Genomic DNA, 63,804 nt, shown 5'->3' with positions numbered 1-63,804 from the left:
CCCCCCCCCTACCTTGCAACGCAGCCCCCTTCCCCTCCCATTTTCTTTCTTCTTCACAACCTCCTCACCCAAGTTGGAAAACCCAATTTTAAAGGCGAAGGCATAAGGTCACATAATTAACCAAAGTCATATAACTAATAGATAAAGTCAACTTTCATATGATATACTATTATATGTCTTAAAAAACACAAGCTTCTATATATGGAAAAAAAATACATAATTAATAAACCATCACCTTCATAACTCGATTAATATATTAATGTACCCATCTATCATATATTGTATTTTAAAAGAGAGCCACAAAAGTAAAAAAACGTAAAAATCCATCACTATGCGACTTGAAAAGAACTAAAAGAAAATAAAGGAACTAGGAAAAGAAAGTACACTCAATATCTTCTTGAGTAACGTCGTCGTCGACACCCATCGGCAAATACGTTTGAAAGTGTGACTTTTAAGTTTTCTCTTACTTTTGAATTGAGTATTTAACTATTTATCGATCATATTTTAGTATTAAGTTTAAATTAGAGATTTAATAAGAAAATAACCTTTTACATTTTAACTTTCTAACGCCTCAAATTTTGAATCGTTCACCTTTCGATACGTTCGCCTTCCCACAGCTCCTTAAAGCGGTTCTGGCTATGTCTCAGGCCGAAGCGAGCCGCGACTGCCTTTTAGAACACTGGAAAAAAACTATTCTAATAGAAGATTAGTAGAAATTGAAATGCATTAATGAAGATTAGTATTTGATTTAAATCAAAATCTGTTAACATCATACTTTTATAGGTTATTGGGCAGTGTGGAACTGTCAATTATTCGAAGTGATGTTATAATATTTGTGTCGTATGATGTATACAAGGAAGACTTTGCTACCTCTAACCCATAACCAACCAATCATTCTACAACTACTCTTTGCTTCCAAATTTAATGTTTCTCGTATCTTTTACACTATAAATTAGTATTTGTTTCCGTACAATATTAATATTGTTTTTTGTGGCTCTAATGTCCACGTGAAAACACTTCAAATTTATAGAATATGATATAAGTACTATTTTCTAATCCACGTTGTAGACACGTAAAATTTATTGGGTCAAATTCATATAAAATTTGGATTTGATCCATGTTTTATTGGGTCTAAAATCATTTTGGGCTATAAGAATAATAAGCCCATTTTATTTCTCATCAAGGGCTTCAAGGTCCATTACACTTGGAAGCCCAAACTCATCAAGTGACGTGGCATTCCAGTCAAATCCAAGACCAATGAGACGTCGCCACATGTACGAATGATGTGGAAATCTCACTTAAATTCAAGAACCAATCAAAAGTCGCTAAGTGTCAAAGTGACATATTTCGGCCAATCACGAGCAACTAGGCCTACCACCTACAACTATAAATAGGGGGTAACATGACATGCTAAAGGGAGATTCGGCAAGTATTGGAGGAAGCTTCTGCATTGACTACACAGCTCTTCAACGAATCGACTAACGGAGTTCTGCCCGAAGGTCCACTCGACAAGACGAAGTCCTGTCAGACAATTCCTGGAGATCCAAACGCATTTTTAGGAGGCTCAAATCATCCCACATTCGAGAATCACGCTGCGAAGTTCCTTGAATCACGGAAAAACTTAAGATCATCCCACATTCGAGAATCACGCTGCGAAGGTCCTCGAATCACGGAAAAACTTAAGAGAAAAGAATCGAGAGAATAACGAAACTGTACTCACAAGTTTCATCTTAATAAAATTATTATTTTCTTTTATTTATATTTTTGCTTGCAGTTAATTTTCAGCGTTAACGAAAATTTGTTGCGAACACATGTTAATAAATATGATACATAATGTATTCTCTACATTTTATTTTATTTTTTTGATCTTAACTTGACACATAATATAGAAAGTTTTAGAAGATTTTTGAATCTTGAAGATATAGACATGAAGATGTACTAGTTAACTTTTGCTAGCTCCAAAAATCCCAAAATGAGGACAAGTTAACTGAAAGACAACAGAAATACCCAGCTACACAGTTGTAATTTTATTTTTTCTTTGTCTTTCTTGTCATTAACATTTTGAAGGGACATGACAGTCTGATTGTATATTTGTGGCATTATCTTCAAAAATGTGTTATTTGGTTGGGAGATCAAATGTCATGGGTTCGTACCAGTTTATAAATGGTCAATGTGGGGCACATGGAGATACTAAAATAAAATTTTAACAATATATATATATATATATATATATATATAAAGAGAAATTTATTATTACTCTGCTATTTTATTTATTTTTGGATGTGGATGGATAATAGAGGACTAAAAAATATTAATACCATTCAAACAAAATGGAACTTGACAACTTGTTAATTACTAATGTTGACTTCGTTCAATACATAACGATTACCTTTTTGAACTAAGTTTTAGAGATTCACTATATGTCATTATCTCATTCGGATATTTATGGTCATCAAAGGTTACGACAAGCTTCTTTTTTGTGTGTATACATTTTCAATTTTCAAGTTACTAATCAATATGTGAACAAGAAAAACAGTAGAGCGCGCCTCATGTTCTCACTCCACCATTTAACTTGTTTCGCTAAATAATTTTTGTCTTTAATACTAGTTGTTGACAGAGGCAGAGTCGAAATTTCAACTAAGGGGGTTCAATATTCAAAGAAAATTAAGTCGAAGGGGGTTCAACACCTACTATAACCACATAAAAAATAATTTTAATCATGTATAAATAGTATATTTTTTCGTCGAAGGGGGAACCCCCTAAAGAAGGCTGACTCCGCCTCTAATTGTTAAGCTAAAATAGTTCAAAAATACTCTATGATATGGTAGGAAGCAAATTTGGTCTACAATACCAAGTTTATCTGAACCAACCAATATTTTTGACGCGCTTCATAAATTTACGGTCTTTTATGTAAAAATTCTAAATTCCCCTATATAAAAGAATAATAAGTAAAAGAAAAAATAATCATTAAAAGTAAACTCTACAATTACACCAAAAGTTGGGTCATAATTCTTGTTAGGCCATCAGTCTTTATGATGCAGACTATTGTTATGATTGATATTCCTAACTAAATTTTTAATTTCCCATTAAAACGAGCTAAAAATGTCAATTTGCTTAGGTCATAAGCAGTAAATTGTAAATTTTTTATTCAGTATTAGGGATGGCAAATGAGCGGGTCGATTCAGATATGAGTGGACCAAAAGTGGATCATGTGAAAATGGATAAAATATTCAACCCAACTCATATTTGATTATGGATAAAATGGATAAACCCAATGAATAATATGGATATCCATGTTATCCGTTACTTCTTATTATGTAAAGACAAAAGTACTCTTATATTAAAAGAAAAAATTACATGATTTAGCAAACATAAGTTTTTAATTATTTAATTTAGCCTAAATTTCGATTAATTACAATTCATAACCTCTCTTTCTAATTAAATACACTCCATAACCTCTCTCTTTTATTTCCTCCTGAACTTTCTTTTTTTTTTTTGTCTTTTCCAACTATTTTTTCTTCTTCTTTTTTTCTTTTTACCTTTTCCTTTTATTCCTTTTTTTCTTTTCGTTTCTCATTTTTTTCTTTTCCATTTTTTTTTATTTTTTCTTTATTTTTTTTTCATTTGTTATATTTCTTTGTCATTTTCCCCTTTTTTTGTATTTTCTTTTTTATTTTGCTTTGTTCATTTATTCTTTTTTTATTTTTATTTTTTTGTATTTTTTCTTTCATTTTTGGTTGTTGTATTTTATATTTTATATTTATTTGTATCATATGATATACTTCAAATAAATTTGTTATTTGTATTTGAATAGTTTAAATGTAAATATTTATAATTTAGTATTTGTATTTGTACACAAACAAGTGTATGAATTTATTGTACTTGTTTGAGTCTAAAATATACAAATATGCATGCATCATTTATAATGTATCGTTAGTATTTGTATGTCAAATTTACCATTTGTAGCTGTATATAAACAAGTACCATTTGTATTTGTATAGTTCAAGTTGTATAAACATGTATCATATTTGATACAATTATATCAATAAAAATATAAATATAAATATAAATATAAATGATAGCATGAACTATAAAATAAAAATACAAATACAATTATATCAATAAATATAAAAATATAAATAATAGTGTGAACTATAAAATAAAAATACTCATACAAGTGCAAACTACAAAATACAAACATAATTGTATCAATGAATATAAAAATATAAATGATGGTGCACATAAAATACAATATGCGATTGTGGTCTTTTTTACGCTTGACGTAGTAATATTTTTTAAAAGTACAAAAAAAATTAGAAAAAAAAAAAGAAGAAAGAAAAAGTTAAAAAAAAAAAAAAAAAAAAGAATAGAAAAATATAAAAATAAAAATGAGGAAGAAAAATTTTAAAAGGAAAAAAAAGAAGAAAAAAGAGAAATAGAAATTAAAGAAAGAAAAGAGAAAAAAATGAAATGAAAGAAACGAAAAAAGAAAAATGAAAACAAAAATAGGAAAAAAATAAAAAGTAGAAAAAAAGGAAAAAAGAAAAAAAGAAAAAAAAGAGAGAGAGAAAAAAGGTGGTTCAAATAATTTAAATGAAAAAAAGTTAATTTTTTTTTAAAAGAAGCTAAAAAAAATTAAAAAGTTATGAAAATAAAAAATTTTAAAATGGAAAATATTTTCTATTTAAAAAAAATTGAAAAAAAAAATTCTTCATTCCAAACACACCCTTGAGAAATATACTTTAGACATTGCTACATCTTCACACATGTCATACTTTAGGAGAGTATAATTAGTAGATACTCATGGGTTATTCATATTTTAGAGGGAAAAGGACACTCTATGACTTTTTTAAAAAATAATAGCCCAATTATCGCCCAAGTTTGGCATTTAGACAAATAATGTCCAGTCGGCTAAACAAATGTCATGTTATGGTCATTTCCTAATCTTTCACAATTTGGGTCATTTTTATCCACGTAGTCCATATACAGTCCATTTACGATACTGATACAGTCTATATACAATACTGATACAATATTCAACTTGGGCAATCCGGCCCTTTTAAAAATATTTCAATTTTTTCTTTGCTATAAATTTTTAAATTAATCAAATATTCTGTTTTTTTTATTATTTAGAAATAATAATTAAATTATATAAAAATGATATTATTATTAAATAGAATATGAATCTATATAAGATATATGTATAGAAATTATATAGTTCTATCAAATATGTATATGTACAATATATATATATATATATATAAAATATATAGAAAGTGTATAAAAATTATATAATTGTTGTATAAAACGTGTAAAAAAACGTACAGTTATTATATTAATTATGTATCAAAACTGTATAATTTCCGTATAGAATATTTATGTATAAGATTTGTATAAAACCTGTATAAAAGTTGTGTAAAAACGATATAGAATCCAGTCAGTAAATTAAAATGGCTAGAAAGTGGAATTTAAATTTCATGGCCATTTTCAAGGAAATAGTTTAATTTGAAGTGCAAATGTACGGTTATTATATAAATTATGTATCAAAACTGAATAATTTCCGTATAGAATATTTATGTATAAGATTTGTATAAAATCTGTATAAAAGTTGTGTAACAACGGTATAGAACCAATCAGTAAATTAAAATGGTTAGAAAGTGGAATTTAATTCCATGGTCATTTTCAAGGAAATAGTTTAATTTAAAGTGTCGTTTCTGTTCTTTTTCCTATTTTAGAATGGTTAATATGAATTGGCCCATATTTGACCCACTATTAAATGGATTGGATACCCAACTCATATAATATGAATAAAACGGACGAATAACTATATAATTTATTTATTTTGCCACCCCAGTACTATGTAATCTTTCTTAGAAAGTCAAAGTAAAGCCGAATAATATTTATTTTTACGACAATAACATTCTTTATGCGAAATATTGTTTTGGTTGCAACTTTTAAGTTTTAATAACTATTGAATTGATCTTTATTGTTAAGTACGCTCGTGCCGTTATTCACCTGTAACCACTTTGCATCTCTCTTTTGATAATTAATCCAAACAAGTAAAGAGGAGGATGAAAGAGACCTAAACAAAATGTGAGTTTTAGTTATTTTACATATAAGTCCTTGATATAGAATATATAATAGTACCTAAAACTAAAACATACAAAATGGAGATTATAAGATGGCAGTAAAAATTCGTCTCTGCATTGTTGTCTTATCATATGGCTATTTATAGCCTACAATGAAAAATTCTCCTCTTATTACTGACAAAGAGGTGGAAGATTAGTAGTCTTCTTGCCTTCTTAATATGTAGCCATATGTCATACATGTGACATCCATGGCATTCATTTCACAACACTTCCCCTTGAATGTTCATGTAAAGAGAAATTTACTGAATACGCATTTGAGTGCTACCTCATTAAAAACCTTACCAGAAAAAATCCAGTGGAATAAAAACCTTGGTTAAGGGAAAAAGAGTGCAGCGCATATTCTTACCCCCCTGATGAAGACCCCGATTTAACTTATTCAGTCTTCGCATTCCAATCTTATATACCATCTTCTCGAAGGTTGAAGTTGGTAAAGATTTGGTGAACAAATCTGCTGGATTGTCAATGGAGCGAATCTGCTGCACATCAATATCACCATTCTTCTGAAGATCGTACGTGAAGAATAATTTTGACGAAATGTGCTTCGTTCGATCTCCTTTTATGAAGCCTCCTTTTAATTGAGCTATGCATGTTGTATTATCGTCAAATATGATTGTGGAAACTTTGATATCGAGCTTCAGGCCGCATCTTTCTTTGATAGAATGTACCATTGATCTTAGCCATATGCATTCTCTACTTGCTTTATTTATAGCTATTATCTCAGCATGATTTGAAGAAGTAGCAACAATAGACTATTTTGTTGATCGCCATGATATAGCAGTACCTCCGTATGTAAACACATAGCCTGTTTGAGATCAGGTTTTATGTGGGTCAGATAAATAACCTGCATCTGCATGACCAACAAGATCTGAACTACTTTTGTTAGTGTAAAACAGACTCATATCAATAGTCCCTTTTAGTACCTCAATATATGCTTAACTCCGTTCCAGTGTCTTCGCGTAGAGGATGAGCTATACCTTATTAGCAAATTAACAGGAAATGCTATATCCGTCCTTGTAGAATTAGCGAGGTGCATAAGTTCACCAATAGCACTGAGATATGGTACTTCGGGATCAAGAATCTCTTCATCTTCTTCCAGTAGTCAAAATGGATCTTTATTTATATCAAGTGATTGAACAACCATTAGATATGCTTTGTCCATGTAAAGTCGTTTCAAAACCTTCTGGGTATAGGTAGTTTAATGAATAAACCCCGTCTGCTAAATGTTCAATTTGCAAACCAAGACAAAGTTTTGTATTTCCAAGATCTTTCATTTCAAACTCTTTTTTTAGATATTCAATTGCCTTTTCGACCTCTTCTGGAGTTCCAATGAGATTTATATCATCTACATAAATAGCGAGTATAACAAACCCTGACGCCCTTTTCTTAATGAAAATACAAGGACAAATAACATCATTTATGTGTCCTTCGTTTTTCAAGTACTCACTTAGGCGATTATACCACATAAACCCTCATTGTTTTAGACCGTACAACTATCTTTGTAATCTAATTGAATATAATTTTCGAGACTTTAAACTATATGATTCAGACAATTTTAATCCTTCTGAAATTTTCATGTAAATATCGTTATCAAGTGAACTATAAAGATAAGCTGTAACCACATCCATTAGATGAATTTTAATATTTTCATGTACAGCTAGACCGATGAGGTATCGAAATGTTATTGCATCCATAACAGGTGAATATGTTTTTTCATAGTCGACACCGGATCTTTGAGAAAATTCTTGTGCAACAAGGCTTGCTTTGTATCTTACAATTTTATTTTTCTCATTTCTTTTACGTACGAAGACCCATTTATAGCCAACTGGTTTGACACCATTGGGGTTTGGACTACAGGTCCAAAACCCTCCCGTTTAGCAAGTAAGTTCAATTCAGATTGAATCGCCTCTTGCCATTTTGGCCAATCTTTTCTTCGTCGACATTCTTCGACAGATAGAGGTTCAAGGTCCTTATTGTCTTGCATGATATTTAGTGCAACATTATAAGCAAAAACATTATCCACCGTAATTTTTGATCGATCTAAATTTACCTCATCATTAGTAGAACTTATTGAAAGTTCTTCATTCACTTGAGTCTCGGGTTTACTGATTTCTTCAGGAATATCCGGATTAATCAGATTTTGAGTCTCTTTAGAAAAATCCTTTATAATATCATCATTTTTCATTTTTTTTTTAATAAAAATTTTATCCTTTGAACCCAAAGGCCTACCACACTTCAAGCGTGTTTGGAATTCAGAAGTTATAATATTAGAAGATGGTTCTTTTGGAACTTCAATTCGGATGGGCACATTCGCTGCAGGGATATGCGACTTGGTTATCCTTTTCAAATCAGTAAATGCATCTGGCATTTGATTTGCTAAATTTTGTAAGTGAATGATCTTTCGGATCTCATTTTCACATATTGTCACGCCTCAAATCCTATTGGGGCGGACTGACACCCGTAACCGAGGAGGTCCGGGAGAACCATCTCATAACCTTATACTTCCCATGCATACCTCTATGACAATCCGAAATTCGGACAGCATCATGTCGCATATAAAAGAAAATAATCACCTGTATAAGCTCGAGCACACATATATATGTATATACAATACTTGGCCATTGGAGCCATCACGTCTATTAACAAAACATCACCTTGACTGTACATTAGGTCTACAAAGCCTCTAGACAATACACAGAGTTTAACTAAGGTCGGGACACCCCCCCCCCCCATATAACTAACTTCTATACAATACCAAAAGTGACTGGATATGACACGGAAAGCCCCGAAGCAAACTGGAGCTCACCAAAAACAGCTAGATATCCTGGCTCCTACTTGTGCGGTATATGAGCTGAGGTACCTGTGCCTGCAGCATGAAATGCAGGTCCCTCGTGGGGGACGTCAGTACGAAATATGTACTGAGTATGTAAAGCTGTAGATAATCACATATGATATAGGAGCTCAATAGAAATCAGAAACAAGTGAATAAATCGTAATAGGAGTGGACCACACTTACTAGAACTTGTGACAACCTGTACATTGTATTTATTCAATCACTTTACCTTCGTTCTTATCATCTTTGTAATCATTACTGTACTGTACTGTGACCATAAGACTGCCTCCAAGACATATCAACTGGGATCGACCCATGCTAGGCTTATGCCCCTAGGATACCACCCATAAACACATAACTAGGGATCGACCCATGATAGGCTTATGCCCCTGGGATACCACCCAATAAGAGAGAACTTCCATCACTTAGTTCAATTAATCTTTGAGATTGTTATTTCGGTCGCCACCACATTTTTGATACTTTGAAACAATGATACATCAATAAGAGACATATAAATAGACCATCAATGCAATAATAATGAAGTAAGAACTCATTGGCACATCAATAAAGTGTTTTGGAGTCATCAATGCCATAACAATGAAGTAGGAGCTTATTGGTATATCAATGAAACGTTTTGGAGTCATTAATAGCACATGGATCTTGTTTGAGTAACCGGATACCTTCTGACATCCATTAGTGCAATAAACATGTAAGATTTGGAAAACAAGTAAGTATTGGAATGTCTTAACATCTTGTAGGGTGGGAACAAGTTCATTGGTAACGTAGGACATCATACAAAACCATTATGGATCACATGTTATTGAATAACTTTAGAAACTTTCTTAATAGAACAATTGTTCACTTTCATACCAAAGATATGGTATAGAGTATGCTTTACATTCCTGACTGTCAACCTTCAATACTAGTCCCAAATGGACTTCTCGTCTTTTCGGATTACTTATCTACAATGAACATATATAGCAATCTAGTATTAGCGACCAAACGTCACAATTCAATTATTTGAATTCACCAAACTAGTGGTTAAGTAGTAAGCCTTAATTACACCATAAAGGGTGTCACTTTAACCTTCTTATACTCCAATTACATTTACATGTCATGCATATTCATACAACATCCTCCAATATCAAGTTTGGATTCATTTATCCTTCCAACCAATCCATTAAACCAAATTGAGCCATAGACATAAATAATCATCAATTCAATAGTATATCACCATATCCACCTTCCATAACTCAATTACCATATCCATCTTCCATAACCCAATTAACATATCCTCCTTCCACAATTCAATACAACCAAACCATGCAAAATAGTCCATAACCCCATTTCCATCACCTTTCAATAACAACCAATACATATAATCCTCTATCACACATATACATATGGAAGAGAACAAAGGCAAACAATATTCATACCTTAGAATTCACCTCTTGATTATGCAATCCTGTTTGCACAAATAATAGGTGCCGTTCGAAGCTCTCGAGATGACAAACGCAGTTATCGGATTACTTTGGAATTTCTACGGTTGAATCAAAAGTAATTTAAAGGTCAAATTTGGCTAGGGTTTGTTATTTCTCAATGATTGATGATGAAAATGAGTTTTTGAACTCATATACATGTATATGTACACATATTACCGTCCATAATATCATAGGGAATGACCAAAGTGCCTTTAAAATTTAAATAATGTCAAATCTGTCCTTTGGTGGACTGTTTTGATAAGCTAAAGTAGATCGACTATAACTCTTTGATCCGATATCGGATTTGGGTGAAATTGATATCGTTGGAAAGATAATTCAAAGGGCTTTCATTTCATATAAAGTAGGCCACCCAGTTCGTACTGTACAAGGAGTTATGATCGTTTGAAGTTGACCCTAAAAATCTGTTTTGAGAGGCTGAAGTAAAACGAGTATAACTCCTTACTCAGATGTTGGATTTGGATGAAACCAATTGAATTGGAAACAAGACTCAAAGATATTTCTTTTCATAGGTTGCAGATCTCCCAGTTCATTATATTAAGGGAGTGATGATCGTTCAAAGTTGACCCAAAAAATTGGTTGGCCTTAGTAGTTTGTGTGCAGGAAATTTTCCTGCACATTTACTATTCCCAATATCCCGGCCACCGTTTTATAGTTTCAAACGTACTCGATTATATCCGAAACCTTTCTATTTTTGGAAATCTTTATATCGTTGGAAAGATTATTCAATAACCTTCGTATGGAACCATCGACGGGCAAATTCCGATATAAATAAAATAAAATAAAATTAATTCCATATAAATAAGACTAATACACGTACTTGAATACGCCTATACACGTACTTGAATACGGGGTGTTACACATATGGGGGTACATGGATCAAAATAAGATAATGATGAAACTTTCCACACAATTTCTCTTTTCAGTTCACGTTTTTCTCCCCCTAATTGCGGAAAATTTGTTTAATCAAATTGATAATCTGCAAATCGAGCAGTAAATAAATCTCTCGTCAATGGTTCAAGGTAGCGAATTATAGAGGGTGACTCAGACCCAACATATATTCTTAACCTTCTTTAGGGGCCCATCTTAATACGTTGAGGTGGTGCTACTGGCACATATACATCGCATTCAAAAATTCGTAGATGGACAATATTTGGCTCATGGCCCAAAACCAATTGTAACGGGGAGTATTTATTATAATGAGTTGGCCTGAGACGAACAAGTAATGTTGCATGTAAGATAACATGACCCAAAACGTTAGTAAGCAATTTTATTTTCATAATCAGTGGTCTTGCTATCAATTGTAGGCACTTAATAAATGACTCAGTAATGCCATTTTGAGTATGAACATAAGCTACTGGATGTTCAACTCGTATCCCAACTGACATACAATAATTATCAAAAGCTTGGGATGTAAATTCTCCAGCATTATCGAGGCGAATAGCCTTAATAGGATAATCTGCGAATTGCACACTTAATCGTATTATTTGTGCCAATAATTTAGCAAATGCCAGGTTGCGAGATGGCAAGAGGCACACATGTGACCATTTTGAAGATGTGTCTATTAGGACCATAAAATATCTAAATGTGTCACTAGGTGATTGAATAGACCCACATATATCCCCATGTATACGTTCTAGAAATTGAGAGGATTCGACGCTAACTTTTAGTAGCGATGGCTTAGTTATAACTTTGCCTTGATAACAAGCAACACATGAAAATTCATCCGGTGTAAGAATCTTCAGGTTCTTTAACGGATGCCCTTTTGAATTTTTCAATGATTCGTCTCATCATTACTGAGCCGGGATGGCCTATTCGATCATGTCAGAGAACAAATGTATTTATATCAGTAAACTTCTGGTTTACGATAGAGTGTGCTTCAATTGTACTAATTTCGACATAATATAAGCCGGAAGATAAAGTTGGTAATTTCTCCAACACTTGTTTTTGACCTAAGACAGTCTTGGTAATGCCAAGATATTCGACATTCATTTCATTTATTGTCCCAACATGATATCCATTTCAGCGGATATTTTTAAAACTCAATAAATTTCTTGGGGATTTAGAAGAGAACAATGCATCTTCTATAATTAATTTTGTCCCTTTAAGCAGAAATAAAGTAGCTCTTCCGGAGCCTTCAATCAATTTTGAATTACCAGAAATTGTTGTAACATTTGCTCTTCTTCTATGTAAGTAGTAAAAGTATTTTTCATCTTTAAAATGTGTGTGTTGTCCCGCTATCAATTACACAAATATCATCACGATCAATTAGTGATCCAAATAAAATTTGAGGAGTATTCATATTCTTCAAAATGAAAATATAACCGAAATAAATATTATAATATTACTAGCACATAACATATTTATACAATCTATATTTAAATACAAAATTAGAAAACGACAGAAAATTAAACCAATAATTTTAATAGAAAATTAACATAATCGGATTATAGCATTATTATCACCTACAAGGTGATTTACAAATTCTTCAAGAACTGCAAAGAAACCAGACACTTCTAAATCCATGGGCTCAACGTTATTTTCAAGGAGGAAGTTTGTTTCAACATCATTTTCTGGCTTTTTGAGGGACGCCTGATATAGTTTTACCAGATGCTTAGGCATACGACAAGTACGCGCCCAGTGTCCCTTTCCTCCACATCGATAACATATATTTTCAGGGTTCATTCTTGGGGCTGCTTCAGGAGTTTTACCCTTCTTCTTGCACTGTTGGTGCTGAGGGCTATTATTTATTGCAAGACGATTACCCTGATTGAAGTATCTGCCATGACCACGACCACGACCTTGACCTCGACCACGACTGGGGTCAGAATTTCTTTCACGCCAAGTTGGGTGAAAATTTACAGCATTCACTCCTGGGAATAAAGCAGTACTAGGAGGTCGAGTTTCATTATTTTTTATTAAAAGATCATTATGTTGTTCAGCAACAAGAAGATGACCAATTAATTCAGAGTATTTTTTAAAACCCATTTCTCAGTACTGTTGTTGCAGGACCATACTCGAGGAATGAAAAGTAGAAAGGGTTTTCTCTATCATGTCGTGATCTGTGATCTATTCCCCACATAAGTCAAACTGTGATTTAATTCTAAACATCGCAGAATTGTATTCAGTTATATTTTTAAAATCCTGGAACCTCAAATAGGTCCATTCATTACGAGCTTATGGGAGTATGACCATCTTCAGGTGGTCATATTTGTAAACACCTAATTTTTTACCAAACCTAACGTTTTTAGATCATTTTAGTGTTCAATTTTTTTAAAAAATTTTTAGGTCTAAATTAGATATTTTAAGTTTATCTTATTTTAAAAGGTTTGTTAAAAGTTTTTAAAACTACCAAAAAAATAGAGTCAAATTTTAATAAGTTTTTGCTTTTATAATTTTTTATTATTATTAAAAAATAATAATAAAAGTTATATTTTTTTTCTTCTTTTAACTTTTAATAAAGAATCTAGTGATATTAATATTTATTAATCATATTTCTAAAACTAGCTATTTAACTTATTTGTATTTTGTTTGTTTCAAATAAATTTTATTATTTTTATTTTACAAAAAAAAAAAAAAAGAAGAAGAGAGAAACCTAATTTCTACACTACACAAGCACACATGCACTAAACCTAATTTCTACACTACACAAACACACATGCACTAAACCTAATTTCTACACTACACACATACACATTCCCTATATAAACACACACAAAACACTAGGCTAAGGAGGGGGTAAGTGAGAAAGAAAAACATAGAAAGAGAGAAAAAGAAAAGAAAAAAAAGGCAAGAAACAAAAGAGAAAAACAAAAAAGCAAAAACAAATAAGAAAACTACATACAAACTTGAAAAAAGGGACTTAAGAAAAATAGTAGGAAAGAAAAATCAAAGGAGAAGAGGAAAAGGAATTCGGGTTTGTAGTTTGGGATCTCCGTTTGAGTTTTAGGTTCGACGTAAAAGCTTCTCTTTTGATTTAGTTCGTCATACAGGTTTTATTCAAATCCTTTACTATTATTTTTATAAGTTATATTGAGAATGAAAGAATGAATCAAAGTGTTTAAATAATTTCGTGTATCTCTTCGTTTAAATATTGATCCTACTATCATTAGTCTAGTTTTAAGAAATATATTTTGTTGAAAATTTGTTGTTTCATCATGCATGGATATTCAATTATTATTTTCTTTTTTTGGATGAAATGATGCTTCTAAATAAATATGCTCATTAATAAAATAAACTGTAAATATATAATGGAAAATTCTCTTAAGTTTAAGGAAAATTTCAAATCCTATGTATATTCTAGGAGAAAGTAATTCTTATGTTTATTAGTAATCAAATTTGCTCCTTATATATGATAACCAAAAAAAAAAAAAAAAATATAATGTTTCTTTATCACAAGATTAAGTTGAAGTAATATATATTTTGGATAGTTCAAAATATTATTAACATTTTAATTAACAAATAATCCTCCCTTTTGTTTTATGTTATTCACGTCAACTACCAAAAATAACCAGTCATATGTTTAATAGTTAAGGTTTCTTTGGATAAATTAAAAAAAAAAAAGTTTAATAATTTGTTAAAGAAGAAAACCCATCCTTAAGAAAAAAAAAAACTTCTATTCAATACTTATAAAACAACAAGTAGTTCATTATTAATTATGTGTTATAAATATTACTTGAAAAGATTATACAAATGCGTACCTTGCATTGTTCCATTCTAACATCATTCATTTCATTGCTATATTTTCTCATGAAATTTGAAAGTTGCGTTTTAGTCTTTTTTTTTTTTTTTTACATGTTTAGTTGTTATCCGTTTAATGTTTAGTTAACGATAAAGTTAGAAAACCCTGCTAGCGACCATTTATAATAATAAAAATTAACATATCATTTTAAAGTCGATCTAATCGGGACGGATAAATTTTAAACATGTTAGAATCTTGCTTAGAATTGGAAAAATAGGAACGATCCATAAATGCCACAAAGGCGCGAGAAATATATCAAAACTCGTGGTAAGACCGAAAAGTACTACTATCGGTAAGCCACACATCAATACAATTTTAAATATATTAAAAAAAAGCAGGATATAAGTAACTTTTAGGCTAACAAGTTCTCTATATCCAAAAGATTAATTTCAGCCAGACATAAGTCATTAAAGCGACCGTGCTACAACCACGGGACTCGAGGGGTGCCTAACACCTTTCCCTCGGTCAACAGAATTCCTTATTCGGATTTCTAGTTCGCAGACCAAAGATTAAGAGTCATTTCCTTTTGAATGGGGATTCAATAAGGTGACTTGGAACACCATAACTCAATTCCAAGTGGTGACACTGTAAAATAAATAATCCCTTTTAAAAACGTCACTTTAATTGAAAAAACTTATTTTCTCTAAAAACAACTCCCTAGCGGGGTTGGGGCGAGTAAAAAATGGAAGTGTGACAGATGACGACTCTGCTGGGGATTATCAGAATTCGAGCTTTTATATTGACTTGTTTGGCTTTATTTAATTGTGATATTGTATATTGTTGGTCTAAATATGTTATTTGCCTGCATGTTTAACTGCTTTGATATTATTTGAATTACAATATAAACTGTCTTCTCTCGCGCACCCATCTGAGTCTTCTGAGATACTTTATATTCGGAGATGTGGTATACGCTTCCGAGCTTGAGATACCAGAGATGCGGCAATGCTCCTGGGAAGGATTATGTAGTCACCCATGATTTAGGACGGGAAGGGACCAACAGTGAGGCGGAAAGCCCTGCTACCAGTAAAGTTGTCCCTTGTCGACTCGAGTTGTCCGCTCGTTTTACAACCAGTCTAGATACCTAACTCCACCCGGTTAAACCTAGTAAAACTGAAATTTAGACATGATTATTCCTATTAGGATCCGCTTTATTTGCATAACGTGTATTTTTTACTTAGTGGAGGATCGACAAAGGTTTGAATGTCTAAAAGTATCTTCTTTAAGACCATCCATTTGTTGTGGTACTAGTTGCAATAACTGTCTGGCTATTTCGAATGTTGGCCAGCTTCGAAATCCATTAACGTAAGAGAGGCTGAAAATTTCTCTCGAAAATCTATTCTTTTTTCTAAACCCAAATGAGGGATGAGATTTGCTTTCACAATAAAAAAATAAATTCTAAATTATCGAGTTTGCCCCAATCTGAACGAACTACGCACACCTGATTCTCATCTCAGTGAGATACGTAGGCAGCCCTTCACGGGTTTGGTGATCCTTAAAATCGAAGGTTGTATTTTCTTAAAAAAAAAAAAAAAGTTTTGATCCTTATAAAAAAAATCAATCAATTCGTTTTCAAAAAAAAAAAATCATTATTAATAAATTAAAAAAATATTTTCTTTTCATTATTCAAATAAAATGAGAGTTTCTTCATATCTCCAGCTGCACGAACTACGCACACCTGATTCTCATCTCAGTGAGATATGAAGGCAACCCTTCTTGGGTTCGATGATCGTCATTCAATTTGAAAAAAAAAATTACTGATATTTTTTTTCTAAAAAAATAAAAATAAAAGGTTAGTCTTCTTAAAAAAATAATTTAGATAAAAAAAAAGTTTTTCCTCTCTATTCAAAATTCAAAAAAAAAGTTCTTGCTTCATATTTTAAGTTTTCTGAACTACGTTTGACCTGATTCTTGTTTCAACATGATACGTAGGTAACTCTTCTTTTGGGTTCGGTCTCATCTAAAAATAAATATTGACTTAGTAATTGGTACCAACATATTTAAAAATATGAATAAAAAAATATTAAATTATAAGACATGATAGAGTGGACTAACTTGATTGTGAATTATAGATTCTTTTGGTACCTCAAATTATACTAAAGTTGCACTTGTAAAATTTTCTTGCTCTAAGTCAAGTTTAAAATAAATCTTACCTCACTGTTTCATGTGTATTGTGTGGCGAGCTTTACATTGAAAATTCAATGGCATTGCTCTGTTGATCTAGAACTTGGCTTGAATGTTTGTTGAGACGAAATTCTGAGATACACTTAGTTTGGAAAGGATTGTAGGCCTTCTTTGATCCGATTATGCATTCCACAGCCTACCAAATGACATTAATCCCTACCATTTCCCCCTTTGAGCCTGAAACCTTTTCTTTGGATAACCACATCCGAGCCTATACCTTTCGAGTGCTTATATGCACTATCCTTTTTTTGGCCCATCTTCTTGAGCGCACTAAATACGTAGAAGTTGCGAATGAAGATACAAGATCAAAGGCGCCAAAGGCAAATAACATATATCCCAAAGAGAACAAAAAGAAAAGACGACTTCAAAGAAGAAAAAGCAAAAACTCCATAAAAAAAAAAACTCCCCCAAAAGATGAAAAATCTTCATAAAAAAATACATTTATCGAAAAGAAAAGGAAAAAGCTCCAGCACAAAATTCAAAAAAAGGTCGAAGCAAATACAAAATACGAGGCAAAGAAGCACAACAAAGAAGATCGTGCGTCAAACCGTAACAAATGGTAAAAGCATGAAAACAGTGCAGTGCTCATTGAGGAATTAGTCACTTCACTCCAAAATATCATCCTACCTGTTCCTAAACCTACAATATCAACCAATGAAAAGTCCTACATGATTCCATTTTGACTCTTCTCACATTAATGGATACTTACATGATTGTCAAACTTATGGTATCTCATTGCATGCGTTGAATATCTTTCTGAGTATGAGTGATTCTTGAATGTCTTAAAATCTGAACTCTTTCATTGTGAGTGAATTAGGACTTTATTTATAATAAGGGCATTTGAAACACGAGGATAAGAAGAATATTAAGCCCTTGATTGAGACAAGATAAACAGACTTTGTCGAAATCTAAGTATATTTTAGGTACCATTTGAAACTATAGGAATCACTTATAAGTTGATCTTAATTTTACTTGAAAGAAATTAGAGATAATTCGGCCATAATGGTAATTGTTGGTACCAACTGAAGTCAAGAAATAAATTGATTTTATTTTTTTAATTCTCTGAATATTTACAAATTACATACTTTCAAAAAAAAGGTACTATTTTTGTGAACTACGTTAGATCTGATTCTTGCTACACAAGATACGTAGGCAATCCTACAATAGGGTTCGGTTACGCTGAATAAAAGTTTTTCACATCCCTGAAAGGTATAATACTGAGCATTTATCTAAAGAAAAATAATCAAAATCCCTCACATTCAAAATCGAGGCACTTTTTTTTTACTCTTTCTTTTATAAAAAAAAAAAGAAAAAAAAAACATAATTATACAAGTCTTCGTAGGGTACAACATCCCTTAGTCGACATTGTGTATGCCACTCGTACTGTTATGAAAGCACAAGCATTGATCGATCATTTGGCAGAAAACCCAGTTAACGATGATTATGAGCCTTTACAAACTTACTTTCCTAACGAAGAGATTAATTCAATTGAGGAAGAAGTTCAAGATGATATTTATGTGTGAAAATTATATTTTGATGGAGCGGTCAATGTCAAAGGAGTAGGGATTGGGGCAGTTCTGATCTCGTCAATCGGGCATCATCATCCCACCATGACATGACTTCGTTTCTTTTGTACTAACAACACAACAGAATACGAAGCTTGCATCATGGGGTTTAAACATGGCAATAAATCTGAATGTACGTAAGTTAGTGGTGTTGGGAGACTCCGACTTGCTCATTCGACAAATTCAAGGTGAATGGGAAACTAGAGATATCAAGTTCATTCCTTACAAACAGTGTTTAGAGGACCTTAGCAAAAGGTTCAAGTCAATCGAGTTTAGATATATTCCCAGATTTCACAATGAGCTGGCTGATGCTCTGGCTACCTTCGCTTTCATATTTCCATACCCAGGAAATACGTATATCGACCCATTGGAGATACAAATAAAAGATCAACATGGTTATTGCAACATAATTGATGCAAAGCCAGATGATGAGCCATGGTATTATGACATCAAACACTTCTTAAAGGCAAGAGTATCCAACACATGCCAATGCGGATCAAAAAAGGATGATTAGGCGACTCGCTAATGGTTTCTTCTTAAGTGGGGAGATTCTGTACAGACGAACTCCAGATTTGAACTTATTAAGATGTGTTAATATTCAGGAAGCTGAAAGAATCATGAATAAGGTACATTCGGTGGTATGTGGTTCACATATGAATGGCTATATTTTAGCAAAGAAGATTATGTGAGCCAGATACTATTGGTTGACTATGGAGAGAGATTGTTTTTTATTTGTTTGTTTTTTATTTGTTCGCACGTGTCATCAGTGTCAAATTCATAGTGATTTGATTCATTCACCACCTTCAGAGTTGCATCCTATGTCCGCTCCTTGGCCCTTTGTTGCTTGGGTCATGGATATAATCGGTCCAATAGAACCAAAAGCTTTTAATGGGCATCGATTCATACTGGTTGCTATTGACTACTTCACTAAATGGGTAGAAACTGCTACTTTCAAATCAGTAACGAAGAAAACAGTAGTGGATTTTGTTCATTTCAATATCATATGTTATTTTGGTATACCAAAGTCCATTATCACCGACAATGCTGTCAATCTTAATAGTCATATGATGAAAGAGGTTTTCGAGAAATTCAAGATCGTTCATCGTCATTCTACCCTTTACCGTCCCAAAGAAAATGGGGCCATTGAAGCAGCAAACAAGAACATTAAAAAGATTCTTAGAAAAATAGTCCAAGGATCTAGACAGTGACATGAAAAAATACCGTTTGCTCTTTTAGGATATCGTACGACTATCCGTACATCAACCGGCGCAACTTCTACTTACTAGTCTATGGTACCGAAGTTGTGATACCTGCAGAAGTCGAAATTCCCTCGCTTCGAACCATTATTGAAGCCGAGATTGATGATACTGAATGGGTCAAGTCTAGACTAGAACAACTATAATTGATAGATGAAAAAAGGTTGACGACAGTTTGCTTTGGCCAATTATACCAGTTGTTGACACCCAATTTTGGCTCTCCAAACGTGAAATTAATACTTTTTTTTTAACTTTTAATTGTTAAATGACACAATATGCAATTTTTCACATTTTTTAAATTGTTAATAAATTGTTGATAATCACCATTATTTTAGGATTTTAATCAATTTGATATCACATTTTTTACTTTTTATAATTTATTAATTTTTTTTTCTTATTTCAGATTTTTATCAATTTATTATCTGTTAATATTTTTTTAAAAATCATTCGCACACATGCACTAGGTGAAATCATATTTTTTTTACAGTATTGAAACGGTTGATTGAATACTACTGATGAATAGTAACTATGATGAATAGTGACGTACGATGAATAATGTCGTACGGTAAATAGTGATGTACTATTGATTAATTTATACATTGTAGGCATGTAATTTTATCTCTCCCCGAATAGTAATATTTTTCATCTACCCATTTTTTTTACACACTCACCTAATACTCCCTCAACTCACTCAAATACCACAATTTAACATTTTATATTATTATTATTTATTTAGTATTAAATACCACACCTAACACTCCACCTATCATTTCACCTATCAGTCCATCTACTACTCCACCTAACATTTCACCTACCAATTCACTCACCTACCACAAAATAACTATAAATACTCCACACTACAACACAAATACACTACACACATATCTTCTTTTCCTCTCTCTTTCTCTCTAACCTCACTACTTCTCTCTAAAATACAAACACACACATAATCTCTCACTCTCCCTAATCTCTCTTCTCTCTCTATCTAATAGCTCCGTTGCCGCCTCCCTTTTTCTATTTTTCCGTCGCCGACGCACCACCTCCACCACCACAAACAAACCCAACAACAACCAAGCCTCCCGTTACAAAAGATGGATTTTATTTTATCAAAATTATTATTTTATATTAAAGACCGATACTTGGCCAATGAAATTATCTCCCCGTCTGGATATTTGAGACCACCACGTTAAAAAGACGAATTTTATTTTGTCAAAATTATTATTTATATTAAAGACCAATTATATTAAAGGCCAACTTTAATGTTTAGTTAACTATAAAGTTGAAAAGCCCTGCTATCGATCATTCATAATAATAAAAATTAACATATCATTTTAAAGTCGATCTAATTGGGACGGATAAATTTTAAACATGTTAGAATCTTGCTTAGACTTGGAAAAATGAGAACGATTCATAAATGTCACAAAGGCGCGAAAAACATATCAAAACTTGTGGTAAGGCCGAAAAGTACTACTATCGGTAAGTCACACATTAATATAATTTTAAATATATTTTTTAAAAAAAAGCGGGATATAAGTAACTTTTAGGCTAACAATTTCTCTATATCCAAAAGATTAATTTAAGCCAGACATAAGTCATTAAAGCGATCGTGCTACAACCACGGAACTCGAGGGGTGCCTAACACCTTTTCCTCGGTCAACAGAATTTTTTATCCGAATTTCTGGTTTGCAGACTAAAGATTAAGAGTCATTTCCTTTTGAATGGAGATTCAATAAAGTAACTTTGAACACTATAACTCAATTTCAAGTGATGACACTGTAAAATAAATAATTTCTTTTAAAAACGTCACTTTAATTGGAAAAATTTATTTTCTCTAAAAATAACTCCCTAGCGGGGTTGGGACAGGTAAAAAATAGGGGTGTGACAATATCTATCCTTTAAATTATTGCACAATGTAAGGGAATCTTTGATCTTGAGGTACTCCATTTTTAACCCGTCAAGATGATGATGAAGAAATATCATGGTATTAGCCTTATCTTGTTCAGATGCCTTATTATTATTTTTAATGGTGTCTTTCAGACTCATTGCAATTAGATGTATGTCTGCGTTTAGTGTTCAGGACATATAAGTTTTGTCAGATATATCTAGGGCATTAAAATCATGTCTGGAAATATTAACCATTATTTAAGATTAGTAAAATACTAATCTTTAAATACCTTTGAAATGATTTTGCAGAGGCTCGTGCTGATAACATGATATAAAATATATAACAGTACCTAGAACTAAAACATACAAAATGGAAATTATAACATTGCAGTAAAAATTCGTCTCTCCATTGTTGTCTTATCATATGGCTATGTATAGCCTACAACGGAAAATTCTCCACTTATTATTGACAAAGATGTGGAAGATTAGTAGGCTTCTTGCCTTCTTAATATGTAGCCTTATGTCATACATGTGGCATCCATGGCATTCATTTCACAACAGTCCTTATATTAATGTGATTTCTTTTTCGATCTTTTGCGCATTCTCTCTAGTATAGGTTCAAGTTTGCTAAGGCTAATAAAATTTTATCCTTTATTATCACTGTTACATAAAAATATTCATGTTGTTACCCAAATGATTTAAATATACGTATGTATTTTCTTAATTTGGGTGTTTAAGATGAACAATATCCGATTTAATATGGTACTGACATTTTAATAAGATATACGATAATGTTATTTCACAACTAGCATGAATTTTCTCTTATTTTTCTGAACTTTATCAACATAAGTAACACCGAGGCCATGAACAAACGTTTAGCTTTACATTAACTCACCACAAAGGTTAGCTCAAATACTAGATATAAATTATGTATGTAGGACGGATAATTCCAGTTTAATTTATCATAATTTTAAGTACTATTGTCAACCAAACACACCAAAATTTATATCAAGCTTTGTACAGCATATCTAGTTAATCCCTCTCAGCCTCTTACATGAAAATGATCTCTTTTAATCACTTATAAATTAAATAGAGGATAATAACTTTTTCAGATTCTTATAATAAAAAAAGTATGAAAATCCCTTATTAAAAATCATAAAACTAAACACTAATTTGTAAAAAGTTTAAAAAAAAAAAAAATCATCTCTCACCAAGTGAGTCTTAAAAAAATCAAACAGAGTCTTCCAAAATTTAGAAGTCCCGCCCAAAGTGGTTGAGTACATCCATCATCTACTAGTAGGTAAGGATAAACTCGAAAATTATTGATCCTTGTAAGCAAAAATAAATTAAATTTAATGCAATGCATAAAATTTGCTACACTTTCGGATAAACTTATCTGCTATTTCAGGTTATTCAAATGAATATTTCCTATATTTACCTTAAACTCAAAAAAGAAAAAAAGAAACAGAAAGGGTAAAAGAGTCCAATCAAGTTTCAAATAATTTGCGCTTGCAAACTTTTGTCTCAGGTACGCGCAAATTCAGTAGTTTTATTTCAACTTTTTGGTTATATATAGTTACAAACAAATAAAGAGAAAGAGAACAAAGCCCCATACCGCCAATTCAAAGCAATCATCATATAAGACATAATAAACACAACTGCATTAATATTGAAGTTGAAAATCTTCTTCACTTGTTCACAATTTAGGGACGCACAAACAATAAATTCTTGTGTGTATATGGATGAGTGTGTGTAAGTGTTGAAGAATTTTGTTATTTAAGTTGGCAAAATTGAAGTTTTGGTGTTATTCTTGGAGTAATTGAAGTAGTGGGTATTGGATAAATTTTGAAAATGGGGGAGGATTCTTGTAGAATGGAAGGGTGGCTATATCTCATTCGGTCTAATTGGTTTGGGCTTCAGTATTCAAGGAAACGTTACTTTGTTCTTCATGATCTTCTTCTCAAGAACTATAAATCTAACCCTGTTTCCAACAATCTGGTTTAGATTTTATTTACCTTCCATCTTTATGTGTTTGTTGATGAACAATTTGGGTTTAAATAGTTATTTGTGAAGGGATACTGTTATGGGTTCTTGTTTTTTGATTTTAATAAAGAGTTGTTGCTAACTTGTAATTTGATTTGCCAGTGTGCTATGTTACTTTTTGTGTTGATACTAATACAAGAGGGAAGTAATGCTGCATTCAATTCTTTGTGATGATGTGTTTGGAATTAGTGTTAACAAACAGGCATATATTGTAGATGCATGTAGCCCAGGATAAATTGATTGATAGTCGGAAACAGTGCCGGTATAAAATGGTACTCTCCGTTCCAAAATATTTGTCATGTTTTGTTTGTGAGAGTTGGTTTGAACATAATTTTCAGAGCTAAATTGAATTAGATTAGTTCAATGTTTCGACATTTAAATATAGATATCCAAAAAATAAATGAAGAGTATTATAAGTTGGAATTATTGTAAATGTTGTCAAAGTTTACGTAGTTTGACTCTCAAAAAGTGAAATGTGACAAGTATTATGGACAGAGGGAGTTAAAAAAAGCGCAACCCGGTACACTAAAGCTCCCACAATGTGTAGGGTCCGGGGAAGTGCCCCACCACAAGGTGTATTGTACGCAGTCTTACCTTGCATTTTTGCCGGAGTGTGTTTCCAACGTTTGAACTCGTGACCTCCAGGTCACATGGCGACAACTTTAGCAGTTACACCAAAGGGAATAATATTTTGCGTTGCATTGCCATCATTACATATTTTGATAGTTTTGTTCAGATTTTGCATAGAGATCATTGTTTCTGGAATATCTTATGATTTTATCTAAATAATGTTAAACATTGCAAATAGTAGCTATGTTTTACTTTGTAATAAAAGACAGAGGATCTAAGGAGAAATTTCTTTGTTGGTCCTTATTAATATTCTTGTAAGTAGGTTCCTCTCTTCCCATACTTCATCCTTTAGTGTTTATCACCGAGTTGAATATAAGTATGGACTCATATTGTATAGATTTTAAGTTGATTACAGTTCTTCAATGTTCTCTAGAATAGTCAAGTATCAACATTTCTTCTTCAAGTGGATGACAATTTTATAATCAGAACTCACTGCAATACGTATGTTGTTTTTCGTAGGATCATGTTAGAAGTGCTGTTATCGATTCCTGCATTAGGGTGACGGACAATAGCAGAGAGAGCATTCAAAGAAAGGTATGATCTTTATCTCAGTCCTAACACATGGCAGAGACAGTTTGCTGTGACAAGGTTTTTATCATTAAATTCATTAACCTCTGACTAATACTTTCTGGTTTTGTTATTTCTGCATTCTCACAGGTCGTCTTCATATTTACCCTATACAACTCCTCAAATCATAATGATCAGTTGAAGGTGCAGAATTGCCTTTTATCCTGTTTCAGCTTTTATTTTTGAGACGAATGAGTATCTAAACAAAATTGTATGAACTACAGTTAGGAGCAAATAGTCCTGAGGAAGCAGCAAGATGGATTCACGCCCTGCAAGAAGCAGCTTTAAAGGTATAAAGTAATCAATATGAACCGTTAAAAGTCTCCCTTCGCTGGCAACTAATGATAATGAATAATTGTAGGCAGACATGAACAAAAGAAGTGCAGCTGATTGTCCAATGCGTGACTCACAGTCTTTGAGGTATTTTTATTTGGTATATCAATATGCTACTTTGCTAAGGATCTTTGGAGATATTTATTCTTCATACAAGCATCTGTTGCTTGTCTCTTGCTAATTTCTCCTTTATTTTTTTCCTTCTTGCACACAGGTTAAATTGTTCCAACAAATCTAATCATCCGAATTCCATTGATTGGACTTTCTGTTCATCCTCAGTGGCAGATGCTACAACATCTGATGTTGTTGCACCTGCATCCCGGACAATATTTGGTTGTCAGAATGGTAGGTTCGAAGGATTTATATGTTTGAGAAGCTGAAATTCCATGTAGGATTTTTTTGTCCTTGAGGGTCCATTAAGAATTTCTGAAGTTCCTTATTTATTTCTCTTGCGGGGAAAGAGATATGGTTGGCTTTATCTTGGGAACATTTCTAAGATTATTTCTGTCTTTGGTTGCTTAATGGTCGCCTCCTCTCCTTTTATTGTCTCTTTTTTCGAATTGTCCTTAATTCACTTGGGCATGCAGGTCTTCGGCTATTTAAGGAAGCTAAGGATAGGGAATCTCATAGGAAGGTAACCTAATTTTGTCAGCACCTAAGGCAGTAAACCTACAAGCTCATGTTACTGAACTTGTCCATGCTGTGCAGTGGGATGATCACCCTGCAATAATGGCTGTTGGTGTAGTTGATGGAACTTCAGAGGCCATTTTTCAAACACTCATGTCACTTGGTCCTTCAAGATCAGAGTGAGTTGTAAAGTCTTCATACAAGCTTCAACTGCAGATACTTCAATGCTAATAAATTAGTACCTCTTTGCGTTTAAAGTATAACTAAGACTTGGATAATTTAAATACCAGAAAACATATGCCTTTCTAGGAAATAACCCATTTTCAGCACTATGAAAGTCTTCTTTTCTGCAGTTGTTTAATCAAGATTCTACTGGAGAATTAATTGTGAGTTTTGTGACTATTTCATCAACTGTTGACTTATCTTGCTTGGAAAAAAAAAAAGGAAAGATGAACATCACTAAAATGTATATAGGCGAATACTTTAAAAAAATGATTACAGGTCAGCGATCAAAATGTGTGATGGGCATGGATGCTTCATATGATCCTTTAAAATACACTAAAGATAGAGAAAACATATGTATTCATACCTAATCTTTATACACCTGTAATTGAGTCCAAGTTGGTATATAGCTGCCTAGATGTCATAGTGTAAAATTAATCTAAATGCAGATTTCATTGCCTTTTTCTGTGGGAGACTGGAAATAAGAAACAATTTATCCTTAAAGTATTGTATATATTTTACTCTGCGGATGGGATCTCTGTTATATACCTTCCTCATTGTATCCTTATAGTGTTATGCTTTTTCCTCTGCAGATGGGATTTTTGTCACTATAAGGGTAGTGTCATCGAACACCTAGATGGTCACACAGATATTGTTCATAAGCTTCTACGTTGGGATTGGCTACCTTGGTCAGGCACATGCATGATATTCACACTCCAAACTTTTTATACTTCGTTAGGGTCTATAATTGACATGAGTTGTTGCAGGAGTATGAAAAAAAGAGACCTTCTTTTGCGACGTTATTGGAGAAGGGAGGATGACGGAACATATGGTACCGATGTTTGTTAATTGGTTTTGGCTGCTTTTTAAAACTGGTCGGTCTGAGCATGACCTATCTGTTTACTCTTGCAGTTATTCTATACCATTCTATGTTTCATCAGAAGTGTCCATGTCAGAAGGGCTATGTCCGCGCCTGCCTTAAAAGTAATGTATGCCTACAAAGTAGAGAGAGTATAAAGTTCGTTATGTCACACTAGCTGTTGTGGATGTGTAATTTTACATGGAAGCGCTAACATTGCTAAATTCTCATAGTGCATGGATGCCTATTTTCTGCAAATGATGCGTTGGTTGATAATGCTATTGTTACATATCATCAGTCATATGCTTCTACATTTTTTGCACAAGACCACCCTTTGTACAGCTGCACATTATGGTTACACTTTGCTAATCATTGAAGGTGGAGGATATGTAATATCACCTGTGAATCAAAGGAAGCAGTCAATAGTCAAGCATATGCTTGCTATTGATTGGAGATCCTGGAAGTCTTACTTACGAACATCTTCATCCAGATATATAACAATCCACATGTTAGGGAGACTAGCTGGTGTGTTTTACTGCGAGATCAGTTTATTCATGTTTACATATTATGACTGCTCATGGGGGCTCAACCTGTGCTTTACTGCTGCATTTGTAGCTTTAAGGGAGCTTTTTATAGAAAAATTAGGAGATTGCTCTTCCTCGTATTTTTTGGAGGAGAAGGTGAGAGACAAAAGACTGCATCATATTGAAGAAGTTAAGGTTGAAATACAAACCAGACCGGAAAATGGGAAGAATATGGCAGATATGGGAGATGAAGAAGTCCCTAAAGAACCTTCTGAACATTCAAGCTTGATAGGGTTAAATGATGCATCAGATGAGTTTTTTGATGTCTCTAAACCACTTGATTATGATGAATCCGAAAATGGCTGGCCTGATGATTTTGGCCCAGAGATGCACTCTCAGGTATTACCTGTTTAAACCATAATATTTGGGAGCCATTCTACAACAGGTAGCTTTTCAGACATGCACGAGGCTGCACAAAGCATGAGTTTCATGATATGAGTGTGTCTGTGTCTATCTATTGCTACTAGTAATGAAAGATGTGAAAATTTCTTTCAATTAACTTCTACTTGACTTACTTCTATGTCTTAGGATGCCAACAATGTAATACATTAAAGTTCGTGTTCTTACTCCGACCCCCAAAAGAATCATTTCTCGGGAGTAGTTCCTGATTCCCTTCATTAAACCCAATGTAGCAGTCTATTTTGGACCTTATCCCTCGTGTAGACCCAGCATCTTCTTGCACAATGCAGATCAGTACTTTTCCAAGATGTTTCTTCCCTCTCGGATTTGCTTACAACTTTCTCTGTCTTCATGCTTTTTTAGGATACACGGCATGCCAGATTACCATCTGCTGCTGGTTTTGTGAAAAAGTGGCATGATCTTGCTGGTGAGTTTGATCTATGTTGCTGTTTCAAAAAACTCAATTAATGGACATTTAGAAGTTCTGTGATTTGATTCTTTTCCCACTTCAGTTCACAAGCGAGGTTATGTAGATCTGCATGAAATGGCAAAGGAAGATACATTGTTGTGCCACTATGGATCCACTTTTCCAAAGGATCCAACTTTTAATTTGCCTTGCAGTTGGGCCCAAACAGATCCGTCAACTTTTCTTATTCGGGGAGAGACTTATCTAGAAGATAGTAAGAAGGTGGGATTTCATAGTTGATTGAGTTGTAGCTGTCTTTATTTTCCTATAAGCATGTTCCGATTCAGTTTTTGTGTAGTCCATCTCTCACTCATTTGATCTTGGAAACTGTAAATACTTCCCTTTGTTAAATTGATATCTGTGGTTTGATGTTCCTGCTGTCTGATTATTTTGAACCTTTCCAACTAATCATTGCTTGACAAAAGCCACATCTTGCTGTACCACAATCAAGTGTCAGTTAAATTGCACAAAACTCCATTGTTTGTGACTCCTGTCAATAAAATGTCTAAAATGGAATACCGGCATGGAAACTCAACCTCAAAAAATCTGCAGGCTCCTTGGCTAGTTGTCTGCTCTGCTAGGGTGCATGAGATATTGTGGGTTCTTGCCCTACTCATGAAAAAATTTGTTTAGTTCGAATTGTATTGCAAAGTTATGTGTGTTATCCTAATTTGATGCAGATGGTTGCTGCAGATTAGCTCAAGTCTGAGAAGCGAGAAGATGATCTTGGCGGTCGCCCTGGGGGCATTGTTCAGGTTGCTTCTCTTATTCTGTGTGAAGACGATGAAATAACATACAGATGTAGTCTATAAACCTGCTTCTTTCCAAATTTTATCTGCAGAAATACGCAGCTAAGGGTGATCCAGAATTTTTCTTCATTGTGAACATACAGGTATATTCTCTTGATTCCTTCAGGTACCAGGGTCAACAACATTCAATATTGTTCTCTACTATATGATGGACAGTCCTTTAGAAAATGCAGCCTTGCTGGAGAGTTTTGTCAAAGGGGATGATGCTTACAGAAATTCGAGGTTCAATCTCATACCATACATATCCAAGGTTTGTATTCGGATAATTGAGATGGAACACAATTACGGAACCCTTCTTTTTAGTAAATACAACTTGTAAATCTTTAAGCAAACCCCTCCACCCCCATTTACTTTTTTTCTTTCCCAAACAATGATCCTTTTTACTTCTCTCTGTTCAAATTTTGCAACGACCAAAGAAATTATATTGCTCTCACTTGTTGATAAATCAAGGAGATGGATACTACATGCATACATTATTTTCCCAAAACTCATGTCATCCGAGAGTTGTCTTTTGTTGTAATTCTTCTGTGCTTTCTTGCCTGATTTTTTGGATGGACAATGTGCTTTAATCAGCATTACAAATAGTACTTAACAATATATTTTATCCTTTTAAAGATCAGGGATTATCTTGAGCCGGGGGTCTATCAGAAACAACCTCTCTACTTCTTCGGAGGTAGCGGTACGGTCTGCGTACATTTTACCCTCCCCAGACCCCACTTTGTGGGAATACACTGGGTCTGTTGTTGTTGTTGTAAAGATCAGGGATTGTGGTATTTACTCCTATTTTGTTGTCAGGGACCATGGATAGTCAAGCCGAGTGTTGGAAAGAAAGCATGTCTTGTAGGTCAGGCGCTTGAAATTAATTATTTTCGAGGAAAGAACTACTTGGAGGTAAATTTCAAGAGTATTTTCTTACTGAAAATGATGCTTTATTTGTTTGCATGTTAGCTACTAATAGTTGGTGCAGTTTAAATATGCCCGTCTTAAAGATCTGGGAATAAACTACTCCCCTACTGCAGAAGTTCTGTATTGACTTTTTGCCACCAAGCCCTTTCCTTAGAACTCATAAAAATTTGCATAGAAGTTGTTTCTCTCAATAGGCTAAGAGAGCCAATGACTAAAAAGGAAAGGCTCGAAAAGAACCATTTTGCATATCTTGTGTACTTATTACTTTTCTTTTCGAAAAGCACTATTGTCTGTTGAGCTTTAAGTGCATAGCGGAATTAAGTGTGGGTTTTAACTAAAGTATAAAACTATTTGGACAAAAGAATTGAGTAACTATAATTAAACGAAATATATGAAGTAAAAATTATGTCAATTAAGTTTTAAAGCCATTTAAAATTTTTGATTTAGATGAAATGATTTTATGTTTTATTAAGCTGGTTTTCTCACATAAGTTGTAATTTCTTATCCTATTCACTAAGGTTCACCTATAACATTTATTAACATATTATGTATCAATTTACCACCTATATTTGTTGATTTATGTGGCAATTTGAGGATTGCCTTTACAGGTTGACGCATTGCATTGACATTCAAACTCTCCCCCCCCCCCCCCCCCCCCCCAATTGTGAAAATTTGGCTCATAGTGGACCTAAAACGTTTTGTGATGTTTCAGCTTGATATCGATGTTGGTTCTTCTACTGTGGCAAGGGGCGCTGTAAGCCTTGTTGTTGGATATCTAAACAATCTTGTCATTGAAATGGCGTTTCTTGTCCAGGTAAACATTCACGTCCTCCCCTTCTCCATTTAAGCATTATATGGCTTCAACGGTGGAAAGTCCCAGTATCATCAATTACATTAAATTTCAATAAGTATGACAAGCAGAGTGACTTCTTTGAACATCTTTCTTCACAGGCCAACACCCCGGAGGAGCTTCCTGAATACCTGTTTGGGACCTGTCGTCTTAACCATCTGGACGTCTCTAAAGCTGTTCAAGTGAAACCATTATCCTTGTATATCTCAATTGTTTCTCATTTTCCCCTCCCCTTTTTAGATAGCTTGCTACAGGAAAAATGGATGATGCCCATATAGAAAGTGCAAAAGCTTTACAAAGTGACTCTAATAGCTGAAGCCTGAAAGCAAACAAAATCAGAAATTACGGTTTTGTGTATCTCAAACATTTATTGCCGACCAACGACAAAGATCTAAACTTTGGAAACAAACAAAGCAAAGGTTGCACAGCCTATGCTGATAAATATATCATTTTTGAACAAAATAATGAAGACATATGGAGGAAGCAGTACTATCAAACAAATCTCTCTATATATATGTGAGTAACTAAAGAGATGTGCAAGCCTTAGAGTAACTGGTAAAGTCATTGTCAGGGGTCACAGGTTCAAGCTTTGGAAACAACACATGACAGAAATGCAAGAGAGGACTGCGTACTAGTCACCCTTAAAAACAAGCAGCAAAAGAAAAGTAAAAACAGAAGAAACGTCATTGACAATGGATCACTTGATAACATTACTAACTATCATAGAACAGATTAAAAATTTGGCATAAAAAATCAAGACAGCAGACATACATCTCCTTCTCAAAGCCATGGTATAGATCCCAAAAAATCGTGGCAAGATGGCTCTTCTCCAGTTTGTACTACTTGAACATTCAAAACAAATTCATTCTCAGAGTTCCCAATAGCGTATCAATGTCTCTTTTCGATTGGGTTGAATCCATTTTTTTGTGCTGCCTAGCTCTCTTATACCTACTCCCAGTACTTACAACAAAATTGAAAAGAAGAATTAACTATTTTCCAGATTAAACGAATCCTCTGTTTCAATGCTTTTTATCATGGATTCATTTACTAGGAATAAGCTCAATTCAATAGATCATCGTCCAAGTTCACTTCATCAACTGCACTTTCTGCTACAACATGAGTTACAACCTAAAATTAAAAACTTTGTAATTACAAATACACGTTACCCTTGAGATTTTTGTGAACCCTGAAAAGGTTGCAACTTTAGAAGTGAACGGGAGTAAGTAATTACTTTTAAACAAAGTTAGCTGATCATGGTACATTCGCTTTTAAATTTATCATTAAGGTAAAACATTTGAAAGCAGAAGTTATTAAAATAGATACAAACATTATTAAAATAGGAGAAATGAACATCCGCGATTCAAATAAAACATTCAAGTACAACTATACCATAAACAAAATAGTGTAAAGCTTAAGATTATACACAACAAAATCAGATTCAACAGAGAATTTCAATAGAATTTCAGTGGATAAAAGACTCTAACTTTCATTCAGTTGCTGTAATACTACAAAGGCCAATTACAAATCAAACTAGTGAACTTAGTAACAGCCTTAGTCCCTTCAGAAACATGATGATTGCCAATTTAAAGTAGTTCCACAGCTAAAAAAAACAAACTAAATTTAACTAGAATTTAACTTGAGACCGACAAGTCTAGCTATTGCAGAATCATTACTTCACATCCTCTGAAGATGGTTCTTCATCCTCCTCAGATAAGTATTCGGCCAATTCACAATTCTTAGCACGGACCCCCGTTGCCGCCCATTGCTTCAGTTTTACCCCACTTATTTTATTTAAACTTAAAATGCATAATTCGCTAGCAGGAGTCTGATGGGTAGCCATGGCAGTCTTTGACCTGAAACCACATCCACAATGTTCACATATCTCATAATCTTTATGCATCTCTTTAGAATGTTGTTTACGCTCTCCTACACTCGTCAGGTGCAAACCACACACGTTACAATCATAAAGATATACTACTTCTTTATCAGCAAGCGGCCTCTGCTTTCCTTTAAGCACCGCAGTTTTGTCACGGTCATACCGTGGACGGTTTCTTGTAGAGAAGAATGCAAGAGTATTGTTTTGAAAATCTTTAATCTCTATCTGTTTCTTCACCCTATCATCAGAAGTTCTTTGAAATGACAGAGAAACAATCGACCTGAACCTGTAAACGAAAATGATTACTTACAATATATGCAAATAAAAAACGTAGAAACTCCAATATGCAGCTTATCTTATGAGTTGAACGAATATATAAATTGCTGTTAAAAGTTTCACCATATCTGGGGCGCAGCTTTAGGTGCAAGAAGCTGGATCATTAGATTCATAAAGTAATTGAATTAGGCATTTCTAGAACAGAAATAGATCCCACTTGAACTGTGACTTAACACATAACTTGAAGTGTTCTTTGGATTACGAACTTACGGATGGAGGAGCACAAGAAAATACTAAAAATCAGTAGATACAGAAAGCAAAAGAGGAAAATAAGATCCACTGCAGGAATTACGATATATGAAAGCAAAAACTCAAAGTATGTAGCCTATTTATATGTATTAAAACGAATTGAGGAAAGAAAAATCAAAATATTAGTTAAAAATTTTCACCATAAACATTCATAAACAATTTGAATTGAAGCATTTTTAGACCAGAAATGGATACAATTTAAACTGTCTACTGAATACTGAAGCTTCAGAGATGAAGGACCTTCGGATTACAAAATAAAAGTGAAGGCTCAGAGAATACTGAAGCTCATTAGATAGAGAGCAGAAACCGAAAAGAAGATCCACTACAGAAAGTGCGATATGTGAAAGTAAAAAACGCAGAAATTCGAAACCTGTAGCTTATCTATATGTATCAAAAATAATTATGAAACGAAGAGAAGTCAAAATAGAAGTTGTAGTTAATAAATCTCACCATAGTTGGCCAAACGGAGCTTTGCTAGCTAGAAGCTGGATCCGTGAATCCATAAACAATCAGATTCTAAGCACTGAAATAGATCCAATTTGAAATATTAAACTTACATACAACTAACCGGAACTTCAAATTGCAAAAAATTGGATGAAGGAGCTTTAGAGAGCACTGAATATCATTAGATAAAAAAAAGTGAACGAAGACCTAGCGCAGGAATTGCAATATATGGAAGTAAAAACGCTGAAACTGTAGTGAAATAGAAGCTGTAGTTAAAAAATTTCACCATATTTGAAGCGGAGCTTTACGAGCAACAAGCTGGATAATACATTCATAGACAAATTGATTCTAAACGTTTTTCAAACACAAATAGATCCAATTTGAACTATGATAACTCAACATAAAATCAACTGGAACTTCAAATTAAAAAAAAAAAATCGTATAAAGGAGCTTCAAAGAACAGTGAATATCATTAGACAGCGAGCAAAGACGGAAACGAAGATCTAGAGCAGGAACTTAGAATATATGAAGTAAAAATGCACAAACTCAAAAATTTGTAGCTTAACAATAAGAATTTAACGATTACAAAAATGAAAAAATGGAATAACAAGTAGAAATTCATAATTTTCACCATATTTGGCGGAGTGGAGCTTTACGAGCAAAAAGCTGAGAGAACATTTTGCCTTTGTGAAAGTAGGAGATTTCAGTAATGAAATTGCAGAGAATTTTGAAGGGGCAAGGTATTGTATATATAGGTGGAGAGAGAGAATGATCACATGCAAAATGAGGAAGGTAATAGCGCGTGTGTTTAGTGCCTGTGCGTCTGCAATGCGTAACTGTATTGTGTATACACCCGCCATTTATAACAGATTTTGCAGAGACTAGTGTGGGTCCCACCCCTATAAAAGAATATGAATGTTTCGAGGACTTGAATCACAGCTTAAGTGATGGAATTTTTGTGCTACTAGTCGCGAATGGCTAATTTAATTGTTAGTTAAGTGATTACACCAAATCATAGAGGAACCACTTAACATGACCATGAAAAAAATGTTACTAGTAAATCGAAGCATGAGATTTACTCCTTTATTATTTGAAATATTTGGAATTTATCATTGGAACAGGTGAAGGTGGGATGGTGGAGTCGGGACTAGTTGGAAAGAAGACTCAAAGATCTTTCTTTTCATAGGTCGCAGCTCTCCCATTTTGTTATATTAACGGAGTTATGATCGTTCGAAGTTGACCCAAAAATTCGGCTAACCTCAGTAGTTTGTGTGCAGGAAATTTTCCTACACATTTACTATTCCCAAATATCCCGGCCACCGTTTTATAGTTTCGAACGTGCTCGATTATATCCGAAACCTATCCGATTTTGGAAATCTTTATATCATTGGAAAGCTTATTCAATAACCTTCGCATGGAACCATCTACGAGCAAATTCCGGTATAAATAAAATAAAAAATTAATTCCATAGAAATAAGACCAATACACGTACTTGAATATGGGGTGTTACATTTTCAACTTCAGTTTTGTATTGCCTAAAATGCTTCTATTGCTTCATCCTTAGTATTTAACAAATAGACATAACAATATCTCGTGCAATCGTCGATAAATGTTATGAAATACTTTTTCCCACCACAAGATAGTGTTGACTTCATATCACAAATGTTCGTGTGTATTAAGTCTAAGGAATTAGAATTCCTTTCGGTGGACTTATAAGGATGCTTTGCATACTTTGATTCCACACACATTTGACACTTTGATTTATTGCACTCAGAGTTTGGTAAAATTTCTAAGTTAATAAGTTTTCGTAATGTTTTGTAATTAACATGGCCTAAACGTTCATGCCACAAATCAGAAGACTCAAGCAAGAAAGAAGAAATTGAAATTTTATTTATTTCAACATTCATTTTGCATAGACCCTCATTGAGGTAGCCTTTTCCTACATACACTTCTCCTTTATTCTTTCTTTTTCTTTGCGTTAGCCACTGCCCTTGTTCCTGCACCTGTGCAGAATTTTTTCTTTGTTTTGGATTATTGTTTGTTGGTTCATGGGTTGTTGTTGCTTTTGTGTTGGTGTAGTATCATCACTGTTTGCTGTAGATTGCAAATTTTCAGCATCTACCTTCTTTTCCTGCTCCTTTCTTCTCTTGGTTTCATCATCTTTTGCTTTAATCTTACATGTCAAGGTCTCATGTCCTTGATGCTTGCAATAAGAGCAAAAGAAAGGAACCCCTTCATATTCCACCTGCTGCCACTTTCCAGCCCCATTTTCATCCTCATCAAAGCCTAACCACACATGACTAGGTCTTGGTTTAGTAAGGTCAAGTTGTATTTTGACCTTAGCCATACTTCCCCTAGTCTTTTTGTATGTAGCCAAGTCTAGAAATAGAGCTTTACCAATGGGTGATAGCAAAGGTCCAATTATCTCCATGCAGTAGCAGTGCCACGGTAGTTCCGGAAGCAATACACAAACCGGAACCAATGGTGTTTCTTGATCAGGTCTGAAAATTGGTGTCCAGAGTTGAATTCTCATAAGCTGACCTTGTATGTACAGTACGGTGACATGATCAAATTCATTGTCAAGATCAATGTACACATGTTTTGAATTAAAGTGAGACATTTTCACTTCTCCTCTAAGCTCCGTTTGCGCCAAGAATTCTTTCCGAATCACCTCCGTTTCATGATTATCAACAACTTCTTTGGGATTCAAAGTTGTGGACAGATTTGGAAGGGTTGAAGGTAGGTGTTTTGATTCAAAGTTGGAAGAAACTTGCAATGGCTTTGAATTAGGAATGTATGGTTTATTTTTGGATAGGTTTTTGGTCAGTGACTGATTTTGGTGGAGTGTTTTTGGAGCTTGCATTATTTTTGTTGGACTGATTTGGGTTAGTAGCAGAATCTACAACATCATTCACAACATCTACAACGTCATTCACATCTCCAACACCAACCAAACCCCCAATATCACCATGATTTCCTTCCTTAGAGGATTTTTCAGCAGCACCAGCAGATTTAGAAGTAGAAAATGTACCATTATGATGCTCAGCTGTGTAGACTGCATTAACATCAACATTCACCACGTTAATTTCATCGGAATGAGAATTAATTGACCTTCGCACAGAATCAGCCATGGCAAGCATAGGAGAATTACTCGTTGAATTTTTCTGGCCATGATCAGCCGAGCAATTTGGGTTTTGAACAGTGGCAGCGCCGTTGCCGGAATTCGGGTTGGTGGAACCCTAATTCCCAAATTGGAAGGGTTGTGAATTGAATTCGAGGGGGCTTTTGATGAATTGGTGTTACTGACCTCATTTGGAGTGGAATGGCGTTGGAAATTTCGAAATCGGAGCTCAGTTACGGCGGCTATGTGGTGGCCGGAAATCGGCAGTGGCGGCGTGGTTTTCGAACTCAAATTGGCTTCAATAGAAGCCATAATTTTTGGGGGTTCTTGAGGGGTTTTCGTCGGGATGGGAAGGCGGTTCTTTTGGTGGTGGTGCTAGGTCGGTTGGATCTCCGGCGCGGCGGCGCTAAGGTGGCCGGAATTCTCCGCCGCAGGAGGGTTTTTCGAACTGAAATTGGAGGGGTTTGGGTGGGTGTTTTTCAAATTGGTTTATAATGAGTTAGTGTTTTTCATTATAAACACTTACAAGTTCTCTTCTTCCACTAATGCGGGAGAATTAATGAACTTTCTTTTAAAAAAAAAAAGTAGACTTTTTAATTTAAGAGTAAAATTTCTATATTGGTGTTTTTCTTCTCTCCACTGTTTTCCCTCCATTTTTCATTTACATATACACCTTGAACCCAACAAAATCTTTATTAAAAAAATAGGATGAATTGATATATAATTGTTATATTAAAATTGACTGCACATTCAACTTTCACGAACCATAAAGCTAGAGATATTCTTTAAATTCATTCGAAAATGACTTTCTATCAATGTTATTTCAATTTGACATTAAACGTAATTTGGATATGCTTATTTTTCAATTTATACTTGCATTTTCCACTTAAAATTCTTAATTCATTGCACCTATGCGATGATATCATTCTTATCTTTTTAAAACATTTTATCGATTAGCACGAAAACAAGTATAACAGTAAGCAAGTGATTATAAAAAGTAAGATCATAAATTAAGAATACAAAAAATAATTTCCTCCAAAATAACTCCATTCCATCAAACCAAATACATAATACATGAACAATCTTTGCATAAAGAATTGTCCTTATAAGAAAATTGAAAAGGATAATTAACTACTTTCCAGAATAAACGTATTCTCTCTTTCCTTTGCTGCGAAGGACATGCAAGATATCATAATTAGACTTACACTAAATTACGTTAGCCGACTCTCGTTCCATTGTTATGGAAGACATGCAAGTTATCATAATTAGACTTGTACTAAGATTAGGCTTTGCCTACACCAAAATTTGGGCATTAAGAAGTTTTCACCTTGTCATCCTGTCGCTAGCAAAAGCTAAGCACTTGACAAATGCAATTCATTTGAATCATGATCCATGATGGCCTTTTTATTGATTTTGATGATGGATCTCTCTTTAAAAGATAGGATGAATTGATATATAGCTGTTATATCAAAACTAGATGCACATTCAGTCTTCACGAATCAGAAACTGGAAATATTCTTTAAATTCATTCAAAAATGATTTTCAATAAATTTTATTTCTATTTGAAATTAAATATAAGTCGGATATGCCCATTACTTTTCAATTTGGGAAAAGGACAAAAATAACACCTAAAATTAAAATAATTTTACAAAACTAGCACCTAAATTTAAAAACCCGGTAAATAGCCAATAAGGGATTCACGCGAGAAACTGAGATACGTTTGTCACTGTTCCACGTATTCCCCTATACTTTCACCGTTCATGAAACCACTACTCATATTCCACCATGAAAGATCAGTAATTTTCTGTTATCTTCGTCATTTTCTCTATCACATAAACATCATTAAATCTTTCATAAAAAAAAACATGGAATCAACCCAAACACCATTAACATCGGTTGACTCCTTCGCCACCCTTCCACCATCGTCTTTCACTATTAAAATGGACAATAGCTGCTGCTAAACCAACTATGTAACTAGCATCAAACCAACACCCTAAATAACATCTAAATTTGAATTGTTTATCATCCAAAGAGAACACCATAAAACACTTTGATTTTTCTCTTTTACAGTATAAGCTCATAAATAATGAAAGCACATCGAGTTTACAGCGGAGGAAAAGCAAGAAGAAAATTTGGGGTAAATGCAAAAATAACGTATAGATCAATAAAAAAAATGGAGAAGAAAACCTGTTTTGAAAAGAAAATGACAAAAGAAAGGTATACATGTAAAATCTGCAAAATGGAGTTAATTATAGCCAATAGGCTACACAATGAAAATAAAATGGGTCGAGGGTATATGTTATGTCCAATTGATCAAACTTGGACCATTATCTTTGCTATTGACCAGCGGATGTTTTTTTCTCTTCTAAACATGTATCAATCTAGTATAAGAGAGTATCAATTGAGTATATGAACACTGCAAGTGAATCAATGTAGTATAAAAGTGTATTAATGTGGTATAAAAGAATATCAATTGGGTGTAAGGACTGCATGTGCTTGCATAGAATTTTCTTTCTCTTTTTTAGAAAGTGTATCAATATAGTATAAAAGTGTATCAATTTGGTATAAAAGTGTATCAATTGAATATAGAGATTGTATGTGCCCAATTGGGCCAAATGGCTAAAAAGGGAAATTAAATTGGACCGACTGACTAAGGTTGTCCACCTTTTCAATTATGGGCAATTTTATTTTTAAATGATCAGCTCATGTCCTTTTCCCTTTCAATTTAAACTTGCATTATCCACTTAAAATTCATAATCCATTGCACCTATGTAATGATATCATTCTTATCATTTTAAAACGTTTATTGATTAGTACGAGAACAAGTGTGACAGTAAACAAGTAAGCAAGTGACTATAAAAGGTAAGATCTTAAATTAATAATACAAACTCCATTTTAGTAAACATTAAGAGCATATAAATAATTTCCTCCAAAATAACTCAATTCCGTCGAACCAGATGCATAATACATGAACAATCCTTTCATAAAGGAATGTCCTTATAAGAAAATTGAAAAAGATAATTAACTATTTTCTAGATTAAACGTATCCTCTCTTGTATCAAATTCTCTGTTCAATGCTAGCCAGAAATGGATAATCATCCAAATTCAACTTTTCAACAGCAATTTCTGCTACAATATGAGTTTGAATCTAAAATAAAAACCTGTGTAAATACAAAAATGAAAACAAAATACCTTTGAGAGTGGAGTAAGTAATTACTTGCATCTCTTATAAAAGAAGTTGCCTGACTACAGTAATTCGTTTTTTAATATACTATTCAATTGACAAATTAAAACACTTAAATACTCCCTCCGTCCCAAATTGAGATAACATATTGATTAAAAATAATAATTAATAACATGTCTAATTTATCATTAATATTAAAAAAAAATTATAGAACAGTTTGAAATCGTTAGTATACCTTTACAAGAAGAACCATTTAGCATATCACGATTGCAGACGCATTCAATCGTCATGAGAATGGGAGATATTTAACATCCACTATTCACATAAATCAACCAAGTATGATTAAACCTTAAGAAGAATGTGATGCTTATGGTAAATTACAATTATTCTTTGCAATTCACAGTGAAGACAATACACCACACTCATGCTCTGTTTAAGAATTTCAGTCGACGAAATTCTCAATAGCTAAAGTGCTTTCATACATTTGCAGTAATATAACCAAGGCCAATCAATATATATATATATAAAAGACATCAACAGTCAATCCTATATGGTATGCTCTAGAAATCTATTTATCTTTTTTGTGGATTTTTTTGACCTTTTTTTTATTATTTGAATATTTTTCTCTTTTTATTATTTAGTGTCTTCAATAGAAGTAATTATTTATAACTCTTCAATTATACTCTTAATAATATCAATAAATCCAACCTTTTAATCTTCATAACCATCAAGATTTAATTTACAAATTTATGACACCTTATGGTATTCCTCTATTTTGCCTATATAAATTCATAGTTTGTTTCATCAAAATTCTCATTCAAGATTATTTTGTTTCATCAAAATTCGCATTCAAAATTATTCTTTCTCTTCTCCATCACCATATAACTTGTGAATTAATCAAAATGTGAAAGAAAAAGATAAAATAAAGGTAAGAAAATTTTTATTTCCAGGATTTTTTTATTTTTTTTTGTATCTTTTATGTGTTTGATTATTCTTTTAGTATACTTATATATTTATATTATGATTGACAGTAAATTTATATTATCATATATAAGAAAAAAATCATTTTAAGGATCTTTCTTTGCATCTATTATTTGTTTGGCTATATTTTCTTTTAGTATACTTATATACTTGTATTATAAAGGTAAGAATTTTTCTCATGTGTTTTTGAAAGTGTGCAATTTGATGAAATAAGCTCCTGATCAATTTAGTGGAACAAACTTTGAGAGCTACGTTTCAGGGAAATATTTTTCATGTATAGTCATGTTTATCAACAATAGATTTGTATCATGCAAAGTAAAGAGAATTTTTCATATTTTGAAATGTTAATGTCAATTATTTGTTTTTAGTATAACAATATTACATTCATGAAAAACATTCTTAGTTTCTGCTTTTTTTTTTTTTTGGTATTCTATATCTATATATACACACAAAGTTCGACATATGATACCGATGACGAGCATTCATATTTATTTTTCTCATTTTTTTGACATTTTTTACTCATCAATTTCAATAATATTTATATTTATAAAAAATCATAATCCATTACCAATAAAAAAGCAATCTTTAAAGAAAATCCAAAAAATACTACAATTAAAATTTACTACGACAGTCATCATAGTTCAAAGTGCTAAATATTTATCTTTTATTAATTGTTAAAATTGTTACTATAATTAATAAATAATTATTAATAATTTTAAAAGTTAATTTTTAAATCAGACACACACAGATAATTCATAATTATTATTCATAATTTTGTTTTGGCTTCATATTGATAATGAGGAAGTGTCAAAGACTTAACTTGAAATTTAGAATATTTCTTGATTTCAAAGTTGAAAATAAATTATCTTTAGACGTTGTTGCTTGAATATGATAATATATTTCAATAAATTATTATTTGCAAGCATTATAATTTGGTTTGAATATCAATATAAATTCTGAAGAAGAACAAAAATAATCGAAGAGGAATGAAATTGGATGAATCTAATAGAGGAGACAACAAATTAAGTGACAATAATTGAACTTGATGAAAGTTACTTTTTGGGAATGTTTTTCGAATGTAATGTTTGATGTCTTTTATATTTTTATTGAATTTAACAAATAAATCATATGTAAAATTTTCAATTGACTTTATATTATTGACAAATAAATAATGGCCTCTTGAATTGGAATATCAGTTCATATGTTTTACACCCTTTTTAAAATGGTTTGAGAAGGACAAAGAGTATTGAATATATATATATATTCTTATTTCACTTTTTTCTATACACAACATGAGAAAAGAAAAAATTTAATGATAAAAGCCTAATTATCGTTAAATTATATTTTTTGAATGACAATTATTAGTGACAATTGTATTTTAATAATTCCTATATAAAATTTTCTTTGTATTATCTTTTACAAGTGTTTGTTTTCTGAACTTTTATTACCCTTAGCGTTTAAAAAGTTACTAGATATGTTTAGATGAGGAACTGGAACTATTTAATTTATAAAATTTGGATCATAATATTTTTTAGATTTATTAAATTCTTGATGTACTATTACATAGCGTATCAAATAGAGTTTTTAATAAAAAATAATCTAAAATTATATAACATGCATAGAGATGTATAAAATTAAGTATATTTAGAAGATCAAAATCTTTTGAAGAGAGAAAATTTGAATAAATTACACAATAATTGTAAGTAATGACAAAGATTTAAAATATTAAATTTAATTTATTATAATATTAAAATTAAAAAAAAAATTAATCAATTTTTACATATTTAACACGGAATCTTATGAGCGCACAAAGTGCAACTTGTCTCACTAGTTACATATTATACACCAAAGCCTTCCAGCTTTTACATAGACCAAAAACCCAAAAGATCCCCCAAACTAAAAGCCTAAGAGCTAGTAAACTTAGTGACAACTTTGGTCCCTTCAGAAACAGCGTGCTTAGCCAATTCACCAGGCAACACAAGCCTCACAGCAGTCTGAATTTCCCTAGAAGTGATAGTAGGCTTCTTGTTGATCCTAGCCAATCTAGATGATTCCTGAGCAAGCTTCTCAAATATATCATTAATGAAACTGTTCATTATACCCATTGATTTGCTGGAAATGCCAATATCTGGATGCACCTGTTTGAGCACCTTGAAGATGTAGATCTTATAGGTTTCAATGCTCTTCTTTGCCTTCTTCTTCTTCTTCTTGTCAGCGCTGCCAGCATCCTTTGGGAGCTTCTTCCCGGCTTTGGGCTTCTTCTCAGCAGGAACTCCCTCAGCCTTCTTCTCCTCTACTGGCTTTTTCCCAGTTGCCTTTGGTGCCATTGTTGAGAGATTTCACAGAGTGATTAATGGAAATTGTGATGAGGAAAATGCGTGAGTGATGAGGCATGGAATCGGTGAAGTGATAATTATATAGGGTTTCGATTCTGTTGTTTGATTGGTTACATTAGGTTAGCGTGGATCATGAATGTTAACCGTTGATGAAGGGGGGAATGGACGATCAGTAATGGCTGTATTAATTGTTTACGAAGTGAAAAAATACTTCCTCCCTCACCTTTTCCTTTCCCAAAATATTTCCTCCATTTATTTTTATTTATTTATTTTATTGACATCAAAATTAAAAAGTAGGAGATGATAGAAGTAAAATTGAATCATAAAAAAATTAAAAATAAATCGTATTTAGTACTAAAAATAAATAGTTAAAAATAATAATATATTATTATTTTTATGTTAAACAAATATTGTTAGACAACCCAAAATAAAAAAATGAACAAGTAAAGATAAACAGAGAAGTATATTCTAAATTTTATTTGTTGACTCGAGAAAATTATTTCTTTTCTAATTTATCCTTCATTAATTATATCATAAGAGTATCTTTTTCAAGTTCATCAAATTATAAATCACTGATGGGCGTTTCATGATAAAATATGCTTTTTATTTATTATTCTTTCCTCACATTTTACTTGTCCCAAATTAATTTGGTACATTAATTAAAAAAATAATTAATAATATGGCTACTATACTATGATGTTTACATTATAATTTGAAGAAAAAGTAATTAATATAAAGGATAAAATATGGGGAAAAATTTGTCTCTTATTAATTTATAAAAAATGACAAGTAAAACGAGAAATCAAATTAAAAAATTTGAGATAAAGTAAAATAATATGGGAGGAGTATTTATTAAGGGTGTACAACATCTGTTATGAATCAATAAAAATAAACATAAAAAATACTACTAAGAAAATATTTTTTCTCCATCCAATTTAACTTTTTTAAGTCACCGACAACTCCAGCGAAAGGAGGGAGAAAACAAACGAAAATGAAGAAGATATGATTTATTTGAGTCTTCTTGGTTTAGAATTTCAAGTGAACAACATGGCTTTGTGGAAAAACTTGTTCCAACCAGATTTCACCTAAATTATAAAGAAATTGAATAATTTATTTATATGAAAGACCCATCCTAAAGAGTAACAATCAAAACTCAAATTAACTAGCTCAAATAAGGTTTAAAATTACAACTCCAAATTCAAATTCTAAACTTCATTCATTAGACTCAAACAACTAGATATGATTGTTTCAGTATTATGCAATAGGTGGTGAAAATTTTCTTTGCTCGTCCTTCAATAGATGCTTCATGTTCTCCTTAGCTAAGTATAAATTTCTGACTTGATGAATTCATTCCATGTTAAATAAAGGCATAATAGCCGCCACTCTTTTCTTTGTTGTGAAGGACATGTGCATTATCATAATTAGATATATGCAAAAATTATGTTAGCCGACTCTCTTTCCTTTGTTGTGAAAGACATGAAAGTTATCATAATTAGACTTGTACAAAATTGAATGTTGTCTACATCAAAACTTGGGCATTAAAGAGTCTTCACATTGTCATTCCGGCCACTAGCAAAAGCTTAGCGCTTGCTTAGCTTGACAAGCGCAATCCCATTTGAATCATGGTCCATATTGATCTTTTTATTGATTTTGATGATGCATTTCTCTTGAAAAAGTAGATGAATTCACATATGTTTGCTATATCAAAAAATTAGATGCGACTTCAACCTTTATGAACCAGAAAATTAAGATATTCTTTAAATTCATTCAAAAATGATTTTACATAAATTTCATTCGATTTGATATTAAATACTTTTAAGCCAAAAAAAAAAGATTTGCCATTAAATATAAATCGGATATGCTCATTATTTTCAATTTAAACTTGCATTATCCACTTAAAATTCTTAATCCATTGCACCTATGTGATGATATCATTCTTATCATTTTAAAAAGTTTTATTGATTAGCACGAGAATAAGTGTATAGTAAGCAAGTGATTATAAAAAGTAAGTTCATAAATTAAGAATACAAATCCATTTTAGTAAACATTAAAAGCTTAAAAATAATTTCATCTAACTTAACACAATTCCACCAAACCAAACAAATAATACATGAATAATCCTTGCTTAAAGAAATGTCCTAATAAGAGAATTGAAAAGGATAATTAACTACTTACCAGATTAAACGCATCCTCTTCAATAATTAACCACTTCCTCTTCAAAATTGAAATGTCCTCTTCAATTTTGTTATCAAATATTAGATAACAAAATTTAGGCAAACAGAGAAGATAGAAAAGAACCCAAAAAAAAAAAAAAAAAAACAAGAATAATTTAAAGAACAGAAAACAATTATATCATTTTGAAATGATTTGCATTTTGACAAGGCAATAATATTGGATATTTTCTTCCACAGAAATAACAGTTAAATGTATTTAAACTCCACACCAAGACTCAAAAAATTTATAGAACAGTTTGAAATCGTTGGTATAACTCAAAAGTATGATTATAACTTAATCAGAACGGTGTCATGCTTATGGTAAATCACAATTATTCGTTGCAATTCACAGTGACAATACACCAAATCATGCTCTGTTTAAGAATTTCGGTTGACAAAACATAGAACGCCAATATTATCGCCACAATACGATAAACAAAATAATAAGTAACACAGAATTTCACTAGATAATAAGCCTTGATTCATTTGCAGTAATCATAGTAAGACAATTACATATCAAACTTCCAAAACTAGGAACCTTTACATAGACCCAAAACCCCAAAGATCCCCAATTTAAAGCCTAAGAGCTAGTGAACTTCGTAACAGCCTTGGTCCCTTCAGAAACAGCGTGCTTAGCCAATTCACCAGGCAACACAAGCCTAACAGCAGTCTGAATTTCCCTAGAAGTGATAGTAGGCTTCTTGTTGATCCTAGCCAATCTAGAAGCTTCCTGAGCAAGCTTCTCAAATATATCATTAATGAAACTGTTCATTATACCCATTGATTTGCTGGAGATACCGATATCTGGATGCACCTGCTTCAGCACCTTGAAGATGTAGATCTTGTAGGTTTCAATGCTCTTCTTTGCCTTCTTCTTCTTCTTGTCAGCGCCGCTGGCATCCTTCGGGAGCTTCTTCCCGGCCTTGGGCTTCTTCTCAGCAGGAACTCCCTCGGCCTTCTTCTCCTCTACTGGCTTCTTCTCAGCTGGCTTTTTCCCTGCTGCCTTTGGTGCCATTGTTGAGAGACTTTACAGAAAGATGAATTGGAATTTAAATGAAGAGAATGCGTGAGTGATGAGAAATGGAATTGGGGGAAGGGAGGATTATATAGAGTTTTGATTCTGTTGTTTGATTGGTTAATTTCGGCTAACGCGGCTCGTGAATATGAACCGTTGATGAAGTAGAGAATGGACGGTTAATATTGGCTATTGCATATAGTTTCTATCCACGTGGTCATCTGTGATTCGATACTTTTGGTTTTCGCGGATCGCTGATTCGATGGAGTAATATTAATCGATTGTGCGTTCTTGGCTATGTAATTTAGGTGTTTGCCTTTTTAGTAAATCAAATTTCTTATCTTTACCTTCTACTTTGATTTGTATTTTTATTTTGATAATGCCAAGTAAAATTTTAATGTTCAAATAACTTAGCTTTGAATTATGTAATTGATTATTATTATTATTATTATTATTATTTAATTCAAAAATCATTAAGATGGCTTGATATATTACATTTGAATCTTTAATTCTTCAAAAAAAAAAAAAAAAAAAAATCTTCCGTATCATGTGTTCAAAATTATAAGTAGGAGAATCAAATAAATTAGAAACACAAAGAAAAATATTCTATAAAAACATTCGAGTCTATAGAATATGTATCCTTAAAAAATTTAATTATCTAACTTTACCTAATATGTTGATTATTTCCTGCAAGTAGGGCTGTAGAAAAACCGAACCGACCGATACACCAAACAGATAAAAATATTATTGGGTTATTGGTATTAGGTTATCGGATTAACAAATTTTTATTGGTTTTATAAAAAAAATTATTGGGTAAACCGTTCGGTATCGGTTTTAGCTTATTGGGTTATCGGTTAAACCGATAAACCAATAAGAATACACTAAGTTATTGTTTTATCCCTATTTATTTATATATTTAAATCTATCTCTCTATATATAGAGAGAGATAAATATGTGTATGTATATAGATTATATGTACTACAAATTCATAATTCAGTGATTCACAAAATATTAACCTATTTTGGGCAACAAATGCATAATATAAAGTTCGGCTATTATCGTAATAAAAACTTGAAACATTTATAGCTTCCAACAGTTAGGCTTCAATTTTTTTCCTAACTAACATTCAGTTCAAGTTTGAAGATTCCTGTAAACTAAAATGCATTGCGTAGGTTTTTGCGGTAATTAAGATTTCATTTTTTTTATGTTAGTTGTTACTATTTCTATTTTATAAATATTTTCTTATTGGTTAAACCGAAAATCGAACCGTTAAGGACCAAAAACCGATAAACCGAAACCGATAAGAAAATATCTTATTGGTTGGTCATTGGTTTTACATATTTAAAAATCAAAAATCGATAAATCGAACCAATAACACGTAAAACCGAACCGAACCGACCGATGCACACCCCTACCTCCAAGATAAGAAAGAGTATACATGTTGAAGTAGACCGGTAGGGGCCGTTTGGTGTGAGGTACTAAGATAAGTTATCTCGAAATAAAATAATAATTTCGGGATAAACTTTTTAATACATCGTTTGGTTTGGCAATACTTGGGATAACTTATCCCGGGATTAATAATAGTCCCGGGATAAGTTATACCACATATTTGGTGGTATAAGTTATCCCACCTTAATTTATTCCGGGATAAATTATAAAATGACAAAAATACCCCAAATCCATTGCAAACACATTTCTCCAATCTTTTTCATCATCTTTAATTATTGCTTTTGAAATTGAAAAAAGATTATTGATATCTACTTGATTATCTAAAACGTGTTATTTATGACAAATTAAAAAGACTAAAATATCTTATTTTGAAACGAAGGAAATATATGACTAAGAAAAATTAACCTATTATTAATTAAATTTTACATTTTTTTCATCCCATTATAAACTTATACGCTATTTTCTTATATAAAGGATCAAAATATAAAATTAACAAATTAAAAAATAAAATATGTTAGATTCATACATTAATAAGGATCAAAACAAGGTACTATAATTTTTTATACATCCAAAAAAATGTAGGTACTATAATTTTTTAAGCATAGAAAAATGAAATTCAACATCAACTTTTTCCTTTCAAGTATTATTTTTGTGAATTGATAACACAAAAAGTTCTTACTACACAATGAAAAGATTAATTAAAGTAAGTAGATTTTATAATAATAATTACTATTCACTAGTAATCTATAAAATATTTTAACAAGTACAAAGGCATTGTCTAATTTTAATACACATTATCATTTCACAATCGACTCTATTGTTCAATTACATATTTTAAATTAAATAGTTTTTTAATAACTTGAAAATTGATATTGTATATATCAATTAAAATGAATTTTAATATTTTATATTATATGAGTAATATGTGTTCAAATGAAGTGACATAAACAACAAATCTTCTTTTACTTTAACAAACTTAAGCTGGAAGTTTTTAATTCAAACTAAATAAGTTGTAGTAAGATTTTTTTTAAAACGCACACAGTATAATCATGGGAAGGCACATGCAAAAAAATTAAAGTTAAATAAGATGAAAGATTTATTTTTAAAATACACACGATATAAACATGAAAATGCACACACAAAAAAAATAAGCTAAATAAGATGGAAGTTTTATTTTTAAGAATAAATATTTAAAGCTTGAAAACAAATATATATAAACAAAAAAGAAGTTAAATAAGATAGGGGTATTTTGGTAATCAAATACTTTATTCTTTGAAATTATACCATGCATATTAATTTGAAAACAACAAACCAAACACTTAATAAAAAATAATCTCAGCATAACTAATTCCAGTATAACTTATCCCATCATAACTTATCCCAACATAACTAATCCCAATATAACTATATTCCCAATCAAACGACACCGTAGTGATACCTCAAACAACCAACAATTTTGTCAAACTTGAAGACGGAATGAAACACACAAAGTATGTGACTGAAAAACAAATATACAGAAAATCTATTATTAAATATGAGGCTAGTGTGACGCCCCGCGTCACTACCCATTAAATTCATCCAGTTTTGGACACAATTCCGAACGTTTTGGGTGCATTTCGGAGCCCGACGGGATTTCCACAACGTCTCTTGACAAGGCCAACGTGAGGGTATCTTTGGAAGGTCAAATTACAAGTTCGGATCAACATTTATGGGGCTTTGGAGCCAAATAGGCCCGTGACACTAGTCTTTTATTGCAACTCATTCAAGATAAAAGAAGTTGTTCAAATGATATCTTTTCTTCTATTATCTTTTTCGAAGACAGAAATTCATTTCTCATTCATATAGCACTTAAAACCACTATAAAGATATTGGCAGGAATTTTATTAATTTATACCCCCTGGAAATGACTATATTCTCAGACAATGCATAAGATTATTTGGAGAATATCTTTTTCTTTTCGAGCTCTGGGCATGAAAAGGGAGCGCTATCTCCCGAATGGGGTTCTACTTGGCGCGAATTTGAATTAATCGAGCTCCAATATGGATACCGTATACCGGATGGAAACCAAAAAAAATAAAATTTGATATTGTTAATTGAGTTGTAACATAATCAACCTAATCAGAGAAGGTCCCATGATTTAAATATGACGAGGGACCACCAAGAGGCATGTGTTAGCCTCCTAAGTTTACGTTTTAATAATAATAAACTAATGAATAGATCTTTGCAGGATATTGAAAAACTTCTAATGATGGAAAGATGAAGAAAGCAAGTAAGGAAGCCGGCTCCAGTAATGGAAGGAGGTCAAATTATGATCCGCGGCATCCAAGCGAATCAATCAAAACAAAAACAAACGGAAAGAGGATCCCGATCCCGAATCGTGGCAGATCAGATCAATCACAACGAAGTAAAATAAAGAAAAGATCACAAACAAACTTGCAAAAGTATCAATCACTACAAGACCAAAAAGAAGAAAAGATGACAGACATATATAATATGGACGAGAATAAAAGCCGTATATGGATATATCTGATATGGACATATCATACGGCTACTTTCCTCAATCAAGGAATCAATTCAAATCTTTGATTGAGAATAAATCTCTTGGGTTTCCTTACAAAGAGTAGCAGTTGAAAACTATTAAAGAAGAAGACTAAGGATGCACAACGTTACGCAACTTCAAAGAAGAGTTACAAAGTGGCTTAATCTTAGTCTCACGAAGCTCTGTAATTCTTAGTTTACAATTGTTGTATAAAGAGTAGGATCTAGTCAACTTCGTAACTGAAGCAGTGTCACAAGATCTGAAGAACAAAATAAGTCTTCAAAACTTGTTTCCCATAATTGTACTCGAGCCCGACATTGAACGATTAAGGAAATACTGAAACCCAAGGTGAATGGAAGTAGGCACTACATTGATGTTACGAACCAGGATAAAATTTGTGACTTTACTTTAAATTCGATTATTTATTACCTTGAATCTTGATTATTTCGGACCTAGTCTATTTTGTGAAGTGTATTATTCTGTAGGAAAGTCGACTGTGAAAAGCCAATAATCGACTCACAGAAAATTTCCAATTCATCCCCGCCCCTCTGTTGAATTTCAGCACGCACCTTAGGTAAAGTATGTAATCACGCAATACTGCTTCGTGCAATAATTTTATTACACACATAGAACTAGAAAACAGATGTCAAAAACCAAATTAAATTATTCTAATTGCTAAAGCTTGCGCTGAGAAGTGGTGGCTGTAAGGGGCCAGGTAAAAAATGAAGCGGAGGTAATACTTTAAACTTGTGCTGTGTTTACAAATTCAAAATGAAGAAACATAGAACACCAATTGTTTCGCAAGAAAATAATAAAAACTGAAAGAGATCCAGCGCAGAAATTCAGCTGGGAAAATCTTTGATTCATTTGCAGTAATGTTACCAAGGCCTATCAGTATCAAACATCCAAAACTATCATTCTTTACAACCCAAAAGAGCTGGTGAACTTAGTAACAGCCTTAATTCTTCAGAAACAGCATGCTTAGCTAATTCTATAAGGAAAAGATTTTGTTTCGATTTGACGATATACATCAATCGGACAGCTCACTATTATTTATTCGAACATGCATTTTCATCTTCAAATTTAGTTACGCGACGCACCTATATGTTAATATCATTTTACAGCGTTTTTATTGATTACAAAGAGAACATGTGTGATTGAAAGTCAGAGAACACAAAAAGTGATTCATAACTCAATTCCATCAAACCAAATTGACAAATATATGCTCTTTGGATTAAACATAAGACTCCAAATTGTGCCTTTCTTTGGATTGATGTCCACTTGCGATTAGACCTACATTTGATTCAACTCTCAAGGATATATCACAATTCACAAACAACTACTGGAATTTCATAAAGAGATCCTACTCGAGTGCATCATTCATCAGTGAAATTTACTTTACACACACTACATGTAATGCTTGCATAAAGAAATGGCCTTAAAAAGTAATATTTTTTTTTTTAAAGGATAGTTAACTACTTCCCAGATTAAACAAATCCTCCAGTTTTCAGGACTACTTCCACAGTCAAATGATTCTGAAACGCACTAGAGCTTTTATTATATAGTGCTGCAACAATGAATTGCTCTCACACGATTGTCGCTTTCATTACACTGAACTTTTTCTCTTCTTCGTTCAGTTGCCTCCACACCACTCCTCATAGACTTCAAATTCTCTGCTCCTAAACTCCTCGTAACTTACTTCATGGACTCACTTACTACGAATAAGCTCAATTCGATAGGCTACAAATAGATAATCACCCAAGTGCATTTTTTCAACTGAACTTTCCACTAAATACGACTTAGAATCTATAAGTTAAAAGTTTGTAACAACAAATATAACATGTTGCCTTGAGATGTGGTGTAGTGACTACTACGACAAGATTTAACAATAATTATCCCGAACAGTAATATCAATGATAACGATAAACACCCAAATTGATATAAGCCATTACAACAGTAAGAGGATACAGGGAGAGTTTTGGGAATGAGTGGTGTATTGTTTATTTAATTATAATCACAATTACCCTGCCTTAATCCTCAAACAAACAACAATATTTTCACTTGTACAATTAACTATTTGACACTTGTATCTCAACACAGGCCCAACAATAACATTGTGTTGGATTGTTTAATCAATTGATCCCAGATAAACATTCCCAGGCCCAGGCCCAAGTGCCTCATTTTGGTCTGCTATATTCACATGTGGTGAAGGGAGTAAGTCATTATTTGCAAACTTCAATCACTTTTCAAAGTAGTTGGCTGATTAAGGTTAAAAAAAAAATTTAAAGATTGATACACAATCAACATTCAACATACTCAAACACTTGTCATTAAGTTAAAGCATTCTGAAAGCATAAATGAGGAAAACAAAGAAGACTAGTTGAATAACGAGGAAAGAACCATCATTCAAACATGATTTGCACTTCAAAGTAGAAATAAATGATCTGTAATCTACAAAAAAATTATAGGGCAACTTAATATCGTTGGTATGCTCTCTATCGAGTATATATCACCAATTTGAATCCTCCATAAATTAATTACTGTCCACATAAACATTTACAATATCAAATTCTAATTACACAATCAATAATAGAAAAATTAAGGCATATTATTTGGAAATGTTAAAGGCATTATGGTGAGACACTTTTGGTAAATTTTGACATTTCTCTGAAATTACCACTGAAGAGGTGATCTTGCTGAAATCAATAAACTACACGCATGTTCTGCTTACACATTCCAACTGAAGAAACATATAACACCAAAATAGCTTCACAAGAATATAACAAAACTAAAACAAGATCAAACACAGAATCATTTGAAGTGATTACATACCAGACATCAAAAATAACTACCAGCCTTTACATAAACCCAAAACACCCCCAAAAGATCCCCAAATTAAAGCCTAAGAGCTAGTGAACTTGGTAACAGCCTTGGTCCCTTCAGAAACAGCGTGCTTAGCCAATTCACCAGGCAACACAAGTCTCACAGCAGTCTGAATTTCCCTGGAAGTGATAGTAGGCTTCTTGTTGATCCTAGCCAATCTAGATGATTCCTGAGCAAGCTTCTCAAATATATCATTAATGAAACTGTTCATTATACCCATTGACTTGCTGGAAATGCCGATATCTGGATGCACCTGCTTCAGCACCTTGAAGATGTAGATCTTGTAGGTTTCAATGCTCTTCTTTGCCCTCTTCTTCTTCTTGTCGGCGCTGCCAGCATCCTTTGGGAGCTTCTTCCCGGCCTTGGGCTTCTTCTCAGCAGGAACTCCCTCGGCCTTCTTCTCCTCTACTGGCTTCTTCTCAGCTGGCTTTTTCCCTGTTGCTTTTGGTGCCATTGCTCAGAACTAACAAAGAGAGGTAAATAGAAATTTTTTGTTTTTGCTTTGGTAAAGTGAATGAGAGAGAGTGACCAGGAAGTTGAATGGAGAATGAGATTTATATAGGATTTTGGATCTGTTATTTGATTGGTTAGTTTCAGCTTAGGAGGACCGTGATTGTGAGCCGTCGATGAAATTGGAGAATGGACGATCAATATTGGCTATTGCAAATAGTTAGAATCCACGTGGTTATCTGTGATTCGCTGACTATGGTTTTCGCGGATCGACGATTTTTAAAGTTCGGCGATCCGTGTGAAGCGCACTTGAATTTTAGTTTTCTTTGTGGGCGGGAAAACTGAAAAGGAACTTGTCCGCTTAATTGTGTTTTTTACTATTTCAACTCCGGCGGTTTATAGGAGTATAATTTAAAGGAACTGGAAATATTTTTCAAAATTGCCTTCTTGAAATAATCTGCATTTTGTTTGAATTGGAAAATTTCTGAAAGAAAAAGCCTATTGTGCTGATTTTGATACATTACAAAACCTTCAGCTTACTTCACATTATTCAATAAAGTTAGTTGCATTGTATAAATTTTCTGACAATTAATTGAGATTTTTTCAAATACCAGTCATAAAATCACTTAAAATTCATTAGCATATGTCCTTTGCCAATTATAAGTGGTTATGTGACCGATATTTGATATCATAAACAATTTTTGCGTGAACCACAAGAATTGTAACAACAATGGGAGTATCAAAATAGTAAGTTTTACCGTGAACATTTCGAAAAGAATAGTTGAGAGGAGGTATAAGGAGGCTTGTGCCGATCTTTGAATACCAATTCAGATTAATGTCACAACGATCAACTATTGAATGCACATTTTTACAAGGAGATCGTTGGAACAGTATAGGGACAATAAGAGAGACTTACTTATGGTGTTCATTAACTTAGAAGGAGCTTACTACAAAATCCTTAGGGAGGTCATTCAGAAATATTCGAAGTTCAGAGGTGTGCTCATTACTTACAATAGAGCAATTAAGTACACGTACAATGAAGACAAGACTCGGGGTAAGATAGTGAACATGACTCATAACACTCATAACATACAATTAAAATGTTAATGCATTCATTAGCTTAATGTGTATTAGTAGTACCTTATTTGGTATACTTTTTTACCCTATCTATAACTAATGCAAGCATTAGTTATACACTCCATTGTGTATTGAGGTGTGTATTAACACCTCAAAATTCATGGCATTAGTAATGCAATGAATCTAATGCATACATTAACATACTTAAAGACCCTATTACTCCTTAAAAAAATTTCCGCATCTTTTCCAACATATATATTGAGGATATTATGTAAAAGTTTTTTTTTTTTAGAAATTATGTAATTCATGTTTTTTTTAATACATCGAACCAAATACTGCATAAGAAAAATACAAGTATAATTAATGCAAGCATAACTAATACAAGCATTATTAATAAACCATATTTTGCATTATTTTAATGTGTATTAGTAGTACCTTGTTTGGTATACCTTTTTACCCTATGTATAACTAATGCAAGCATTAATTATACACTCTATTGTGTATTGAGGTGTGTATTACTAATACCTCAAAATCCATGGCAATAGTAATGTAATGGATCTAATGCATGCATTAACATGCTTAAAGACCCTATTACCCCTCAAAAAAATTTTGCATCCTTTCCAACAAATATATTGAGGGTATTATGTAAAGAAAAAAAATTTAATTCATGTTTTTTTTTAATATATCGTACCAAACACTACATAAAAAAAATACAAACATAACTAAAGCAAGCATAACTAATACAACCATTACTAATACAAGCATTACTAATACACCATATTTTGCATTATTCTTATACACTCTACCAAATGACTCCTTATTGAACGTGATGGGATTGCACTAAGTGTCAGACATTGATCAGTTCCTATGTCTTGATGATGGACAAATTGGCATGTCATATTAAAGGGAGGTGTCATGGTATATTTGATGGATAAATTCCTTATAACCACACCTTAAATTTTTATTATTACTTAAAATTTTATCCAACCAAACTAATTACAAAAATTCATTTTTGCTCAAAATAGTTGCCTCTTTTTTGATACATTTAAAAAACCCACCCACAACCCCTTATTGTGCCACAAATCAAGCCTAAAAATCAGAAAATACATCCCACAATTTTCTCAACTCACTCATTTTGAATTTTCACCATGTTCTCATCTTCATCTTCTACTTCAATATTCAAGTTATAATTTCCATTAACTTTCTTTTGAATTTCCATCATGTTCTCATCTACTAAATTAAATCTAACAACTTCATATTTTTACCATTAACTTTCTTTTTAAATTTCCACAATTTCATTATCATGTTGAGTGAAGTAATTGTTGGAAATGGAAATACCAGTAGTCCATGAATAACATCAATAAGTCCATCAGTGCAACGCGCAAGATAGCAATAATCGATCCAAATATTCGATGATGCAAATATATCAACCATTAACTTTCTTTTTTAATTCCCACCATTTCATTATGATATGAAAGACATTAATTTAAGTGAAAATCGATTGAAATATCAAAATAACCTGGTTATGACAAAGAAGTTATCGATTATTGCATCTGTAAAGAGGAAGAAGCAAGTTACAAAAAATTATTTTTTATGACAATGCACGCGTTCTGATACATCATAAATTTTTACATGTGATTTTTGTCTCTTTATAGATATGATACATTCAATATACTACATCTGATACATTTAATATACCACATCTGATACATAGATTCAAGGCTAATGCGTTATGATACATAATACAATATATACGTGATTATGGTTCAGTTTTATTCTTGATACATGTAATATACTTATTATGATACATAGAGATAATTTTGTCGAGATTTTAGATTTATATGATACATTCTGAAAATTGTATGTGAGTTTTAGTTTGTTTTACACCTGATACATTAAACATTATGAGTATGATACATAAGTATGAGATATATCATTACTTCTGATACATAGTAAATGTCGAAGTTGATTTATATTATTTTTTTCATCCGATACATTCAGCTTTATTTGAACTTTATTTATGTTCAAAAATAATTTCAGATGTTTTAACTGAAGTTTCTGCCATGGATGACATCTCCAACAAATTAACAAAGCTCAATCAATTTATTGTTGCTTTAGAAGAACTCAGAAAAATCAAAGCTTTTAAACGTGAACTGCCCTTTTGTATGGTTCTCCTAAAGGATGGTCAGTTTTTTTCTTCTGTTTTTTCAATTCTCTGAATTATTTTAGGAATTTAATTTTTTTTTTTAATTATTGTTACAACTATTGAATGATTAAAGGAGGAAACTTTGCTGTATAAAGGGAAAGATAAAAGACTTGTGATGGAAGAATTAAAGAGATATACTTACACAATTAGAATCACATTAATTGCTCCATTATTTAATCTTTGTTGTTATTTTTCTTTTTTATAGTCAATTAGTTTGGTAGTTATGTATCTGTAGATTATGTATTCGGACCAAACTTATGTATCATATCCGGGATATTAAGTAATTAATATAAATATTGAGAGAGAGGGTAATTAGGTAGCAAAGTATTGGAATTTATGTTGTTAACCCATATTTTATTCGCAAATAATATAATATGGATGAATGAGACATGTAGAGGAGTTAACAATAGTCTAGGAATTTGGATATAAGACCTTAAAGACTAAATGTTCCAAGTTAAGTATAACTAAAATAAAGTACATGAAGTACAAGTTCAACAACACAACAAATGGTGCAGATGTGGAAGCGGATTTTAATGCACGAGTTATATTTCAATGAGGAAGTTTTAAGCATCTCGAGTCAATATGTCAAGAACAGAGAGATCGACGATGAAGCCACACTTCACATTAGAGCCTAGTGGATGAGATAAAGGTTCGTCCCTTAGATATTATGCAACAAGAACATGTCGATTATGTTTAAAGATAAGTTCTACAGAGCTAGTGACGATTAGATCAATTTTTTTGTATGGGATAAAGTGTTGTTCATCCCAAAACGTGTACATTTAGAAGAAGAACGTAATAGATACGAGGATACTCAAACAAATATGAATATAATATAAGAGATATGACTGAGAACGATGTTATATGTGGCAAGGTAAGATGACCTTCATGGCAGACAGGTTGAGAGAAGTGAGAGTGTGATATCCCATGCATGTGAAGTTAAGATGTGAGAACTCACATTACAAAAACCCAAATCAATTCAAAAGTATTGATGAAAATTACTATTGTATTTGTTTTTTGATCCAAGTCATACCCACAAGAAATTAATCATATGTAAGAGTATTATATTTAAGACTGAAAAAGTAAAACTCTTAGGACTCGTTTAGTATTAGAGATAAGTATAACTAATCATGGGATGAATTCTATGATTAGTTTATCTCATGTTTGGCAGTAAATAAAATTGAGGGATAACTTATCCTCGAATTATTTATTCTGAGATTGTAGTTATTACTATCCCGCATCAAGATCGGAATATAACACACGACCAAAATATGCCCAAAAATAAAAAAAAGTGACGAAAACATGCCATCAAATTGAAGAGTGATAAAAGTAGGCTTGGTGCACAAGAAAAGTGCACCATCCTTTCTTTTTTTATTGGCTTGACTAACGGAAGTTAAAGTTGGATGGTGCACTTTTTTTGTGCACCATTCATTTTTTTTTCTATATGGTGCACTATATGAAAAAAATATATATGGTGCACTAAAAAAAGTGCACCATCCATTATGATAAAAATATATGGTGTATTATTTTTGTGCTCCACTCATTTATTTCTATATGAAAAAAATATGCACCATCTATTTTTTTCAATTATGTGCACTATATGAAAAAAAAAATATATATGGTGCACTATTTTTGTTCACCATCCATTTATTTTTCATATTATGCAGAAAATTCTTACATCATATATTTTTTTTTCATATGTGAACATAATTAGTGCACTATCTATTTTGTTTTTCATATATTGCAAAAAAATAGTGCAATATTAATTATATTTTACATAGTGCACTTATTTTGTGCATTATCCATTCTATTTTATTTATTTATTTCATATATTGCATTATTTAAATGTACTTTTTTTAATATAGTGATTTGAATGTACTTTTTATTTATTTATTATATATAACACTATTTATTGCACTTTGTTTATATCTATTATTTAATTTATTTCATATAGTGCACTTTTTTTTTTTGTCATATATTGTTCTAAAATTTGATTTATTTTTTTTATTTTGTCATATGTTGCACTGTTTTAGTTTAGTATCTATTATTTTCATTTAGTGCACTATCTAGTATTTTGGTACAATATCTACATTTTTCATACAATATTATAAATTTTTTATTTTGTATATACTAAATTGACATTTTCTTTTATTGTATATATTAAATTTGCACTTTGTTTATAATTTTTTTTACACAGTGCACTAAATTTGTGCACTATTTAAGATTTTTATATAACAGATAGTCCATAATATTTGTGCATTATCTATTGCAGTATATGACCAACCTGTTACAGCTGATGATCAATTTGTTGGAAACAATAAATAGGCCACACATCTGTTGCGGTATATAACCAATCTGTTGCAGCGGATGTGTAATCCGTTGAAAATAATAAAAACAGATCACTAATCTGTTGAACCAGGTAGGTTATCTATTGCAGCATATAACCAACCTGTTGCAGCGAATGAGTAATCCATTGAAAATAATAAAAACAGATCACTTATTTGTTACACCAGGTAGGTTATCCGTTGCCGCACATAACCAACTCGTTGCAGCGGATGAGTAATTTGTTAGAAACAATAAAAACAGATCACTAATCTGTTGTAGGTTATCTGTTGCAGCCTATAAGATTAGGGGTGTGCATCAATCGGTTCGATTCAGTTTTACCTATTACCGGTTCGATTTATCGATTTTTGATTTTTAAATATGCTAAACCAATAACCAAACCAATAAGATATTTTTTATCGGTTTATCAATTTTTAGTCCTTAACGGTTCGATTTTTGATTTAACCGATAAGAAAATACTCATAAAATAGAAATAGTAGTAACTAACATGAAAAATAATCGAATCTTAGTGCACACAAAAAACCTACATAATGTGTTTTAATTTACAAGAATCTTCAAGTTTGAACTAAATGTTGTTAGGAGAAATTAAGAGTTTGTGTAATTTAAAAAATAAGTTTCTTAATTTGTAGAGATTAAAGAGAAATTAAGAGAAATATCTAATAAGTCATATATATATATGTGTGTGTGTGTGTGTGTTCTTATTGGGTTATCGGTTTACCCAATAACCCAATAAGAAAAAATCGAATCGAACCAATAACCCAATAATTTTTTTTATAAAATCATTAAAAAATCATTAACCCAATAATAATAAACCAATAACATTTTTATAGGTTCAACTTATCGGTAGGTTCAATTTTTGCACAACCCTATATAAGATCACTATCTGTTATATAAAAATATTAAACAGTGCACAAATTTAGTGCGTTGTGTAAAAAAATTTATAAATAAAGTGCAAATTTAATATATACAATAAAAGAAAATGTCAATTTAGTATATACAAAATTAAAAATTTACGATGTTATATGAAAAATGTAGATAATGCACCAAAATGCTAGATAGTAACTATTCGGATGCACTACATGAAAAATAATAGACATTACAATAAAATAGTGCAACATATGACAAAATTAAAAAAACAAATTCAAATTTTAGAACAATATATGACCAAAAAAATTATTGCACTATATGAAATAAATTAATAAGTACTAAATAAAAAAAGTGCAATAAATAGTGTTATATAAAATAAATAAAGAAAAAATAAAAGTACACTTAAATAACTATATATTAAAAAAAATTATTTAAATAATGTAATATATTAAATAAACAAATAAAATAGAATGGATAATATACAAAATAAGTCCACTATATCAAAAATAATTAATAATACACTATTTTTTGCAATATATGAAAGAAAATATATAATGCACTAATTATGTTCATATATGATAAAAAAAAAATATAGTGCAATAATTTTTTGCATAATGTGAAAATAAATGGATGGTGCACAAAAATAGTGCACCATATATTATTCTTCATATAGTGCACATAATTAAAAAAAAAATAGATGGTGCATAAAAATTGTGCATCATATAGAAATAAATGAATGGTGCACAAAAATAGTACATTATATATTTTTACATAATGGATGGTGCACTTTTTTGTGCATCACATGTTTTTTTTCATATAGTGCACAAAATTAGTGTACCATATAATAAAAAATGAATGGTGCATAAAAAAAAATACACCACATATTTTTTTCATATTGTGCACAAAAAAAGTGCACTACAAAAAAATAAATGGTGCACAAACAAAAGTGCACCCCTCAATTTTAACTTCCGTCAAACAGTTAAAAAAAGAAAGGATGGTGCACTTTTTTTGTGCGCCAAACCTACTTTTGTCACTATTCAATTTAATGGCATATTTTCATTATTTTTTTAACTTTTGGCATATTTTAGTCGCGTGTTTGGTTCACCAGAATAACAATTCATAACTTGGTTTCAACCAAAGGAAGCCCTTACTTCTAATTTAGAAAAAATTACACAAATCCCATATTTAAGACACCATATTACACAATATCCCTTAATATTTTAAAAAATTACATGAAATCCTGAATTCATATTTACTAGTGAAACAGATGCTATATGTATCACTATTGTATACATATGTATATACTAGTGATACATATACATATGCATCACTAGTCCATATGTATCACTGCTTAACATATGTATCACAATTCAAAATTTTGGGATAAGATATAATTAGCAAATTATGCGGGATTTTATGTAATATTGGTGAAACTATCCGGGATTTATGTAAGTTACTCAATTTACTCCCAAATAGTAGTAGTTAGTTCATTAATTTTTGTCCGTTTTCCTTTAATATCTTAATTAAAAAAAATAAAAATTATTTGCCTTACGTGCTGGCCCCGGCCCAATCTTTGAGACTAGCGGGCCAAGAGAGGTTTAGGCTATTGAGTCTCACTTTCAAACGGGCTAAAGATATCTTAGCCCAACCCTACTTAAACGAAGCATTGGATTTGTGGCCCAACCCATTTTACAGCTGTTAAGTCATTTTTCAAGAAATCTTTTTCATTTTTTGGTTTTCTTAAATTTCAAGTATAGCTAACTTAGATTTCTTTTAACTAACTTCTTAATCTAAATTTTAATAATTACATTTCATATATTTCAATTAGTGATCAAAATTTATTTAGAATCCTAATATAAAAATATTAATTAATACTCCCTCCGTCCCATTTTACCCGTCCTAAATTTCCTAATCTGGTGTCCTATTTACTTGTCCTTTTTTACTTATCAAGATAAGATAATTTTTTTTTCCATATTTTACCCTTTGCATTAATTATTTTTTTTTTAAATTAAAATGTAAACATCATTTAATAGGGGTACTATGGCAAACTAGTGATATTATTTATTATTTTTCGTAATAGCTGTGCCATTCCAATTTGGGACAAGTAAAATGGGACGGAGGGAATACATTTTATTATTATTTTAGTTACATTTAGAGATTAAAAAAAAAAAAAGGAGAGTGATTCACTTCATTTATTCTATTCAACATTCCTCATTGTTATTGAGCATTAAAACCTAAATTTCGAAGATTATATGTGTGAACGAATTTGAGTTTCATTTATACGTTGATGCCCATTCTAATTTGTAACACATAAAAGATGCATACACATATGACATGTGTATGTGCATAATGTATACTAAACCTGTCAAACGCGCTAGGGTGGCCCGTTCCAGCTCGTTTAGCCCGGCCCATTTACTCGGTCCGGTGAGCCCACAGGCTATAGGGTTGTCGGTCTCAGGCTGGGCCATCCACGTTGACTGGCCCGGTAAGCAGAGGTGGACCCACATGGTTACGCGAGGGTGCACGTGCACCCGGTAATATTTTTAAAAAATTGTATATATATGTATAGATATCCTAATAAAGAGTTAATATATTTAATTGTGCACCCTTAATAACCAAATATGTTTGAGTGCATTGGTCCGGAACTCAAATGCTAGCATCCTTCGGGTCTCAATGTTGCGGGTTTGATTCCTGATGAATGCCTCTTTTTTTTCATTTACAACATTTTAATTGCCACTTGCTAGGCAACCACCTCAGCTGGCCCATACCACCCTTAATTTATATCTAGAAAATAGATATTCCCCAATCCTAATTCCCAAGCTCCGTATTTCCCCCCCC

The 63,804-nt window shown here is 32.1% G+C and overlaps 4 protein-coding genes and 1 pseudogene across 16 annotated transcripts; 2 read left to right on the top strand and 3 right to left on the bottom strand.

The window, feature by feature from the left end:
• Positions 1–12,911: 12,911 nt before the first annotated feature.
• LOC107873844 lies at positions 12,912–13,466 on the bottom strand. The gene has a single exon (XM_016720778.1). The coding sequence runs from the start codon at positions 13,464–13,466 to the stop codon at positions 12,912–12,914; it is 555 nt and encodes a 184-aa protein (XP_016576264.1).
• Positions 13,467–14,264: 798 nt separating this feature from the next.
• Positions 14,265–31,308, top strand: LOC107875618 (protein ENHANCED DISEASE RESISTANCE 2-like). Of its 13 annotated transcripts, none has more exons than XM_047414082.1 (19): positions 22,944–24,103; positions 25,238–25,312; positions 25,436–25,489; positions 25,570–25,635; positions 25,707–25,765; positions 25,893–26,023; positions 26,266–26,312; positions 26,387–26,484; positions 27,121–27,216; positions 27,295–27,359; positions 27,440–27,511; positions 27,765–27,911; positions 28,002–28,309; positions 28,733–28,796; positions 28,882–29,057; positions 29,529–29,590; positions 29,728–29,894; positions 30,440–30,535; positions 31,263–31,308. In XM_047414082.1, the coding sequence occupies exons 1-17, from the start codon at positions 23,957–23,959 to the stop codon at positions 29,846–29,848; spliced, it is 1,788 nt and encodes a 595-aa protein (XP_047270038.1). In that variant the 5' UTR covers positions 22,944–23,956; the 3' UTR covers positions 29,849–29,894; positions 30,440–30,535; positions 31,263–31,308. The 13 variants fall into 13 exon arrangements, with proteins under 13 accessions (XP_047270043.1, XP_047270038.1, XP_047270031.1 ...); XM_047414080.1 differs by adding an exon at positions 29,677–29,727 and having other exon boundaries at positions 22,949–24,103; positions 27,765–28,309; positions 29,809–29,894; XM_047414077.1 differs by adding an exon at positions 29,677–29,727 and having other exon boundaries at positions 22,951–24,103; positions 27,765–28,309; positions 29,818–29,894.
• Positions 18,789–19,817, top strand: LOC124899637 (annotated as a pseudogene).
• Positions 31,309–43,307: 11,999 nt separating the features above from the next.
• On the bottom strand, positions 43,308–47,234 carry LOC107875616 (histone H2B.1). The gene is made up of 2 exons (XM_016722400.2): positions 46,728–47,234; positions 43,308–43,916 (listed from the first exon to the last, which is right to left on the bottom strand). Exons 1-2 carry the CDS (start codon positions 47,153–47,155, stop codon positions 43,496–43,498), a joined length of 849 nt encoding a protein of 282 aa, XP_016577886.2. The 5' UTR covers positions 47,156–47,234; the 3' UTR covers positions 43,308–43,495.
• Positions 47,235–53,787: 6,553 nt separating this feature from the next.
• On the bottom strand, positions 53,788–54,570 carry LOC107873750 (histone H2B-like). The gene has a single exon (XM_047414074.1). The coding sequence runs from the start codon at positions 54,478–54,480 to the stop codon at positions 54,046–54,048; it is 435 nt and encodes a 144-aa protein (XP_047270030.1). The 5' UTR covers positions 54,481–54,570; the 3' UTR covers positions 53,788–54,045.
• Positions 54,571–63,804: the final 9,234 nt, after the last annotated feature.

Source organism: Capsicum annuum, chromosome 6 (genome assembly GCF_002878395.1).
Source record: "Capsicum annuum cultivar UCD-10X-F1 chromosome 6, UCD10Xv1.1, whole genome shotgun sequence".
Lineage (NCBI taxonomy): Eukaryota > Viridiplantae > Streptophyta > Magnoliopsida > Solanales > Solanaceae > Capsicum > Capsicum annuum.
This window is presented reverse-complemented; position numbering and strand designations above follow the sequence as displayed.

Excerpts from the sequence above, each read along its gene's own strand:
- LOC107873844 (XM_016720778.1), bottom strand. The coding sequence starts at position 13,466 with ATGGGTTTTAAAAAATACTCTGAATTAATTGGTCATCTTCTTGTTGCT.
- LOC107875618 (XM_047414075.1), top strand. The coding sequence starts at position 23,957 with ATGGGGGAGGATTCTTGTAGAATGGAAGGGTGGCTATATCTCATTCGG. Across the intron at positions 25,766-25,892 it reads CGTGACTCACAGTCTTTGAG|GTTAAATTGTTCCAACAAAT; the intron begins GTATTTTTATTT and ends TCTTGCACACAG. Across the intron at positions 26,313-26,386 it reads ATAGGGAATCTCATAGGAAG|TGGGATGATCACCCTGCAAT; the intron begins GTAACCTAATTT and ends CATGCTGTGCAG.
- LOC107875616 (XM_016722400.2), bottom strand. The coding sequence starts at position 47,155 with ATGGCACCAAAGGCAGCAGGGAAAAAGCCAGCTGAGAAGAAGCCAGTA. Across the intron at positions 43,917-46,727 it reads GCTGTTACGAAGTTCACTAG|GGCACCAAAGGCAACTGGGA; the intron begins CTCTTAGGCTTT and ends TCTCTCAACAAT.
- LOC107873750 (XM_047414074.1), bottom strand. The coding sequence starts at position 54,480 with ATGGCACCAAAAGCAACAGGGAAAAAGCCAGCTGAGAAGAAGCCAGTA.